Below are 72,089 nucleotides of genomic sequence, written 5' to 3'. Positions count from 1 at the left end.
CGATCAGCCAGTAATTCCGGGTCACTGGAGACCCGATTGACCCGGAATCCACCACAGAACGCTGGGCTGAATTGTACAGCGATCTGCACCCATCGCCGACATGGGGGGTCATCATTTCCTGCATAACTACATGCAGGAAAATTAATATGTTTAAAATTGTCATCTTCTGACCCCTATAAAACTTTTTTATTTTTCTGCGTAAGGGGCGGTATGAGGAATCATTTTTTGCGCCGTGATCTGAAGTTTTCAACGGTACCATTTTTGCATTGATAGGACTTATTGATCTAAAAAGTGACCAAAAATGCACTATTTTGGACTTTTTTTTTTTGCACTATTTTTTTGCGCGTACGCCATTGACCGTGCGGTTTAATTAACGCTATATTTTTATAATTCGGACATTTCCGCATGCGGTGATACCATATATGTTTATTTTTATTTACACTGTGTTTTTTTTTTATGGGAAAAGGGGGGTGATTCAAACTTGTAATATGGGAGGGGTTAAATGATCTTTATTCACTTTTTTTTCCCCTTTTTTTTTGCAGTGTTATAGCTCCCATAGGGACCTATAACAATGCACACACTGATCTTTATCATTGATCACTGGTTTCTCATAGGAAACCAGTGATCGATGATTCTGCCGCTTGACTGCTCATGCCTGGATCTCAGGCACTGAGCAGTCATTCGGCGATCGGACAGTGAGGAGGCAGGTAGGGACCCTCCGGCTGTCCTGTAAGCTGTTTGGGATGCCGCCATTTCACTGCGGCTATCCCGAACAGCCCACTGAGCTAACCGGCAGTTTTTACTTTCACTTTTAGCCGCGTGGCTCAGCTTTGAGCGCGCAGCTAAAGGGTTAATAGCGCGCGGCACCGCGATCAGTGCCGCATGCTATTAGTGACCGGGTCCCAGCTTCACTGTGACGCCGGGCCTGCCATGATATGATGCTGGGTCACCGTGGGACCCATGTTATATCACGGGAGCGGGACCAAGGACATACTCATACGTCCTTGGTCCTCAAGGGGTTAAAGGGTTTAGGGGTTAGTACACAATTAGAAACTAAACACTCTAACTAAGAGAGAGAGAGAAAAGAAAAAATATTACTAATAGCTAGAAGTTTAAATCTGCAGTGTAAGGAAACACATATACAATAATTATAGTAGAAACCCTATAATTGGCTATATGGGTGGATTTTCCTTAAAAGATACAACTATACTAAAAGAAACACATAAAGAATATAATACTGGAAATACTTAGCTTCGGGACACCCTTACGGCAAGTATGAAAAACAAAGCTAGGCATGGGGCAAGGCTGCAGTTTTTCATGATTCAGGCCCAACAGGAAGTTGAATGGAAAGGTGTCACACCAGGAAGTTGAATGCAAAGGTGTCACACCAGGAAGTTGAATGGAAAGGTGTCACACCAGGAAGTTGAATGGAAAGGTGTCACACCAGGAAGTTGAATGCAAAGGTGTCACACCAGGAAGTTGAATGGAAAGGTGTCACACCAGGAAGTTGAATGGAAAGGTGTCACACCAGGAAGTTGAATGGAAAGGTGTGTTGGTATGCAGCCCCGAAAGAGAAAAGAGAGCTTGGCCCCTTTCAATGGGCTTTAATTATGTTTTCTCCGCCCCTTAGCCCACCCACAGGTGGTCTTTGTCTAATATTACAAAAGGCCCCTGTAAGCATGCCTTGGAGACCCCTCTATAAAGATGATCCTCCATCTTTTCTTTTGTCTAAACTCCATGCGGTTTTTCTGGTCTAGGATCACAAATATAGCAAATAAAATGTATGTCATTTTCATGTCCATAACAACACTCAAAACAAATTTGTTCGGAAGACACTGAGACTCTTTTGTAGTTCTTGGAAGGGAATTGTCCCAACTACGCTACAGCAGAGTAGCTGCTATGTACAACAAGACAAGGATATTTAACCAACTTTAGCAGCTGTTTTATTTTATGTCCCTTAACTTGCACTTAATTAGGTGTCAGCAGAGAGCACTATGCTCAGACTGGAAAGAACTGAATAATTTTCTCTGTAGTATACAGCAGCTGATAAGTACTGGAAGGATTCAGATTTTGCAATAGAAGAAATTTACAAATCTGTTTAACTTTCTGGCACCAGTTGATTTAAAAACATTTGTTTTCCACTTGTTTTTAGTGCTTCCGTTTCTATGCAATGCACTTTCCAGTAAAAATGACACCTTATCTTTATTCTGTAGGTCCATAGTTACAAGGTTACCCAATTTATGTAGGTTTTATTTTATTCTACTAAAAAAAATTAGAACTGCATGCACCAAAATTAGTATGTTTAAAATGGTCTTCTGACCCCTATAACTTTTTTTTCCTTCCACATACGAGACTATATGAGGGCTAATTTTTTGCACCGTGGTCTATAGTTTTATTGGTACCACTTATGTTTTGATGGGAATTTTTGATCGCTTTTTATGATATTTTTATGGTATATGACGTAACCAAAAATGCACAATTTTGGACTTGGGTATTTTTTACACTTACAACATCGACCATGCGGTTTAGCTATGCCTGCCTGCTATGGAAGCCTGTGAGATCCAGCCACAGGCTGGATCACACAGGCTGTGCTGTGTGCAGCTGATCGGGTCATACTGTGCTGCAGTACAAATGTATTGCATCATAGTATAACCTGTAAAAAGTGTAAAAAATGTAATTAAAAAAGTATGAAGAGTAAAAAAAATAAAATAAAATAAATACCCCTTTCCCAATAAAAGCCCTGTATTATCACCAAAAAAGATCAAAACACAAATCATATACATAATATGTATTGCCACGTCCGTATTGATATGTGCTATAAAACTATAATGTAAATCATCCTTTATTGGTACAAATAGTGGAATAAAAAATGATCAAAAGATCATAATTTTTTATTATTTTTTTTATATATAAAATGTGACAAAAAAGCAGCATTTTGGGACTTTATTTTTTATGTTTATGCCGTACGGGATCATTAACATTATATTTTGATAGTTCGGACATTTACGCACGTGGCAATACCAAATAGGTTTATAAAAAAGATGTATTGGATCTCGAGCTGCAGCCTGCAAATTGTAGGACCGATCACCTTCCAAGGGGGGGGGGGGGGGGGGGGGGGTCGGTAAATGTAGACAACTGGATATGGCAGAAAAAACTTTTTGCACTGGCGCTACTTTCATGCGATCCGCTTCAAACTCCGTATCACAGGATATAGTATCTAAAATAGGTTTTATTGGTACATTAAAACAAATAAAACATATGACAGTGTGCAAAACACGTTTCGGGAATATATTTTCCCTTTTTCAATTGCTTAAAAATTAGCTGTCTACTGACCGCTCATTTTTAAGCAATCGCATGAAAACAGTGCCAGTGCAAAAAGTTTTTTCTGCCATATCCAGTTGTTCCATAGTTCATGGGGGATTCTAGCAAGTATACTTCTGTAATCATACACTCAACCCCATCCTGTGGAAAAAAGTGTTATTGGCTGGAATACCCCTTTAAATGTGTGATCATTGTATTGCTTACAAATACACTGTACTATGTATGTAATTCAGTGTAGTATTCTACTGCCAGGCTGCCTATTAGGCTTCTCGCATGGCCTAATAGGCTTACGTACATGGTAGATGGGGGCCTTAGTTAGGACCTTCTCTGTCAAACTTCTTAGATGCCACAGTCAAATTATGGTGACTAAGAATACCTCTTTGATCGCTATTGACTGTGGCATTGAAGATAGGACAAATGGACTCACAATTTTTGGCACCTGTCATCCATTGTACATGCATGCTGCTGCTCCACTGAACTATATAGGCCTGATAAAGATAGTTAAAGCGTACCCATTAGATCCAACAAAATTTTTTTTTATTTTTAATATATCACTCAGTACCTAATCCTGACCATGTACATCTAATTGTCTAGCACCTTTATTTATTTTTTTATTACACTTTTAGTTTAGCTCACTAGTCTGAATTCCTCTCAAAGGGAGGGGGTGTGGCCTCACTGTGCATATCTCCGCCCCCGCCCTGTGCATGTCTCCGCAAAACTGCTCACATCTCCCCTATCATTAGCAAAACTACGACTCCCAGCTTGTCCTCACTGACAGTAGCTGGACACAAGCTGACAGTGGGAGGATTTTTCCTCCAGCTGTGAGCCCTGCGCTCACAGCTGTCAATCAAGGAAGTGTGTCCATGACATAGGTGATGATGCATGGACACAGCAGGACAAGTATGTGTCCAAGCAGGCAGGGGGCAGTTGTTTGACTGTCTTTTTCAGTATGAAATACTGAACATTTTCTATCGGTTTTGCTTGCTTTACAACATATCAATATTTTTTGTATCTGACAGTGCCCATTTAAGTGCTGTACCCTGCCATCTTCAATAGGCCCATAAAGTTTAAGTGGAAGAGTGCATGTCCAACAACCATTCCATTAAGGGTAAGTTCCCACACGGCGTATTTTGCTGCGTATTTGGTGCTGCGTATTTTCCTACCCATTGACTTCAACTGAGAAAATAAAATACGCAGCAGCAAATACGCAGCAAATACGCCGTGTGGGAATGTACCCTAAAGCAGGAAACATGGGATATCCGTTCTTGTGATTGACAGGGGTCTCAGCAGTCATTCGGGGAAAAATCCCTTTAAAGTGTACCTGTTGTCACCAAAAACTTTTTATATAATGTAGATAATACCATTATATGTATATTTGTAATATACATTGGTTAAAAATTGTGTATATTTTTGGGTGAAAAAGTGCCATCCCTGCAGCTATTGTCTGTGTGTCTCTATGAGGAGTCCAAATACGTGAAGTGAGGTCAGGACAAGCAGCGTTCTGTGCAGGCTCCTGGCTTGTCATCATCCTAATGTGTGAGCCAGGAGTGTGTCATAGAGCCTCAGTGCACACTGTCCTGTTTTTTCTTAGTGCACAGAGCCCTGCTTGTCCACCCACATTTACTGTATTTGGACTCCTCATAGAGAGACACAAACAATAGCTGTAGGGATAAACATATACACATTTTTTAACTAATGTATATTACAAATATACATATAATGGTATTATCTACATTATATAAAAAGTTTTTGTTGACGACAGGTATACTTTAAGCTGTGTCATGTATCAAACGTGTTATATGTTGGTCTCCTATCATTTTTGGTTTATGTCCATCTCAGTAAAATTTCATTTTCTTTAGCAATAATAGCACTGTGTACACACTACTTTCAGAACATTTTGTCTTTGACCTTTTCTGAAGGAATATATTTTCTGTAAAAGAGATATAGTACATTGTGCCCACTTTGAACATGAATATAAAGAATGACAGCTTTTCAGCTTTTGCCTTGGGAAAATCAATAATTCAATAGGTAAAAATAATGGGTTTATTTCACTGACACATTTGTACTTGACATTTTAGAAAAATGAATGTGCTTATCTTTGTCACTTTATTAAAGTAAAAGTAAAAAAGTATGGATGCAGAAAATAAGCCCTGCTTTTACATCTACAAAAGAAAAAAAAATGAATTGTATAATCCGTTTGTTAAGAGCAACGTCTCACTATCTGTCTATACTAATAGATGATGCCCATTGAATATAAATGAATTTTGTACAAAAGCACTATAATTTCCAGTAAGTCACTATGCTCTGATAGAAGCTGGTTGACAAGTAATAACCCATTCACACCTTGTTTTGGGGCTTAGTCACCAATGTCAGGATACCATAAAAGGTATTAGAATGAATGTTGTGGTGTATCCTTGGCGTGGCTATAGACCTTAACAGGCCAAATATAGTCTAGTGACATACTAGTGACTACCTTTGCATAATCTACCATGCACAACATTATATGGATTTGCTGATTTACCTGTAAAAAATGCTGCTTTATTTCTGCACTTGTGTGTGACAGCTCTAGTTCTTTTTTTTTGTCAGAAAAGGTTATTTTGCATATTGTAGAACACTGCACTTTGTAAACTATACATAGCAAAACTAAATTCACGTAGAACTAATATGACAAGCCATATGAAGTTCAATTTGTCCCTTTTGCACATCTATAAAGAACCCTGTATTAGGTCTTTACTTCCATGGTTGCGTTCATGAAGCCTAGCTTGGATGTTGCTGTACACAGTAAAGACTATTTAATCAGAAGTTTAGCTCCACTACATATGTAAAGTGTTCCGATAAATAGGTGATGGAACCATAACAAAGTATTTAATCATTTTCCTGGCTTCCAACTAAATTCCTTCCGAGGTACTGCAGTCATCTGGTACATGGAGCGAACTCCCCTCCATGCCGGATGACGGGTGACCACATTCATGTCTATGGGAGGAGGCGTGACGGCTAGTACAAAGCTGTCACGCTCCCTCCCATAGACGTGAATGGATAGGGCGTGGCATGTCATCACAAACACGGAAGCCCAAGGCTGTGGTGCCTGCCCAGAGTACGCCCGCTGGGACCCCCATGATCAGACATGTTATCGCCTCCTTTGGATAGGGAATAACATGTCTAGGGGTGGAGTACCCTTTTAAGATAGTTGATATTTGTGTAAAGACTACTGGGGCCTATTTATATTTGCCCACACAGATGCACAGTTGTACACAAAAGTATGCATCTAAATGGGAATAATTGTAAAACTTTGGCATTGTTTTAGACAATTAGACTATGATCATGCCAACTTGTCTTTTATTTAAGGATGGTAATCATATGAAGCCAGGTCAGGTAGATTTCAGCCACAACTGCTAGAAGAATTGTTCAGGATGCAAAGAAAAAAACCCAGGTAACCACATGAGAAATACAAGCTGCTTTGGAAAAGGTGGTATGGTTGTTTCAAGGAGCACAATACAACAATACTTGAACACAAATGAGCTGCATGGTTTGAGTTGCCAGAAAGAAGCCTTTCAGGGGTGTGGAAATTTTTATAAAAAACTACTTGTCCACGGGACTTAAACAGAGTAAAATCTACTTGTCCCTCATGACGATCCTCTTGTCCAGGCCAATTTTCGCTTTTACACAAATTTTTTTCTCCTCGCCCTATAATAGCCATAACTAACTACTATAATAATACCTTTAAATTTTTCCATAACATATGCTCTAAAACAAAAAAAATTTATTGGTGAATTAAAAAGTAAAAAACATAGTTTAGCAAATTTGGTGGTTTTATTTTCTACACCATTTACCTTGTGGTTAAACTAAAATGTTATTTTGATACTTGAGGCTGGCCTGATTACAGCAATACCAGATCTGTATAGTTTCCGTCATGTTTTACAAATAAATAAAAAATTCTGAACTTTTTCGCTTTTTTTTCCCCCGCATACGAGGGTGTATGAGGGCTAATTTTTTGCACCATAATCTATTTTTTGCATTGGTACCTTTTTGGTATTGATCTGACCTTTTTTCTGGGATAGTATAAAAATTGCAACTCTGTGGTTTGGTATGTTTATTTTTTTTTACATTTATGTAATTTACCGCACGGGTTACATAATTTTAATAGTTTGTACAATTACAAACCCAGCGATAACTAATATGTTTATTTTTATTATGTTCTATCAATGACAGAGCCACAGACACCAGGGAAGCAGATGTAATCCCTCGGGCTACCTCTGCAGTAGATCGCTCCCCCACCGCGATCGCGCTTCGGGAGGGGGCGGTCCACCACACTAGCCCATCAGGGAGCGTTCACATGTCCCTTTAGATGCCGCTGTCAGCTTTGACAGCAGCGATCTAAAGGGTTAATAGCCAGCTGGCTATTAACTGGGGGCTGCATAGTATGGAGCAGGCTCGAGTCCGGAGCCCGCTCCATACACCCCTCTGAGCGCCACCATGCTTGTTGGGGTTTTTTAGGTACAGCCCTGCTTGCCCGAAGCAGGGCTAAGGGCCTGAAAAATAAACCTGCCCGGTGCCTGGAACTGCATGTCCCGGGCATCGGGCGATAGGAATTCCACATCCCTGAATTTACTGCGACAATGCCATAAAAAAGCCCTGCTACAATATGCCTGACATCACCTTGACATACCTTACAGCTTCTGGTATGCTGTCATTTGGAGTGACGGGGCCAAAATAGAGCTGGTAAACAAGGCCTAAAGCGAAAAGAATATTCTTCCCATTGTGAAGCATGGTGGTGGCTCACTGATTGGGCATGTATAAGTTCTAAATGCAGCTTATTATCAGAAAATACCAGCAGACAATTTGCCTTCTTCTGAACAAAAAGGTACACTCCTGGACTTTGCAGCATGACAATGACTAAGCACAAAGCAAAAAAAAAAAAAAAAAAAAAAAGTTAAGGTTCTAGAGTTGCCATCACAGTCCCCTGACTTTAATATCATTGAGCCACTCTGGGGAGATTTACATCATGAAGTTTATACAAGATAACCAGAGACTTTGCATTACCTGGAAACATTTTTTTATTTGTTGCCACGTTTTGTTTAAGATTGTGCCTTTTTGTTATAACCTACAGCTGAATATAAATCCCATAAGAAAACAAAAATGTGTTTTGCCTGCTCATTCATGTTTTCTGTAAAAATGGTACATATAATACCAATTCCCCAAGGGCATGCAACCTTAAGCACAACTGTATAGGAAAGAGTTACTATTTACACAATCTAAACATTTAAGTGTTACTCCATGGAGGGATGAATTATTTTTGCTGGAGTTAAGAAATAATCCAGTGCACATAAGAGGGTTGCTCTAAAAGAGCAGCCAGGAGAAACATAGTGAATGCCCAATCCTGCTCTAAAGATCGTTCAACATAAAGCTAGAAGCAAGCTAAATTCTCCACCATAGGTTTCCTTTTTTGAATGGCTAAATACTGTGTCCTAGCACTTCCACAAAGAACTTATAGTACATTCTAATAAAACCCTCAGTTATCAACAATGTCTGAGAGAAAACCAAGATGGAAAATAATGCCACTTTCTCAGAATAATGCCCATTGTTCCTTGCCAAACACAAAATTCACAAGTTTAATATGGTTGTATATAAAATAAAAAAAAAAGGGGGCAGATTATAAAATAGCAGTACTTGCTACCTAAACACTCAGCGCATCTGTTCCAACAAGTCCCAGTCCAAGTTTAACCCCTTAAGGACCAGGCCATTTTATACCTTAAGGACCGGAGCGTTTTTTGCAATTCTGACCACTGTCACTTTAAACATTAATAACTCTGGAATTCTTTTAGTTATCATTCTGATTCCGAGATAGTTTTTTCGTGACATATTCTACTTTAACTTAGTGGTAAAATTGTATGGTAACTTGCATCCTTTCTTGGTGAAAAATCCCAAAATTTGATGAAAAAAATGAAAATTTTGCATTTTTCTAACTTTGAAGCCTTCTGCTTGTAAGGAAAATGGATATTCAAAATACATTTTTTTTGGGTTCACATATACAATATGTCTACTTTATGTTTGCATCATAAAATTTATGAGTTTTTACTTTTGGAAGACACCAGAGGGCTTCAAAGTTCAGCAGCAATTTTGAAATTTTTCACAAAATTTTCAAACTCACTATTTTTCAGGGACCAGTTCAGTTTTGAAGTGGATTTGAAGGGTCTTCATATTAGAAATACCCCATAAAAGACCCCATTATAAAAACTACACCCCCCAAAGTATTCAAAATGACATTCAGTAAGTGTATTAACCCTTTAGGTGTTTCACAGGAATAGCAGCAAAGTGAAGGAGAAAATTCAAAATCTTAATTTTTTTACACTCGCATGTTCTTGTAGACCCAATTTTTGAATTTTTGCAAGGGGTAAAAAGGAGAAAATGTATACTTATATTTGTAACCCAATTTCTCTTGAGTAAGCCCATACCTCATATGTCTATGTTAATTGTTCAGCGGGCGCAGTAGAGGGCTCAGAAGGGAAGGAGCGACAAATGGTTTTTGGGGGGCATGCCGCATTTAGGAAGCCCCTATGGTGCCAGGACAGCAAAAAAAAAAAACACATGGCATACCATTTTGGAAACTAGACCCCTCAGAGAACGTAACAAGGGGTAAAGTGAACCTTAATACCCTACAGGTGATTCACGACTTTTGCATATGTAAAAAAAATATATATTTTTTTTACCTAAAATGCTTGGTTTCCCAAAAATTTAACATTTTTAAAAAGGGTAATAGCAGAAAATACCCCCCAAAATTTGAAGCCCAATTTCTCCCGATACAGAAAACACCTCGCATGGGGGTGAAAAGTGCTCTGCTGGCGCACTACAGGTCTCGGAAGAGAAGGAGTCACACTTGGCTTTTTTAAAGCAAATTTTGCTCTGGGGGCATGCCGCATTTAGGAAGCCCCTATGGTGCCAGAACAGCAAAAAAAAAAAACACATGGCATACCATTTTGGAAACTAGACCCCTCGGGGAACGTAACAAGGGGTAACGTGAACCTTAATGCCCTACAGGTGTTTCACGACTTTTGCATATGTAAAAAAAAAAATTTTTTTTTACCTAAAATGCTTGTTTTCCCAAAATGTTTACAATTTTAAAAAGGGTAATAGCGGAAAATACCCCCCAAAATTTGAAGCCCAATTTCTCCCGATTCAGAAAACACCCCATATGGGGGTGAGAAGTGCTCTGCTGGCACACTACAGGTCTCAGAAGAGAAGGAGTAACATTTGGCTTTTTGAAAGCGAATTTTGCTCTGGGGGCATGCCGCATTTAGGAAGCCCCTATGGTGCCAGGACCGCAAAAAAAAAACACATGGCATACCATTTTGGAAACTAGACCCCTCGGGGAACGTAACAAGGGGTAATTTGAACCTTAAAACCCTACAGGTGTTTCACGCCTTTTGCATATGTAAAAAAATATATATTTTTTTTACCTAAAATGCTTGTTTTCCCAAAAATTTTACATTTTTTAAAAGGGTAATAGCAGAAAATACCCCCCAAAATTTGTTAGGCAATTTCTCCCGAGTACGGCGATACCCCATATGTGACCCTAAACTGTTGCCTTGAAATACGACAGGGCTCCAAAGTGAGAGCGCCATGCGCATTTGAGGCCTAAATTAGGGACTTGCATAGGGGTGGACATAGGGGTATTCTACGCCAGTGATTCCCAAACAGGGTGCCTCCAGCTGTTGTAAAACTCCCAGCATGCCTAGACAGTCAACGGCTATCTGGCAATACTGGGAGTAGTTGTTTTGCAACAGCTGGAGGCTCCGTTTTGGAAACAGTGGCGTACCAGACGTTTTTCATTTTTATTGGGGAGGGGGGCTGTGTAGGGGTATGTGTATATGTAGTGTTTTTTACTTTTTATTTTATTGTGTGTTAGTGTAGTGTTTTTAGGGTACAGTCGCACGGGCGGGGGGTTCACAGTAGTTTCTCGCTGGCAGTTTGAGCTGCGGCAGAAATTTTGCCGCACCTCAAACTTGCAGCTGGATACTTACTTTAATCCTCCGCCCATGTGAGTGTACCCTGTACATTCACATTGGGGGGGGGGAACATCCAGCTGTTGCAAAACTACAACTCCCAGCATGTACGGTCTATCAGTGCATGCTGGGAGTTGTAGTTTTGCAACAGCTGGAGGCACACTGGTTGTGAAACACCGAGTTTGGTAACAAACTCAGTGTTTTGCAACCAGTGTGCCTTCAGCTGTTGCAAAAGCTACAACCCCCAGCATGTACGGACAGCGGAAGGGCATGCTGGGTGTTGTAGTTATGCAACAGCTGGAGGCATACTACTTTGGCTGGGGATGCTGGGGATTGTAGTTATGCAACAGCTGGAGACACACTGGTTTGCTACTTAACTCAGTGTGCCTTCAGCTGTTGCAAAACTACAACTCTCAGCAGTCACCGACAGCCAACGGGCATGCTGGGAGTGGTAGTTATGCAACCACCAGATGCACCACTACAACTCCCAGCATGCACTTTAGCTGATTGTGCAAGCTGGGAGTTGTAGTTACACAACAGCTGAAGGTACACTTTTCCATAGAAAGAATGTGCCTCCAGCTGTTGCAAAACTACAAGTCCCAGCATGCCCATAAGGGAATGCTGGGAGTTGTGGTAGTCTGCCTCCTGCTGTTGCATAACTACAGCTCCCAGCATGCCCTTTTTGCATGCTGGGAGCTGTTGCTAAGCAACAGCAGGAGGCTGTCACTCACCTCCAACGATCCTCGCCGCACAGGTCAGTCCCTCGTCGTCGCCGCCGCCGCTGTTTCTGGGGCCCCGATCCCAACATTAACGCCGGGGATCGGGGTCCCCAGCAGCCGGGGTGCACGTCCCGCACCCGCTCACGCCCTCCGGAAGAGGGGCGGAGCGGGTTGCAGGAGTGACACCCGCAGCAGGCGCCCTGATTGGTCGGCCGGTAATCCGGCCGACGAATCAGGGCGATCGTGAGGTGGCACCAGTGCCACCTCACCCCTGCTGGCTCTAGCTGTTCGGGGCCGTCTCTGACGGCCCCGATCAGCCAATAATTCCGGGTCACCGGGTCACTGGAGACCCGATTGACCCGGAATCCGCCGCAGATCGCTGGACTGAATTGTCCAGCGATCTGCGGCCATCGCCGACATGGGGGGTCATAATGACCCCCCTGGGCGATATGCCCTGATGCCTGCTGAACGATTTCAGCAGGCATCGGGCACCGGCTCCGCTCCAGATGGTTGCGGGGGGCCGGTAAAACACATGACGTCCTCATACGTCATGTGTCCTTAAGGACTCGGAAATGGAGACGTATGAGAACGTCATGTGTCCTTAAGGGGTTAAAGGGGTATTCCAGGCAAAAACTTTATATATATATATATATCTCAACTAGCTCCAGAAAGTTAAACAGATTTGTAAATTACTTCTATTAAAAAATCTTAATCCTTTCAGTACTTATGAGCTTCTGAAGTTAAGGTTGTTCTTTTCTGTCTAAGTCCTCTCTGATGACTTGTGTCTCGGGAAACGCCCAGTTTAGAAGCAAATCCCCATAGTAAACCTCTTCTAAACTGGGCGTTTCCCGAGACAGGTGTCATCAGAGAGGACTTAGACAGAAAAGAACAACATTAACTTCAGAAGCTCATAAGTACTGAAAGGATTAAGATTTTTTAATAGAAGTAATTTACAAATCTGTTTAACTTTCTGGAGCCAGTTGATATATATATATATATATATATATATATATATATATATATATAAAAACGTTTTTGCCTGGCATATCCCTTTAAATATAACAAATACCCAATAACTGGCTGGAAGGGTATTTCCTGTGTGTTAATAAGGGAAACAAAAGTGTTCAGCTGGACAGCCTCCTGTAAATGGCAATTTTACATATAATGGAATTTCAACATCTCTAATACATGTTTTTAGATTTTTTTTGCAATGATTTCTAAGGATTCATAAAGTTATAGAGGTTTTCTAAAATCAAAGTTTATCTAGTAATAGCTCATAGAAATCTTTTAGATATATTTAGGGCACAACTGACTTCATAAGTTTACATTTACTTAGGCTAAAAGGTTGTATGTATCCCAACCTAGTAAACTTTAATTTTGTTTCCTTCCTCATGAAGCCATCTATATTGTGGAGATAATGAATCAACATCTCAAGATATCAGTCAGGTAGTTATAGTTGGGAAGAAAATGTGCCTCCTAAATGGACAATGACAATAATTCTTGCCATGGAGTGGCCATGACAAAGTCCTGACCAAAGTCACATAAAATATTTATGGGCAGAACTGCTAAAAGCGTACGTGAAAAGACACCTACAATCCTAATGGAGGTATACCAATTCTATCAGGAGAAACAGGTTAAAATCCCATCAACTTGTTATGAGAATTTGTTCAAAGTTAAAAGGCAATGCTTTCAAATACTAGCCACATAAATGTGCCACTGGAACTGTGAGAAAAGGCATAAGAATAGAAAAAAATTATTAGGAGAAAATATACTACATCAGTCTTAAACTTGAACAGAGCAAACTCTATCCTATGGGATAACAATGCTCAATGTAAAAGATCAGTGTGTGCAGTGTTATAGTCCCCTATGGGGGCTATAACATTGCAAAAAAAATGTGGAAAAAAAAAAGTTAATAATGATCATTTAACCCCTTCCATTATAAAAGTAAGAATACCCCCTTTTCCAATAAAAACAAAACAAAAAACAGTGTAAATGAAAATAAACATATGTGGTATTTCCACATGCGGAAATGTCCAATTTATAAAGATATATCATTAATTACACTGCACGGTTAATGGCGCAAAAATATTCCAAAGTCCAAAATAACGTATTTTTGGTCACTGTTTATATCATGAAAAAAATTCATAAAAAACAATCAAAAAGTCTGATCAATACAAAAATGGTACCACTAAAAACTTCAGATCCTGGCGCAAAAAATGAGCCCTCATTCCACCCTGTACGTGGAAAAATTTAAAAGTAAAAGTTATAGGGGTCAGAATATGACAATTTTAAACGTATACATTTTCCTGCATGTAGTTATAATTTTTTCCAGAAGTACGACAAAATCCAACCTATATAAGTAGGGTATCATTTTAATAGTATGGACCTACAGAATTTTTACCGAAAATTTTTTAGAAATGGAAGCCCCACAAAAATTACAAAATGGTGTTTTTTCTTCAATTTTGTGATTTTGTGACAATGATTTCTTTTTCCGTTTCGCCGTAGATTTTTGGGTAAAATGACTGATGTCATTACAAAGTAGAATTGGTGGCGCAAAAAATAAGCCATCATATGGATTTTTAGGTGCAAAATTGAAAGCGTTATGAAAGGTAAGGAGGAGAAAAAGAAAGTGCAGAAACGGAAAAACCTTGTGTCATGAAGGGGTTAAGCCCGAGCTCAGTGCTGAGAACATAATTTGAACGAGGCCCTATAATGAGAAATCTGTCATTTTTTACTTTTTTGTCATTCAGCTTGTTTCTTTCATACTGCTAAGCAATACAGTCAAAAGCATGAAACCTTTTTTGCTAACTAGAGTCAATTGATAAGCTGCTTGGCTATTGCTCCTAAAGGGAGGGACTTATGGGCCTGTTTGGTTATAAAGTACAGATATTGAGCCAACACAGAACCAATAATGATGCAAATGCTTTCAAGAATACAAGACTGCACTTGAGACAAAAAAGAGTTAATACGCTTTGGACATGCCATTATTGTAAAGGATAGGAATACCACTTTAAAGACAATGGTCATAGATATATGTGAGCAGGTCATGTCAGTGAATGAAAGCACTCTAAAATATTCAGACACCTTTAGCATTGCTCAGTAACTTTATCTGCTGAAAAACAGACTTCGGGCAGGTTTACACTGGCGGATTACATGCGGAATTACTGCAGCGTATTTGCTGTAGGAAATCCGCAACCGATTATCTACCATTGGCTTTAATGGGTCAGCAGAAAATCCACAATAGAGGCAGATTTTCAGATTTTCCTTCGGACCCATTGAAGTAAATGGTAGCAAGATCCACCATGGATTTTTCGCAGTAAAAAAGGTAAAATTTTCCTCTGCACAGGTGTTAATAAATCTCCCCCCTTGTTCTTACTCTCATGCTATAGCATGCTATGTTTGCTTTACAAATCTGTAAGCAACGACAAGGGGTCCGAGTGATCAGAAGTCTTTCATTGGTACCCAAATATCAGACTTCACCACATGTGATCTTCTTACATGTATCTGTGACATTTCGAAAGATCAATCTGACTGGTGCAATTTTTGGAGCATTTTTTTCTAGTCAAAATCAGGATTGAAGCAAATAAAGGCTAGAGGTAAAACAGAAAAGTATTCATTTTCCTAATAGTATGCCTCCTTTAGGTTCCAGTGCTGGTTTGGCTGAAAAAATATAAAAATTGTATGACATTAAACCGAACCGGACGGGGAGAAAAGGTTTATAAATCTTGTGCACTGTATGTAAATCAGGAGCAAGTAGTTCCCAGGGTGATGCGGAGTCCAGTACTAGTTACCGCTCCCCAAGCTGTAATCACGCCTACTTCTGGGCAAGAATTTAAGAACATCATCTTTGGGTGTAAAACACATGGGTGGTGGTTGCAGGGGGTAAAAACTGTCAGGTTCCCTTTTAAAAACTGCATTCAAATTGAACCATATGAGCAAAGTATTATGACCCCTCCGTAAAGCCTAAGTAGGAGGTAGCAACACAGATGAGAAATATCTGTTTTTTCATTGTGTGCACACAATACTCTGTAAGACCATTAACTTTAAAGTCATATAAGCCATCACATATACAAAATGTAGTTTAAAGGGGTACTCCACTGCCCCGGCATTCCACACATTTTGTTCCAAACGCTGGGTGTGGGCAGAGAGTATTGTAACGTCACAGCCACGACCCTTAGTAAGTCACACCACGCCTCCTCAATGCAAGTTTATGGGCAGCTGCCACGTCCATAAAGAGAGGGCATGGCGTCTCGAGGGGAGTGGCCGTGACATCACAACCCCCACCACCCGCACCCAATGTTCTAAACGAATGCCGGCTGCTGCACAGAGATCGTGGGGATCCCTTTGGATAAGATGTCTAGGGGAGGAGTACCCCATTAAGGACCTATACTATGTGTATGTGCTTGCCTTTTCATTCTTAAAGACAGAAGCAATAAACTACAAAAAAAAAAAAAAATTACGACTTCAAATCAAAGTTTTATAATGTCAAAGTTATTTTATAACCCAAGTTCTATCCAAGGATCCCAAGCCTACTATATATATCAGCCCAATTATTTAGGCATGCCACTTTTAGGGCCCATGCACACTAAAGGAAATTCCACTTGGAATTAATTCAGTGCAGATTTTGCTTGCAGCAGCCTCCCATTCATCTCAATAGGAGGCTGCTGCTCAGTTTAGGCATCAGAATTTCATTAGCAGAACTTCTGATGATGTACTTTCTAACAGAATTTCCTTAGTGTGCATAGGCTCTAAGGGTCATTTTGTTCTTTTCAAAGCTTTATAAAGTATACAATATATCATGTTTTACAGTCATTTTTAAAAATGCCTTAAGTGAAGCAATCAATACATTTCTATAAAGGTAAAAAAACATTATTACATTTTCAACCACCTTATTGTTCTACCCAAAGAAAAGGTTATAGACTGTTTTTTTATTTAAACACTTGATTTATTATTTGCCAAATCCTGCATTGGAAAGAAAGTATACTTTATGCATCACAGCTGAACACCATTTTACAGGTAACAAACAATCTACATAGAACGATGAGTAAAATACATGGTTACCTATTGATTTCAAGCCACAGCCAGTACATGTATGCCCAGGCGTACAAGTATGACCTGGAGTGTTTAGTCATAGAACATGAGTGACGGCTGCAGCTTGGACATTGGCCATTCACCCCTTAGATGCAGTGATCAATGCCGATCCCAGCATCTAAAGGAGTAAAATAAATAAAGGTGTCGGTGGGTTTGGGTGCTCATTGGACCCTACCTCAGCATGATCGCAGGGTATGATAAGCTTAAACAGCATCTGGAGGTCTGCTACTCACCTCTGTGCCGCAGGATCGTCACTCCTGTAATACATTCGGCAGACTATCAGAGTGCTGATTACCCTATGGCATGGCACTAAACAGTGAATGCAATCTAACGATTGGTCATAATAGTTAATAAAAAAAAAAAGTTTTAAAATGACTGTATATCAAAATCTTAATTAAACCCCTTTCCCATTTAACAAATAAAAAAAAGGGTTATAAATAAATAAATAAAAATTTAGTTTCATCCAATGTGGAATCAATGTTCATGATCCTGTATGGTGACCGGCATAAACGTAAAAAAAATAAATAAAATAAATAAACACCAATAACAGCTATTTATTGGTCACACCATATTTTAGGGGGGGGGGAATTTTTCTAAAAAAGGATCAAAAAGTCCCATCAAAACATGAAATGGCACTGATAAAAACAAAATATCATGGGGAACTTTTAATAATCCTTATTAATTATACTTATTTTGTTAAAAAATAAAAATAAAAGTCAATGTGGATATCCTTTTAATCACATTGAAATCCAACAAAAAGGTCCCACTGGGTTATGGGCTCTGCTAAATAAATCTCCAATCCCCTTCAGGAGGGGAACCCCTCTTTTCCGGGGAACAATGCCCTAACTTATAACCCAATTAAAATGTAACTTTTATTGTTATTTATTAAAATATCAATGGAAAACGTGAAAATTAAATGTAGTGATTTTAAAACTTTCAGGAGATACAGGGTGTCTTCTAGTAATTGCCCACTAGGTGGTGCTACAACATAAGTTGTGGAGTTATCCTATTTCCACTATGCCGGTTCTCTACCGTTACATAGTCACTCCACACTTGGACACAACCTGTATTCCTGTCTAAAAAGTGTATAGATGCTCTAACGTTTCGTTTGTAACCAAACTTCTTCAGAGAGCTGCCTAATCCTTTTAATCACATTGAACACAAAATAAAGAAACTGTGTCAGATTTACTGCGTAAAAACAAAACCCCCCAGAATTTGCAAAAATTTTTGATTGCGCCGTACATTTTATGGTAAACTGAAAAGTGACATTGTAAAGTACAATTGGTCACGAAAACAAAAAGCCCTCATATGGGTCAAACCCTGCTTAAAGGAGTTCCCTAAGCTAAAACTTTTAACCCCCGCTGTGCCCGAGCTGTAAAACTATACATAATAAACTTTCACTTACCTGCCTACGATCCCCCGTTGTTCCGATATCGCCGTCCCGTTCTCCGGTCCCGGTCTCTTCCACTTCCTGCAGGTCAGTGACTTAACTCTGCGCTCAGCCTATCAGCGGCCACAGCATGTCCCGTCGCGGCCGCTGATAGGCTGAGCGCAGAGTGAAGTCACCGACCCGCAGGAAGAGGAAGCTGACAGGGACCGGAGCACGGGCGGCGATATCGGAATAACGGGGGATCGTAGGCAGGTAAGTGAAAGTTTATTATGTATAGTTTTACAGCCCGGGCACAGCGGGGGATAAAAGATTTCAGTTGGAGAACTCCTTCAAGGGCTTAAAAAAGCACCTAGCATTTTTTGCCTATATAGTACAGGCTCCTGTAAATACCGTATTTATCGGCGTATAACACGCACTTTTTAGGCTAAAATTTTTAGCCTAAAGTCTGTGTGCGTGTTATACGCCGATACACCCCCAGGAAAGGCAGGGGGAGAGAGGCCGTCTCTGCCCGCTTCTCTCCCCCTGCCTTTCCTGGGGTCTAGAGCGCTGCTGTCGGCCCTTCTCACCCCCTGGTTATCGGCGCCGCTGCCCGTTCTGTCCCCCTGACTATCGGTGCCGGCGCCGATAGCCAGGGGGACAGAACGGGCAGCGGCGCCGATAACCAGGGGGTGAAAAGGGCCGACAGCAGCGCTCTAGACCCCAGGAAAGGCAGGGGGAGAGAAGCGGGCAGCGACGGCCTCTCTCCCCCTGCCTTTCCTGGGGGTATATCGGGGTATACACGCGCACACACGCACCCTCATTTTACCATGGATATTTGGGTAAAAAACTTTTTTTACCCAAATATCCTTGGTAAAATGAGGGTGCGTGTTATAGGCCGGTGCGTGGTATACCCCGATAAATACAGTATCTATTTTAGTTGATGCTTTGCAAAGACAGAGTGGGGTGCAGATTCCGCAGAAAGAATTAACATGTCAATTCGACATTCGGAGGCTGGAATCAGAATTCCATGGCAGTGGTTTTTGTTGTGTGTATGTGCAGCAGAATCCTATTGAAAATCATGAGACTCGGCAACATTTCAGAGCCAAATTTTTCTGCTGGATTCTGCTCAGAAATTCCGCTATGTGAAGGAAGCCTTTGGCCGGCATTTATCATTGTAGGTGTAAGTGAAGCATTTTTCTCCACTTTTTTTGTGTGTGCTGGTAAGGTGTATGAGCACCAAATTTATTAAATGTTCACAGAGCATTTGATAAATTTTGTGCAGGTCACATTTTCTAAAATTTCCCTCTTCACATACAGTACACCAGAATGCTAAGCTAAGTCTGGGCTGGTTTAGTTTTAGAGACTTTTCAGTGGCTTTGCGCCTTTTCACAAAAAAAGGTGCAGTTAATAAAACCCTTCCATATCATGTGTATTGCCAAAATCAGTGGATTGCAACTCAAAATCAGCAGAAATGTGTAAACCAAAAGGCGCAAATAAGCCCTGCTTGCACCTTTTTTGTACCTTTTTCTAGACACACAAAACAGTCTAAAGACAATGATAAATGTTGGCCTTTTTGTTTTAAGTATAAAAGAAATCACTGCTTCTTTAAAAATGTTTCTGACTAATATTGTGCAGTTCTATGGCTCAGAATCAGCACAAGATGGCTAACACAATGTATTTACCCAACATTTTATGTGGAACAGGTTTTAATAAACTGTAATATGGTACTCAGGTGGACATACCTTTGAAATATTCCATAAAACTTGATTGGTATATAAAACGGGTCTAATTTTGATTATGGCTAACCATCCAGAATTTTGTACAAATGATCACAGTTTTCTAGAAGTGTCTACAGCATACAGGTATTCGATAAGAGAGCTTTTATTATAATAATGCGATTGTCATGGCTTTGTCTATGCAGTCTATTCAATCAGCCTGCTTTTTCTTTTACACAAGAGAATTGTAAAGAGATACTATTTCATTAAACACTTTAGATTCTTGTGGCACTAAATTCTGTTAAAAAAAAAAAACAATAAAAAAATAAAAAGTAGAGCACCTGAAAAAAAAACAAAAAAAAAAAAACAGTGCTTTCCAGAATTAGACTGCTCAAAAAATAAAGGGAACACTAAGATAACACATCCTAGATCTGAATGAACTAATCGTATGAAATACTTTCATCTTTACATAGTTGAATGTGCTGACAATAAAATCACAAAAATTATCAATGGAAACCAGATTTATCAACCCATGGAGGTCTGGATATGGAGTCACCCTCAAAATCAAAGTGGAAACCCACACTACAGGATGATCCAACTTTGATGTAATGTCCTTAAAACAAGTCAAAATGAGGCTCAGTAGTGTGTGTGGCCTTCATGAGCCCATATGACCTCCCTACAATGCCTGGGCATGCTCCTGATGAGGTGGGGGATGGTCTCCTGAGGGATGTCCTCCCAGACCTGGACTAAAGCATCTGCCAACTCCTGGACAGTCGCTGGTACAACATGGTGGATGGAGCCAGACATGATGTCCCAGGTGTGCTCAATCGGATTCAGGTCTGGTGAACGGGCGGGCAAGTCCATAGCATCAATGCCTTCCTCTTGCAGGAACTGCTGACACACTCCAGCCACATGACGTCTAGCATTGTCTTGCATAAGGAGGAACCCAGGGCCAACCGCACCAGCATATGGTCTAACAAGGGGTCTGGGGATCTCATCTCGGTACCTAATGGCAGTCAGGCTACCTCTGGCAAGAAATGCCACCCCACACCATTACTGACCCAACACCAAACCGGTCATGCTGGAGGATGTTGCAGGCAGCAGAACATTCTCCACTGTGTCTCCAGTCTCTGTCACATGTGATCAATGTGAACCTGCTTTCATCTGTGAAGAGCACAGGGCGCCAGTGGCAAATTTGCCAATCTTTGTGTTCTCCGGCAAATGACAAACGTCCTGCACAGTGTTGGGATGTCAGCACAACCACCACCTGTGGACGCCGGGCCCTAATACCATCCTCATGGAGTCTGTTTCTGACCATTTGAGTGGACACATGCACATCTGTGGCCTGCTGGAGGTCATTTTGCAGGGCTCTGGCAGTGCTCCTCCTTGCAAAAGGCCGAGGTAGCAGTCCTGCTGCTGGGTTGTTGCCCTCCTACGGCCTCATGCAAGTCTCCTGATGTACTGGCCTGTCTCCTGGTAGCGCCTCCATGCTCTGGACACTACGCTAACAAGCACAGCAAACCTTCTTGCCACAGCATGTATTGATGTGCCATCCTGGATGAGCTGCACTACCTGAGCCACTTGTGTGGGTTGTAGACTCAGTCTCATGCTACCACTAGAGTGAAAGCACCGCCAGCATTCAAAAGTGACCAAAACATCAGCCAGGAAGCATAGGAACTGAGAAGTGATCTGTGGTCACCATCTGAGGAATCACTCCTTTATTGGGGTGTCTTGCTAATTGCCTATAATTTCCACCTGTTATCTGTTCCATTTGCACAACAGCATGTGAATTTGAGTGCGTGTGATTGACTTGATGTTACATTGTGTAGTTTAAGTGTTCCCTTAATTTTTTTGAGCGGTGTATAATAGAAAATAACAAAAGCATTAAAACATTGGTTTACAATGAATAATGGTTAAGTTTACAAAATCTGAAGCATATAAATAGACTTAACATGTACTGCTAATACATTGTAGGGGGGGGGGGGGATAGGGTCACACCTGCCGTATTTTGCTGCTGCTTATTTTCCTACCCATTTAAAGGGGTACTCCAGTGCTTAGACATCTTATCCCCCATCCAAAGGAAAGGGGATAAGATGCCCGATCGCGGGAGTTCCGCCGCTGGGAACCCCCGTGATCTTGCACGTGGCACCCCGTTTGTAATCAGTCCCCGGGACTCCCGCGATCAGGCATCTTATCCCTTATCCTTTGGATAGGGGATAAGATGTCTAAGCACCGGAGTACCCCTTTAAGTCAATGGTAGCAAAATCAGCTGCATAAAATATGCAGCAAAATAGAGCACGTGTGACACTACCCTTAAGAAACATGGGCAAGCTAAGTGCCAGGCAAATTTACTTTGCATTGATCACGGCACTTCTGATGGTCAGGTCCTTGTCACAGAATAGATGTATGAACACTAAGGGTATGTTCACATGGGCAAAATACCCACCATAAAATTGTGTTTTTTTGCCGATGTAAACATACCCTAACACAACAACAATCCACATGCATCAGTTCTAACTCTGTGACATCTGCCATATGACAAGGCCTTTACACTGCAGGACCTCATCCAAGGCAGCTAATGAAAAGGACTTGCTTCAACTATAGGTTATACAGGTAACATGCAATGCAGCAGCAAAGCAAGTAAAGTGGGTTATCACTTCCCTAGATCAGCACTGCATGCACCATTTTATTCACTGCTTCAAATGCATTGCAATAAAAAGAATTAGAAACATCCCATCAATGTGTACATACATTTCCTATGCAAACCTATTTATCATGAGTTACTTCACTTTCTCCTCCCATACATAGGAAAAAAGTTAGCCGAATTTGACGATTTTGGTGGGACAAGCTAACTGTCTATTGTGGCCTCACAACTTTTCTCCGAGAAGATCCTTTTGTTCTCAGAAAGATAAGCTACCACCAAGGAAAACTGCCAGCAGCTTAGCCCTCTCAGAACGCATGAACACTCGGCTGAGCCAAGCACTCATGTGTATGGAGGAATCAGGAGATACAGCTTTCAGCCATGCGAACCTTCAGCCCACAGCTATTCCATGTATATGGATATATTTGGCAAGGGAAAAGGACCGAAGAATAAGAAGTAACATATGACTGTAGACCCAGGCCACACAGGGCTATGGAATCATAGTCAATTTTTGGTGGAGTTGGAGTCAGTAGCTATGTACCGATTTTAACTGTGCCCTCAAAATAAAAATACTATACAGTGACCCCCCCCAACCTACTATGGCCCCGACATACGATCATTTCAACATGCGATGGCCTCTCAGAGGCCTTCACATGTTGTAGGCAGCATCAACATATGATGCTTTTGTATGTCGGGCCATCACATAAACGGCTATCCGGCAGCACAGACTGCTTCAGCTGCCACCGGATAGCCGTTTACGGTGCCCTGTGTGGTCCACTGACGATCACTTACCTGTCCTCGGGGCTCCGGCGCGTCCTCTTCGGGATCCCCTGCATCGTCGTCATCACGTCGCTACGCACGCTGTCCCGACATCCAATAGGAGCGGCGTGCGTAGCGACGTGATGGCGGCGATGGAGAGCGAGGATGCCGGGGAAGCAGAGGCCTTGCCGGAGCATCGGGGACACCCCGGGGACGCGGCGACAGCGATGGAAGGCAACATCCAGGGCAGCGGTGACGGTCCGGAGCGGCGGGGACAGGTGAGTACAACTTCCTCTACCAGTGGTCTACAACCTGCGGACCTCCAGATGTTGCAAAACTACAACTCCCAGCAAGCCCGGACAGCCAACGGCTGTCCAGGCATGCTGGGTGTTGTAGTTTTGCAACATCTGGAGGTCCGCAGGTTGTAGACCACTGTCCTATACTTTACATTGCACGGATCCCTCAACATACGATGGTTTCAACGAACGATGGTCCGTTTGGAACGGATTACCATTGTATGTTGAGGGACCACTGTATATTATTAATGTTGAAAAAGTAAAACGTACCTTCAGTGTTTTACTCAATATAGTGCACCTATCTCCAGCATAAGACTCATCGCTCTAGAATTACATAAAAGAGGGTCTTGCTGGAGACAAAGCAGGAAAAGGGAGCTCTATGGGGCTGGGAGAACAGGTGATCAGGAAAGCAATTCCAGCACCAAATTCAAAATCAAAGTTCATTTAGAAAAATGCACAGTGCTGAATGAAGAAATGTCAATAAATCACTGGAGGTACATTATACATTATCACAAGCATAGCTTGTTGCATTCTACCTTTTGGAGAAATTTAGGAACGTTTAGAAATTCTAATCATACAAATACATTTTATGTTTCATCATTCTAGGGGGCTCCATTTGGCCTTAATGCTATAATTTATTCCAAAAACAGCTCCACAATTGTCCTCAGGTTGTGTGCGGTATTACAAAGTGGCTCCATTCACTTCAATGGAACTGAACTGGAGCTAAGGACAGGTGTGGTGTTTTTTTTTTACATAAATCAGACCTGTTTTTCTAACCCCTATAAGGCTGGAATTCCAAAAATTTTTTTGTTTTATTTTTTTTTTGGGGGGGGGGGGGGGGGAGGGTGAACGCCAAGAAAAACGCCATTTCTGCCGCATGGCGTTTTTTTGGCCAAAAAACTCTGCAGCCAGATGTTAGCTGTAAATGAATGAGAAATCGCAAAATTATTTTTCCACTTGGCGTTTTTCAGTTTCGCTTTTTTAAAATCCTTTTGCCATTTTTTTCACTCTTTTTTGGCATTTTTCAGCTCCTTGGCAGTTTTGCAAAAATCGCAGCATGTTGAGCCTATTGCATTTTTCCCCTGAAATCGTGGCGTTTTTCTGCCATAGAAGTCTATGGGAGTAAAAAAAAAAAACGACGAGAAAAACTCCATGTGGGTTTTAACTTTGGCGTTTTTGCAGGCGATTTTTATTCTTTTTTGGACTTTAGCAATCCAAAATAGTCAGGGAGATATCTTTTTTTTGATAAAATTTCATAGAGTACCATTAAAAAAAATAAAAAAAGATACAGTAGCCATGGAACAAAAAATAGTATTTAATTACATTTATCTTTATTATAACAGAATTTTTATAAATTTTTAAACAGGGATCAATTTATGTGTGCGGGCAGGGCACTAAAAATATAGCCGACAATAATAAAAATGTATTGTGTGTGGTTTTCCCTTTTTTTACTTTATTTTTAAGGTGGTACTACTACTTCCAGCATGGAACACACTGTACTAATTGACAGATTGCCCCTGGTCAGTTGCGATCCTACTGTATAATGTATAGATGCGGATGGCCACTCTTCTATGGTCCCCTGCACTGTCGTATATATACACCTATTCATATTTCGCACAGAGAGTTGTGATTGGACAGATGGTTCCAGCCAATGTCAACTCTCTGTGGGAAATATTAATAGGTGTATATACATCAGTGCAGGGGACCACAGAAGAGCGGCCGGCCGCATCTATTATACATTATACAGGACGATCACAGCAGGTGTCAGGAGTGACATCCACTGTGATCTTTCCTTAGCTGCAGGTACTACAGCTCCCAACATGGAGCAGAGTGTGCTCCATGTTGGGAGTAGTAGTACTTGCAGTTAAGGACAGATCACAGCGAGTATCACTCCTGACACCCACTGCGATCGTCCTATCAGAGATGCGGAGTGGCTTTCTATAGTGCGGCCAGTGATATGAATAGAACATCACTCATCCATATTTCCCTCTGAGAGCTGTGATTGGCTTCAACCATCCGGCCAATCCCCACTCTGGGCGGAAAATATGAATGAGTGGTGTTCTATTCACATCACTGGCCGTCCTAAAGAACAGAGCAGAGATGCAGGCCCTGTATAGAGCCGCTCAACATCTCTGCTATATTATGGACGATCGCATCGGGTGTCAGGATTGACACCCGGGGCAATATGTCTATTAGTACAGGTACTACTACTCCTATCATGGAACAGTCTGTACCATGCTGGCAGTAGTAGTACCACCTAAAAAATGTAAAAAATTGAGAGAAAAAAAGTGAAACACACTTTCACACAAAAATGTATTAAAAGTTCATTATAAAAATAGAAATTTCCTTAAATTTGTTCCCATCTCTACTGCATCTTTTTTTTTTTTTTTGGAACCCAACACATTTTGAAAAAAAATGCCAAAGGGGCCAAAAATGCAATTTCAACTCAAAATGCAAAAAACACCAGAAAAACGTCAGATGCAGGAAATTGCACTGGCATGAAAAAAACGCAGGCTAAAAAACAAAGTGGAATCCTAGCCTAAGAGGAGTAAGAAGTTTGCCTTACTGACTCTGCATCCCTTGTTTGTTTGCAGGCTGTAACCATGGATACACAGAGGTTTGCATAGGAGCTGAATACACAATACTGTAAGACATGCTTACTCAAAACACTATTGCACTGATATTAAAGATTAATTGGGGCAATAACAATAATGCCAAAAACAGAAAAAGAATAATCTCAGTCTAACAATTTATGACAGTTTTGTGTCCCTCTGATTAAAGGAATTAACTTTCATTTAAGTATATCATTTTAAATAGATAAAAAAAAAAAAATTAAGAATCAAAATCTTACCAAAAAAAGCAAATGGCTTAGAATATCAAATTTATTTTAAAAAAAATATCTCAATTTACTTTGGTGGAAAGGGATTTTTTTTTCCATTTAAGTGCTAAGTTAGCAGGGCAAAATATAAATAGAAATGACAGTACTGCCCCCAAATACTTCAACAAGACAAAAAATACACTTTGCTGGCGTAGACTTACATTCACCCGTCACATTTCCATGTTAAATTTCCCACTGAAAAACGGGAAATTGTAAATACTGTGTACAAGATTTAGTAGCGTAAGTCAAAAGGAAAAAAAATGCTGCAATAGTTTAAGAATTAGAAAACAAAAGTGATTTTCTCACAGAATATTTACTATAAAAGATACGTAACAAAGTAGTAATACCTATAAAATGGCTATTACTAAAACAAAGCTGTCGTCAATAGGCCTCTAGTACTTTGAATGAGGAAAATGGCTTCACAAAGTGGTAGTCTAAATTCCCACAGTGAGGACACTGTTGAACGTTGCTGTATTCAGAAAAATATTGCATTCCAATGCGAACATCGATGACCGGCTTCCCACAATGCTTGCAGTTCAGCCGGGCCTAGAATGACAAAAAGAAAATTATTAGCTTACAGACAATATTAGAATAGATAAACATGGATTATAACAATTCAATCTGTTGCAATAGTGTGAGCAACTCCTACGATGCATCTAACAGGCCTAAAACTATGAACCACAGTATAGAGGACCATACACATTAGGTTACTGTTGGCCAAATGCTTGTTCGACTGACCACTAACCTCCTGACTTTTCCCTTACACATACAGGCTTGGCCTATGTGTTATAAATAAGGAGAGAGGAGGCGGCCACTACAAGACTCCTCCTCCTCAAAATTCAGCCACCCAATTCAATGGGGTCTGTGACATCTATAACCTCATTGGCTCTTTATAACAGAATATCTCTCCACAGTATTCCGAATAGGACTACTGATTTGATTGTTTCTAGGAACATATATATCTTCATTTAATGTACACAGAGGGATAATGCATACAATATACCATATTTTTTGCCGTATAAGACGCACTTTTTCTTCCCCAAAACTGGGGCAGGAAGTTGGTGCGTCTTATACGGCGAATACACGCCTATCGTGGCGGTCCCTGCGGCCATCAATGGCCGGGACCCATGGCTAATACAGGACATCACCGATCGCGGTGATGCCCTGTATTAACCCTTCAGACGCGGTGATCAAAGCTGACCGCCGCGTCTTAAGCAAAAGTGACACTAACCCGGCTGCTCAGTCGAGCGGTGAAATCGCGGCGTCCCGAACAGCTTACAGGACACCGGGAGGGACCTTACCTGCCTCCTCGGTGTCTGCTCCGAGCTGGGATCCCCTGCATGGCCGGCGCTCTCCTTCGACGTCATCATGTCGTCGCGCACGCCATCCCGTCATCCAATAGGTGCGGCGTGCGTAGCGACGTGATAACAGCGACGGAGAGCGTGGATCCCGGGGAAGAAGACATCCGGAGCATCGGGGACGCGGCAACAGCGATGGAGCGACATCCAGGGCAGTGGTGACGGATTCGGAGTGGCGGGGACACGTGAGTATTACCTCCTATACCAGTGGACTTCAACCTGCGGACCTCCAGATGTTGCAAAACTACAACTCCCAGCATGCCCGGACAGCCGTTGGCTGTCCGGGCATGCTGGGAGTTGTAGTTTTGCAACATCTGGAGGTCCGCAGGTTGAAGATCACTGGTGGGTTCAGAATCTTTTTTTTCTAGATTTTGCACCTTTAAAATTGGGTGCGTCTTATATGCCGATGCGTCCTATAGGGCGAAAAATACGGTATATCCACATACACATATAAAAATACTGTGTGGCGACATAGCCCAAGAAGGTAAGTTTGTAGTGTCCAAATACAATTTTTGACAAAAAAAAAATTAAAAATTAAAATAAATAACCCAAGAAGTAGTTGTTGGTTTTGTATAAAGTTTTATATGTATGTGTGTGAGCATAATGAAGATCTGTGTAAGTGATTACAATATTAGAGTGAAAGCATCATGGGAAACTGTACCACTGATCCTGTTGGGCCGCCTCTAGCCTGGATACAAGACGAGATACGGTTAAGCATAGAGGCATACAAACTGGACTTACACGCATGGAGCATGTTGCAGCTGGACCTGTACACTCCTAGGCTGCCAAAGCTGGCTCGCCATAAAACTCAGTTGGTGATACTGTAAATCTGTGTCAAAACAACCATCCTGCTTGTCTAAGCCCAAGATATACCCCCACCGCTCTTAAAGTCTGTCAGCTGGGTAAAGGTCTTTGAGTGCCCCATAGAGACACGTCTAGCAGTCCGCAATCTCTCATTCACATATCTGCCTGAGACTAAACTGCATGCAGAGTCCTGTGGACATTTGTATCTGGGTGCATTATGTTTTTTGTCAATGAGTGTTTAATCTCACTAGCAACCAGGGTGTGGGCATTTGCTTGTATGGCAAAATCAAATAATAGCTTTGTGCAAATATCCCTTTAGAATTCCACAGTCCTACGGAGTAAACCATTGAGGAATTCTATGCAGTTATCATAGTTTGTATAGACACCATAAATATTAGCTTTAAAAGGGATATTCCAGGATTTTTTTTCATTTGACTATGCTACAGGGGCTGTAAAGTTAGTGTAGTTCATAATATTATGTCTGTACCTGCATGTGACATGTCGTCTTACAATTCTTCTGTGATTATTGCATGCAAAATTACTCATGTATCCGGATTTCCCAGGTTGCAGTGCGTCGGGCCTGACATAACTATCCAGGTGATCAGAGGGAGCCTGTCCTGCTTCAATTTTGCAACAAATGTAGGCCCCCTGGTTAGAAAATACTGTGTTTCAATGGGTGGGGTGGCTGATGTGTGGGAGGAAGGAAAGTGATTTCAAACATGGAACTGTGGGATGTGTCGTTTAGAGAACAAAATCCAACAGGAAATGCCCAGTTCTGGTAGGCAAGCTCTAAAATCCCCTTATGGTGGATAACCCCTTTAAAAGGGTACTCCCCTGGAAAAAAAAATCTGGTGCCAAACAGATTTTTAAATGACCTCTAGTTAAAAATCTTAATCCTTCCAGTACTTATCAACTGCTGTATGCTTCAGAGTAAGTTCTTTTTTTTTTTTTTTTATTTCCTTTCTGTCTGACCACAGTGCTCTCTGCTGACACCACTGTCCATTTTAGGAATTGTCCAGAGCAGGATAGGTTTGCTATGGGGATTTTCTTCTGCTCTGGACAGTTCCTAAAATGGACAGAGGTGTCAGCAGAGCACTGTGGTCAGACAAAAAGGAAATTGAAAAAGAAAAGTGACTTCCTGTGGAACATAGAGCAGCTGATAAGTACTGGAAGGGTTAAGATTTTTAAATAGAAGTATTACAATTCTGTTTAACTTTCTGACAACAGTTGATTTAAAAAAAAAAAATGTTTTCCAGGTTTTTCCAGTGTTTTCCCCTTTAACCTTTTAACCCCTTAAGGACCAAGGACGTACCGGTACGTCCTGAGTCCTTTCCCTTTCTATAACGCGGGGCCACGACGTGAGAAACCAGTGATCAATGTAAAAGATCAGTGTGTGCAGTGTTATAGGTCCCTATGGGAGCTATAACACTGCAAAAAAAAGGGAATAAATATCATTTAACCCCTCCCCTATTAAAAGTTTGAATCACCCCCCTTTTCCCCATCAAAAAAAAACAAACAGTGTAAATAAAAATAAACATATATCGCTGCGTGCGAAAATGTCCGAATTATAAAAATATATTGTTAATTAAACCGAATGGTCAATGACGTACGCGCAAAAAAATTCCAAAGTCCAAAATAGTGTATTTTTGGTCACTTTTTAGATCATGAAAAAATGAATAAAAAGTGATCAACAAGTCCGATCAATACAAAAAGGGTACCGCTAAAAACTTCAGATCACGGCGCAAAAAATGAGCCCTCATACCAACCCATATACGGTAAAATAAAAAAGTTATAGGGGTCAGAAGATAATTTAAAAAGTGTAAATTTTCCTGCATGGTTATGCTTTTTTTCAGAAGTGCGACAAAATCAAACCGATATAAGTAGGGTATCATTTTAATCGTATGGTGCAATTTAGGTGCAAAATTGAAAGGGTTATGATTTTTTAAAGGTAAGGAGCAAAAAACGAAAGTGCAAAAACGGAAAAACCCCTGGTCCTTAAGGGGTTAAGGACACCGGGCGTATGCCATCGCCCCTGGGAATTCATTCAGCAGGCATCCCGGCACATCGCCGAGGGACCCCCCCCCCATGTCGGCGATCGCAGAAAATCGCATGTCAATTCAGCTATTCCGGGCTGATCGGGTCTCTGGTGACCCGATCACCTGGAAAATAGGGATGATCGGAGCTGTCAGGGACAGCCCTAATCATCCTGAGGGATAGGAGCGATCTCCTCCTATCCCCTGCCATTGGTCAGAACTGATTCTGACCAATGGCAGGGCAGGACAGTGGGTTGCAACCCCCATATCTGCCCACCCCTGGATGTCGAGGGGATCGTGGGAAGAAGATGGAGGCCGGTACCTGGAGTAGAAGATGCCTGGGGACCACGGATCATCGCTGGAGACAGCTGGATCCTGGCTCAGGTAGGGAAAGCAACCTGGGGTGGGGGAATGAAAGTGAAAGTAAAGTGATCTTTACTGTGGCAACCACTAGGAAGGCTAAACTGCAACTCCCAGCATGCCCAGACAGCCAGACAGTGGTGCCCAAACGGTAGCCCTCCAGATGTTGCCAAACTACAATTCTCAGCATGCCTACTGCCCAGGCATGCTGGGAGTTGTAGTTCTGTAACATCTGTACCTTCAGATTTTGCAATTTTCATGACATTTTAGAAAATTGCTGCTCTACTTTGAAGCCCTCTAATTTTTTCAAAAATCAAAAATATGTCCATTATATGATGCCAACATAAAGTGGACATATTGTGTTTGTGAAGAAAAATTAAATTTATTTGGAATATCTATTTTCCTTACAAGTAGAGAGCTTCAAAGTTAGAAAAATGCAAAATTTTCTAAATTTTCATGAAATTTTGGATTTTTCAGCAAAAAAGGATGCAAGTAACGCCGAAAATTTAGCACCAAAATAAAGTAGAATATGTCACGAAAAAGACAATCTCAGAATCAGAATATTTGGTAAAAGCGTCTGAGTTATTAATTCGTAAAGCGACGGTGGTCAGAATTGTGCAAAAAGGGCTGCGTCCTTAAGGGGTTAAGCCTGTTTCTCATTTGTTTTGTCAGGCTCCCTCAAAATATGTTAATAAATTAAGAATGTCCTGAACATGTTACTTTATATTGTCCACTGATGGAGGTCAAAGCAGCACGTCGTCTTCTAAACCTTATCACATCCACATTTCACATTCTAAAATTAGAATCGCTAATAGGAAAATGGCCCATAAAATTAATAATGGAGTATTTTGCACCAGTAATTGGCAAGAACGGCTCTGAATTGTCTGGTTGACATTATTTTCCCACCTGATCATTTTCCCCACAGACTAAAAAAAAGGTAGTGTTCACACAATTTTTATGCAAAAAAACTAAGGCGATCAATCTGCATCGGAAATCCCTTCAGATCTTCAATAAAGTTTTCAAAATATCCTTAATTTCAATGAAGAAAAATAAAGAATAGCGATGTAGATACCAAAATTATCATCCCCAAAATCCATTCTGAGTGTACAGTCACGCTAAAAACAATGGGAAGTGGATGATGCTGATCTAATGCAGAATATGTAGTAATGCTGGATCCAAACCAGCACGGAATTTAATCATGTGAATATGGTGTAAAAGTACATTTACAGCTTGACAACACATACTTTTTTTTTTTTGGGAGTAAAAAGATAAAATGTTTAAATTTTTTGCACAAATTGGAAAAAAAAATATAGATGCAACTTTGTCAGAAAAAAATTGTGAACCACGTTGCAATGCCATATTCACTTGCACAGGTTTTCAGAATATGGGTTTTGCACAATGTTACAGAGTAGGTCATAGGAATTTATGCAACAAGTCTTTTCATGTGTCATTTTTGTGAATGTACAATATATATATAACACACCTGTATATATCACATCATTACCAAACAAAAATGAAATTATTATTATTATTATTATTTTTTTTTTTACAAACCTGACAACATGGAGATGCTGCCAAAATATCATAAGTATACATTGTTCCCAGTTGATGCCAGCTTCCATCCCACCGAGACTTGCATTTAATGCAGATGATTTTATGAACACCTTCTAAGCAGTCCACACAGACAGCATACAAGTGCATAAGTCTTCCTGTGATGAAAAACACAGCAGTTTTTAGAAGATAAAGCACAACTTAGAGACAAGGAAAATCAGATCATATAACCAACACATGTATGTTTTGTGGCTCCACCTTGTGGACACCATGTGTAATACAACAAATTACTACTACTAGCTATGGAAACACTACAAAATAGCCAACCTGATAGAAAATAATTTAGGATGGACACTTGCTTACTCCTTCTTTTGAAGTATCTATATTATACTATATACTAGCACAAATCTCCATAGATGCTGCTTGCTATTTACAGTACAGCAGTGGTAAAGCAATACTAGAAAATCTCTTATGTACGCTCAGTATCCGCACATGGGTGAATTTATAAAACAGGACAAGATGGGGACAATGAATAATTTTATGGATTACCAGAATGCATCTGTGTCATGCACGAGGGTACGGAGAGCTAGATGGTCTGGAATCATGAAACAGGAGAACATATTGCTTAGGTCAATATACATTTGTGCCCATGTTAACAAGTAACCATAGCAATTGCTGTGCCCCCTCTCTTGTTAGGCAGCATTTACTTTTCATTGGCCGATATCTGGCCAATTGAAAGCATTTCAGGAGTCACACCAGGGTCTAGTAGGAGGGCCTTCCCCGATCCTGGTGGTACGACAACTGAGCTCCCGCAATACCTCGCAAGGAAGACCTCTACCAAGATATTCCTGCCCCACCTTAATGGGCGACGTTGTCGCCCATTAAAGTGGTAATATGGAAACCTAAACCTTGAGAAAGACATTTTCCTAAGGCAGTATTCACACTGTATATTGTTTTGACTGTGAACTGATTGAGAGACATACAAAGTTTGCAAATCAAAACAGAAATAAAATTTTAAAACTGCACAGTGTGAACACGGCCTTACTTTCTGCTAGCTTTGTTCTATCAGCCTTGCTCACCACCTCTCCTCTAACATGCCAAGAACATTTGTAAGACCACATTTATACCCAAGGGCAATAAAAGTTACGTATCAATTTACCAGTCCACAATGAAGCTGATCATACCGTATCTCACTGACTTCTGCCCTGGTTATATACATCATTCAATTTACATGCAAGGCGGTAAAGAAAGACTGCACAGAAGCTTTATCAACATGGAAAGAGCTAAATGTAGTATACAGAGCAGCCAATGCTGAAAGGTGACTGCAATCTGTCACGCCAAGTGTTAATGACAAGTTTACTTAAACCTCTAGAGGAGAAAGGATGAAAATGTATACCCTATGCCCTCTCTCAGTGTATAAAGCTTCATACCTGATTGGTCCAGGCTGCTACCAGCATCAGGGACCCATGGCTAATGGCGGACATCACCGGTAAGCGTGATGGCTGCCATTAACCCGTTAGATGCCACAATCAAAAAAATTCATTGTGGCAGCTTAAATGCAGAAAATGTACTCGCCGGTAGCTTAGTGGAGCTCATCGGAAGGGTCCCTACCTGCCATAGTCCCATCTGATCAGAGCTCTCTCTCAGAGGTAGCCTCAATAACCTGTAGTAATGGAGTGCCGACAACACTAATCCATGTTGTGCTATAGCACAGCATTTTTCAGTGTTTGCAATAGAAAACAGCACGCTTAATGGCATAAAAGGTAAAAGATACCAAAGTCCAGAATTGCTGATTTTTGTTCACTTCAGATACTAAAAAAACCAAAAAAACATTAACAACAAGCGATTAAAATCAAAAATGAAAAATCCCTGTGTCCTTGAGGGGTTAATATTACACACTTAACAGATGTCCTTTATTAATATTTTGAGCTGAAGCATACGTTTTCTAACTTGTGCGGCTTGGTCTCTTTGAACATTCCATTTTCACCTGGGATTCTGCCATTTAGTAATTTATGTCTACAAAAGGCTTAAGAAGATTTCAAAGCTTTACCCTATAGCTCTATAATCAGCTGTACAGTCATTTCATGGTTACTTACCACTAAACTGGGTAACCGCTGTCCCTTACAAAGATCATTTACTCCTTATGCCGCCATGTGACAGAAACCATTATGCGATCTTATGTATTGCTCAGAGATTAGACTGTCCAGTCTGCAGCTGCAAACCATCTAGATCCAATCCATCTCACATCTGAGGCCAGTAATAACCATATGAAATATTAAGCATCGTGGCTTCAACAGTAAAGAAAAAAAGCATTCTTACCCTAGAATGTTGAGAACTGAAAGAAGGTTTCTTCTTTCACGTCTGTCATTCCAGTGGCGATAAAGTTATATTTGGAAGCTTGAATTTTGAATGTTTACATTTTGGGGCATTACTGTTCAGTACAAACATTGTTCCATTTAACACTATTTAGATTGTTCTTACCTGAACTTTTTAATCTATTTGTTCAGTGTTTAAAAGGGTTAAGCAATAGAGATTAGAGGTCTCTCCAAAAATCTATGTGCACAGTGCAGTACAAGATATCCACCAGAGGTACACGAGTGGACATCTGCACTGCAGATCTGTAAAATAAAAGATAAATCTGAAAGATCTTCAGCACTCTCTCTGCAGTGGTAAAATATTCATGTATCAGGGCTCCTCACATGGGCACTACTACTACTACTGCTGCTGCTACTGCTACTGCTACTGCTACTACTACTCTTTAGTCACGACATTACTAGATAAAAATTAAGAAAGCAATTCCAGTAGACCATTGATTACCTGATTTTACACAAGTGTGTTTGTGTTGTGTTTTCGATGTGTGCTCGGAGGAACTTATTGTATAATAATTCATTGTATAATAGTATGCAGTAACAAACCAGCATGTGGTAGGCCAACATGCATGAACTCTGCTGGTGGCTGCTGGTAGATGATATACTATGACTGGAGTAGGGCTCCAGGATATCCTGGTAACTCGTGCGCCTTTGGTCTCAAATATCAGGTTGGTGGGGGTCTATCTCCTGACATCACGGTGAGCACCGCATTCCTTCATTGTTTATCAGACACAGCACCATACATTTCATAGTAGCTATGCCTGTACTGCAGTTTTTCTAACTGACTTGAATGGGACTAAGCTACAGAGAGCTGACGCACCAAACAGCGCCACAAAATGTACCAAGATGTGTCTGGTCAACAATAAAGGAAACGGGGTACATAATGAAGTGTCAAAAACTCTTCAATCAGCTGGTTGGATGGACACTGACCATAGGATATTGATGACCTATCCTGTGGAAAATCCCAGAAAACTCTTTAAATCTACTTGTGGTAATCAAAAAGTGTACTGTGTGAATTCGGCATTACAAGAACAATAGCCACAGTTTAACTCACAGCTGTGCCCAGCTAATTCAGTCTATTACACAAGTATACTGCGCTCGGCTGTTTATGTTTATTTACATATTTTTTATGTATGGCATCTGTCATAGGTATATGTCGACGTACAATGCATTTAGCTTTTTGTCACATTTCATTAGGTTGATAAATCTTTAATTTATTCTTTTTTAGCACAAGCCAAGACAAACAACATAACAATATGTATTAAAAAAATGTGAAGGAGTCTAAAGACTTTCCAGATGCATTATATATGGGGACTTCCCGAATGTGTACATCAGACGATCACGGCTTAGCAATGTGAAAGGAACTAAGTATATGTTCAAGTAAGTGCTATGTCTTTTTGCCATGTTGTTGGATGGGAACAAAATGCAAGCGCATATAATAATACAGACATGCTGTACTATATTCTGCCCATTCCATTATGTTTTTGTTTATTTATTTATGTATTTATTTTTTAAATGCATAAATAAAAAATTAAGGATTGCATGTGATTTCAGAACAGGCAAGCAGCCCAGTTCACTATATAACATTTCAAGCAGAATTCTTTACCTGGTTAAGTAAGAACACTATTACCTCATACAATCATAATATTCTACATACCATAATAATATAACACATGTAGAGGACATGGGACCAACAATTCTAAAATGTTATTTTGCTATAAAACATCTGATAACTTTGTAGAAACAGTTTACCTTGAAGATGGCAAGGTACATCATAGTCAATCTCATCATGCCTTGAGGGGCTGAGAAATAACGTTCCATCCACTAGTGGGAACTGCTCAAATACAGGGAGAACCCGATGGCATAATGCACAGTTGACTACATTTCTGTGACTAGCACTGAGGGCTGATAGGATAAATTTCCGTAGGTCCTCACCCTGTCCAACCTGTGCGTCATCTTCCATACGTACATGAAAAGTGTTCAGTTTATGCCTTGGTATATGAGCTAATAATTCTGAAAGGTCAAGTCTCCGGAGAAATTGCACTGGTGCATCTAAGCGCCCTGACCTATGCGCCTGTAATCCAGAAATACTGTAGTCAAAGTGAGTGTTCCTGAGCACTCCACCAGAGGCAATACTTTTCTTGTGAGGTTCCAAATGAATAGCGTTCTTTAAAAATTCACCTAGGTATCTAGAACTGCGGGGAACATTAAAGTGGGAAGGGGAGAGGATAGGATAGCCAGCAGGTGGGGACTGACCCGGAGAAATACATGGAGAGCGTAGCCCATGTGAACCGACACTGCCCTTTTCTTGGGAGTTCTGTCTGTCCACAGAATGTCTACGTGGAGGATCAAAGCTTATCCCCTTTTGTGGTTTTGTAGACCCACGACATTTCTTTACTTCGTCTGAGGACTCAGACATAGATCTACCTGTGGTCTTCTCTGGAACAGATTTTTTCTTTTTTTCATCCTGCATTCGTTTTACCTGATACCAGTCAGTATCTTTCTTCAAGTGGCCCTGACCACAGCGACAAGAGCAAAACCGAAAAGCCAAGTCATACCCCTTTTTAGTCCACATGTTCTGGCGGCACTGTTTCTCGTTCCAACTGCGTGCTCTGCCGATGCAATTGAACTGCACAAGAATACTGCTTTCCCATTCATAAAAGCACTGGAGATGCATCCATGTGCTGAAAGGGCAGTGCTCATTATTACAAATGACTTTCTGGTAGTCATCTTTTTCCAGGTCCACAGGTCTACCTAGACTACAAATAAGCGGAGTGGCACAAGCAGCTTCTGTGAAAGGAGAAATAAAAAGGAAAAAAGTCAAAGGATTCATTATAAAAAGGTACATAACACATTAATCTCTATTCTATAATTTCATACAGCATTCATATTAAGTTGCATTGGAATAGAACTTCCAGATTGCAAATGTCTTTGACATTTTTTAGGACTTCGATAAGAAGTGTGCCTTCAGCTATACATAAGTCACATGCTGAAATACTAGTACAATGTAATAGAAGAAAAGTGGATGCACTCACTCAGATAATCTTGCCAGACGAAATCTTTATTCGAAATCCATAAAAGTCAGGTACAGCGGGCAGACGCAGAGGAGCAGCCTCGCAGCGACAGACTGTTTCCTGCGCCTTAAAGGCACTTCCTCGGGCTGCTGTAGCAGCCCGAGGAAGTGCGTTTAAAGCGCAGGAAACAGTCTGTCGCTGCGAGGCTGCTCCTCTGCGTCTGCCCGCTGTACCTGACTTTTCTCATGGCGCTAATGGGAAGTATAATACGAATGCACAAATATCCCTGTATGAAAAAGTTTAACAGCACACGTAGCACATCTATATGTTCTTCCTTTTTTCCTTCTACAGTATACTTACTTTATTGCACACTTTTGGAACAGATTTTGGAGTTGTACACATTCCAACCCCCCATTTTCTAGCTAAGGCTGGGTTCACACCACGTTTTTGCAATACAGTTCTCGTATACGTTTTCAATTTGAAAACCGCACAGAACCGTATTGAAAACCGTATGCATTGACTCTCCATTGAAAACTGTATGCCAAACGATGCATCCGGTTGTGTCCGTTTTGCACCCTGTACGGTTTTGACAGTTTTTTTCCCCGTACCCAAAACTGTAGCCTACCACGGTTTTTGGTCCGGGGGGAAAACCGTATAGAAACGTATAAAAAAAAATGTTTTAACATGGGAGTCAATGGGAACCGTACAGAACCATATGTGCATACGGTTCCATACGGTTTTCACCATACGGTTTTTGACTTTGCACATTTTTTTTTTTATTGGAATTTAAATCAAACAAGTAAAGCTTTATTTATAATTGAGTGAAAAGTTAAAAAAGTTCTCTTAAAAAACAGATGCAACTAGACATCCTTTTTCAACCGTATATGGATTTAAATTTGTACACACGTTTTGATACAGTTTAGTCAGGTTTTGAGAAATCCGGTTTTTTTTTTTTAATCATAAACCTGATACGGGAACTGTATTGCAAAAACGTGGTGTGAACCCAGCCTAAGCCATGCCCACTTGTCGAGACACAAAATTGTCTAAAAATGGTGCAACTCATGAAAGGATTTTTTTTCCCGAATTCTGCCACATGTGCAATAGAGAATCTTCCCCACAGTCTGAAACTTTAATGCCAGTCGCTGGAGTGCATTGGTGTCTGTATTTGTGGAGCCCAGAAAGGAGCTTCATTGCACATTGAAAACTCATTCAGGATAGGATTTTTTATTTATTTATTATTGGAGACAAGTCATATACATTTATGGTTAAATAGACTTCAAATGTAAAGCAGATACTCCTCCTGAACTTTGTCTCTGATCAATATATACATGCAGCCTGGCACCTCTGGGTGCCCAATTTGTATTACCATTTAGCATTCCTATTTACTGTGTAGTAACTGACTAATACAAAATACATAAAGAGAACTGGGTATACACACTGATTCATTTTACTAATGTCACTGAATGATCCCCGAGTAAATCCACCCATAGTCTACCAAATGGGACAACCTGCTCTTACTGCAGTGTTTTTATTTTTTTTGCATCTATACATTAAATTCACATATTTACCTTCCTATAACTGAGTATTTTATCAGTATGGAGAAGTCATTTTAAAAGTCAGGCACACTGCGTTTTCACTCTATGGGTGAAGGATCTGGCTGGGGGAGGGGAAAACCGTGCGCTCCCGTACCCCAGCCAGACAGACGCCCTAATCCATTGACTTTAATGAGCCGACCGGAGTCACCGTTTTACTCCGGTCGGCTCATTGTTGACCCATATCCGGTTTTCTGACCGGACCTCAACACGTAGTATACAAGGGCACCCGTAGAGTGAAAACGTGGTGTGCATGCATCCTTATACAAATGTGCATTACAAGTCCGTTTCTAGGTATGTATTATATCACTATGTAAGTACAGTTGGGTTAATGACACCTAACCTGCAGAACAAAAACTGTATATACATACCTGAACATAACATATTCTTAAAGGTAATTTTCCCATGCAATGATTCGCTGTGAATTTTTCACAATGGACTACAGCACTCACTAGCCAGGACACCCACTGGCATACTGCACGACCCAGCCCTTTGAGAGTGCAGACTTGAATGCTGCCACTGCGGCCTCGGTAACAGTGAGTAACTTCACTGCCTCTGAGCAGTAATTAGCCATTGTGCTACAGTAATTACTGTATTTAATTGGCACTGTATTACTGGTAATTGTGTTTTTAGAGCTCACTGTTTGCCTCACCCATAAGCAGTGCTGCCAGCATTGATTTTTGTTCATTGTACCAGTTCTGCTGGATTTGTACAGTCTGCATGATATAGTAATAATTTGTATTATATTTATGCCTTGTGTATATTTTAATATCTGCCTGGTTTCCCCTGAGGAACCCACCGAGTTGGCGGAAATGTGTTGGGTACAACCAGTGCAAGGCTGTGTATATGGTTTTTGAGGCAGGGGTCACCCTTCTAAGGGCGAGTGCCCCGACGGTTCCCTGTGGGAGCAGGGATAGACCATATTACATCTCCCTGACAGGGATTTCCAGGCAGATTTTTCATCACAAAGCCCTCTGCCCGCTCCTCTGCAATTCCCCCTAATTACATCCCAGATTAGACTTGTATCTGTTTACACCTGTTCAAGTCATACAAGCATATGAGCAGGGTCATAGTATTCCCAGACCCTGTGGGGGGAGATTTATCAAAATCTGTCCATAGGAAAAGTTGCCCAGTTGCCCATAGCAACCAATCAGACTGCTTCTTTCATTTTACAGAAGCCTTGTTAAAAATGAAAGAAGGAATCTGAATGGTTGCTATGGGCAACTTTTCCTTTGGACAGGTTTTGATAAATCTCCCATTGTGTTTTTTGATGCATTATCTTGTGTTGTGGGGTTTTCTCCATAATTAAAGAGTCTGATTAAAGGTTAATTTTTAAAGTGTGTACCCCCTCCCCCCCCCCCCCCCCTGTGAATTCCCAACCAAATAAAGCAGAATTTTCTATATGGAAATGAACCTGCAGTTCGGATTTTAAAAACCATGTCATGTCAATTTGTGTCTCGATTTTCCCCGCTAACAATGAACAGATATCATTTTGCATAAGAATTTTAAAGCAGATACTACATGCAACACATACAGATTCACTCAAAGTATTTGCAGCAAAAGAAAAAAAATGCTGGGTGTGAACTTACCCTTATTGTTCACATTATATCACCTTTTCTTATTTGTATTATTCTCATATACAGTCTCAGTATAAAAAAAATTACACTATATTCCGTCAACGCTACGTTTACTAACAAAGCACTCAGGAGAATGTGGCCCATATTCATCCTCCTGGTTGTTTCCATAGTAACCAATAGAAGAGGATGGATAGCATCTAAAACACATGCACACACACCAAAAAAAAAAAAAAAATATATATATATATATATATATATATATATATATATATATATATATATATATTTATATGCTGATGGTCCGAAACACATTCAGATTAGATAAGAGGGTCAGGGGTCTTCTGTAATGCTTGCTGTTATGCATCTACTTATAGCTTTATGGAGTTCACAGTGTATAATACTTTATAATAATAAAAATTCCCATAAAATAATCCCATAAGCTTTGAATGGCGCTGTAATGTATGCTCGCCTTCTGCTTCATGTAGTGGAGTGCACAGTGATGATACACCGATCACCTATACTGTCAAACTCTTTTAGGCCATTCATATATTGCTTTTATTCAATCCACCATTAGGTTTGATAAAGGCAGGTCTATACTGTCCAAATGTTGCACTGGAAAATAGGGGATTGATCCGGCGGCACTTGGGCTGCTCGGAAATGTACCATCTCCATAGACGGCAAATACAGCTTCAATGTTTCTGTGGATGCCGGAATCTGGATTTATGTGGCAGAAAAATTAGCCTTGGAAATTCTGCCATGTGCACAATGCAGCAGAATCCCATTGAAATCAATATGACTCCGCTGCAGCAGAATTTGAGCTGAATATTCATGCAGAATTCCGCTCAGAAATTTTGTTGTGTAAACATGGCCTTACTGTGATACTTTATGATGTTACCTTATATGTTAAGGGGGTACTATGGCCCTAAGACATCTTATCCCCTATCCAAAGGACTCCCGCAATCTTTCATGCAGCACCCAGTTATCATCAGCCTCCTGAGCGAACATCGCTCCGGGTCTGTGAATCACGATCACAGGGCCGGAGTATCGTGACATCACGGCTCCACCCCCTCAATGCAAGCCTATGGGAGGGGGCGTGGTGGCACGCGCCCTCCCATAGACTTGCATTGAGGGGGCGAAGCGTGACGTCAATATAAAAGCAATATATGCAAATGATTCTATTATAGCTTTTCTCTATGTTGGTTTTACTGCTGTTTTTGGCTAAAAATACTAAACAAAATGAGGAACAAATATTGATTCACATAATACATGTGAACTCAGCCTTAAAGGGGTACTCCGCGCCTAGCATCTTATCCCTTATCCAAAGGATGGGTGATAAGATGTCAGATTGCCGGGGTCCCGCTACTGGGGGCCCCCAGGATCTCCGCTGCGGCACCCTGCTATCATTACTGGACAGAGCACGCTCGCTCTGTGCGTAATGACCGGCGATACAGCGGCAGGAGAATCACCCCTCAATACAAGTCTATGGGAGGGGGGCGTGGCGGACATCACGCCCCCTCCCATAGACTTTCACTAAGGGGGCGGGCCGTGACGTCACGATGCTACGGCCACTGTATCGCCGGTCATTAAGCACAGAGCGAGCGTGCTCTGTGCAGCAATGACAGTGGGGTGCTGCAGCGGAGATCCCGGGGGTCCCCAGCAGCAGGACCCCGGCGATCTGACATCTTATCCCCTATCCTTTGGATAGGGGATAAGATGTCTAGGGGTGGAGTACCCCTTTAAGGAACTTTATGGTCTTGAAACTGTTGGTAGCCATATACTGTAGGTTCATCAATTTAAACCATACGGTTTATTATTAAATGTCCATCAGCAGGGATGATATTAGGCATTATTAAATAAATAAATCTAATAAAAAATTGTAGCAGTTATCATTTAGTAAGCTTAATAGCAAATCTACAGGAATGTGTTTGTCCGAAACTATTAAGATAAGAGTTATCCTGCCCCTACATATAGGATTTCTTCTCTCAGATTTTGGAGGCTTTAAATTTGGCCCCGGTAGAATCTTGAGCAGGGCTGGCCTTAGATGGTACTGCAAAAGGTGCACTCTATGCCTAAACAATACAAGGATACAGTGTACAAATAACCATACTTTATGGTGCCAATATAGCACTGCTTAAAAAGGTAATTACTTCAAAAACCACAGAATCTAACTATCCTGTGCAGTTGCCTTTTCACAGGACTGGCGGTAAGCTTCTGATGTCCCGCCATCAAGACCAGTACCGCCCCCTTTATTAGTAATAAGTGATGCACCCTGTGCCTGCCAAGAGCCCAGCTCTCATTTGGGGTACCATCAGCAGGCTGATATTACAAGGGTAACCATTGTTATTTGCTAACTGGATGAATGTGTTGTCTCTACAAATTGTCCAAAAAACATCAAGAAGTGACAACAACCTAATTTATTTAATAAAATGACCCAGTGTAAATGATAAAGTCAAGTAGCACATGATCCATGACCTATGTAGTTATTCTTTCAAATCAATGTTTTTTCCGTACAGAGTTAACATTCAGTTATCTATCTAGTAGAACTGCCAGAATGTTCATAATTGAGCTATTCTGATCTGGCATTACATCTGCCTGCGTCAGGCATATCTAGGAGTCGTCAGAAAGCCAGTCCGTTAAGCTGGCTTATGGGTGATACAATCATTATCACTGCTGCTGACGCTTAGGCTATGTTCACATGGTGGAATGTTTGCACAATAACATTTCCATATGGACATTCCACAGACAGCGGAGTGCAGACAGGTGCTAGGACCGCTCAGAAATGTGCCATTTCATAGACATCAATGCATTTCCGAGTGGAATCCACAAAAACAGGTTCAATGTTTTTTTGGATGCCGGAATCAGGATTTAAGCTGCAGATGTTGCTGTTGCAGAAATGCTGCAGTCTCGACAAAGCAGCAGAATCCCATTGAAATAAATGAGACTCTGCCTCTGCGGAATGTTCGTGCGGAAGATTCATGGGAAATTCCACACAGACATTCTGCCATGTGAACATAGCCTTAGGGTCTATTTGCATGCGGAATTCCGCACAGATTCCGCCTGAAATTAAAAACTATGGGATTCCGCACTCTCATTCACACATGCGTATTCAGCACCAATTCTGCACAAAATCCGCACAGGCCAGAAACCACTTAAATGAATTCAGAAGCGGAATTGGTGCGGACGTGCGGAATAGTGCAGCGTGAATAGACCCTTAGTGTTCAAGTAGGGCCGGCATAAGCATAAGAGTCAAAAAGGCCTGGTTGTTGGGAAAGCTAGCTGTAACAGGGAAGCACAAAGAGTACTTGCCAATCTAGAAGTTTCCATACAGGTTTTTTGCTAGCGTTTTTTGGAAAACTGCCACTGCAGTTTTTGAGCCAAAGCCAGAAGTGTATTCAAAAAGAAATATAAAAGGAAGGACAGATACTTCTTGGTGGATCCATTTCTGACTGTGGCTTAAGAACTGCAGTAGCAGCTTTAAAAAAAAAAAAAACGCCTGAAAAAAACCTGTGTGGAAACAGAGTGAAAGTAACAATTACTGGCTTTAAATTTAGAAAAAGAAAAAATCTTTAGCAATGTTCAGATATTCTAGAAATATACTGTAATGTATACGAAATATAACCTATACATAATCGCTTACAAGATTAACATTTCCTAAAGTAGTCCCTCAAGTTACAATATTAATTGTTTCCAGGACAACCATTGTAGCTTAACCCCTTAAGGAATCAGCCCATTTGGACCGTAAGGACAATTTTATTTTTACGTTTTCGTTTTTTCCTCCTCCCCTTCAAATAATCATAACTCTTTTATATTTTCATCCACAGACTAGTATGAGGGCTTGTTTTTTTGCGCGACCAGTTGTCCGTTGTAATGACATCACTCACTTTACCATAAAATGTATGGCGCAACCAAAAAAATACTATTTGTGTGGGGAAATTAAAAAGAAAACCGCAATTTTGCAAATTTTGGAAGGTTTTGTTTTCACGCTGTACAATTTATGGTAAAAATGACGTGTTTTTTATTCTATGGGTCAATACGATTAAAATGATACCCATGATTATGCACTTTTCTATTACTGTTGCGCTTAAAAAAAAAATCGCAGACTTTTTAACCAAATTAGTACGTTTAAAATCCCCCTATTTTGAAGACCTATAACTTTTTCATTTTTCCGTATAAGCGGTGGTGTGAGGGCTCATTTTTTGCGCCGTGATCTGTACTTTTTATTAATACCATATTTGCTTATACAAAACGTATTAAATTTTTTATAAATTTTTTTGGGAATAAAATGTTATAAAAAAAATCAGCTATTTTGGCCTTTTTTTTTTTTTTTTTTTTTTTTTTTTACGTTTACGCCGTTCACCGTACGGCATCATTTACATTTTATTTTAATAGTTCAGATATTTACGCACGGGGCGATACCAAATTTCTTTTTTTTTTTTTTTTTTTACACTTTTTGGGGGTAAAATAGGGAAAATGGGACAATTTACGTTTTTATTGGGGGAGGGGGATTTTCAAATTTTTTTTTACTTTATTTTTTACTTTTTTTACTTTTATTTTTACACTTTAATAGTCCCCATAGGGGACTATTTAAAGCAATCACTCAATTGCTAATCCTGTTCAGTGCTATGTATAGGACATAGCACTGATCAGGGTTATCGGTGATCTTCTGCTCTGGTCTGCGGGAAGGCAGATCAGAGCAGAAGACTCCCAGAAGGCAGCGGAGCCAGGTGAGGGGACCTCCGTCTGCCGTGCAGGATGATCGGATTGCCGCGGCAGCGCTGCGGGCTATCCGATCATCCTGTTAAGTGACCGCGATGCTGCAGATGCCGTGATCGGTATTGATCAAGGCATCTGATGGGTTAATGGCGGACATCCGCGCGATCCACAGCCGGGACCTGCCGCGCATGATGCCAGCATCGCTCCGATGCCCGCGGTTATGCTCAGGAAATAAATGTACGTCCTGGTGCGTTAAGTACCACGTCACCAGGACGTACATTTACGCCCTGCGTCGTTAAGGGGTTAAAGGGGTATTCCAGGATTTTTTTTTATTTGGCTATGCTACAGGGGATGAAAAGTTAGGGTTATTCATAATATAATGTCTGTACCTGTGTGTGACTGTTTTTTCACAATTCTTATGTGATTTTCACCCCAATATTTATTTTTAACAGCATACAAAATGACTCTCAGATTTTTCCCCGGTTGCAATGCGGCCGAGACCTGACTCACTAGTCAGCTGATGACAGGGAGCCTGTCTGCTTCAATGGGTGGAGGGATTAATCTGCAACTAATGCAACAGCTGTAGGCACCCTGATTGAAAACCACAGGTCTTTGAATTGATGCAGCTCATTTATGTTTCAATGGGTGGGTGGTTGATGTGTGGGAGGGAGGAAAATGGAATTTTGGGATTTGTAGTCAAAAAAGAAAAGTCAAACAGGAAATACAAGTTCACAAAAAGCTAGCCACAATGTTATAGTAATCTCACAACATAGCCATTTAGCCCGAAAACAAGCGCAGATCCTTCCTAAGCATGCCCATTACTACCTGCCAGGTACGTACTAAAATCACCTTATGGTGGAGTACCCCTTTAAAGAGAAACTGACAGCTAGTCACACTAAACCCAATATACTGGGTTATAATGTAAGAGAAGAACTGTAAACAGAGGGTTTACTTACATATTTATAAGTATTTTCGGAGTTCTTCCCATTTACATGTCTGTAGCTCCCCTGCCTCCTCCATATTCACTGCCCGGCTCGCCCCTCTCATAAATATGCTAATTCATTAACTATCCAGCTGGTGGGGGTGAGCGCTCTGCTTTCTGAGCAGAGCACAGGCGCCGCTGCCTCCCTACATCTGGAAGGCAGCGGCAACTGTGCTCTGCTCGGTGTATCAGAAAAATAAAATGGAGCTGCCCTCAAATGGTGCCTAAAGTAGCATCTCATCCTGGCACAGTTAAAGAGCAGTAGAGGACATGTACAATACTAAACTGTAGAGAATTGTTAAGCCGGCCAGAGCACCCACCTTAGTAATAAATATGTGTTACCAGTGAAATGCCCACTCTTATTGATCAGATTTTACAGCCATTCCTATGTGCTGCACATCTGAACCATCTGTATCAGCATACGTATCAGCATACGTATCAGAATGGTTCCAGAAAAGACCTTCGTATGTTGAAAATAATGTAACTTGAGGGAGCAATGTAATAAATAAGATCTAGCGATAGCCTGGTTACTGGAATGAGTATCTCAATAAATAAGTCTCTTAAAAGGTTACTCCACTGGAAAACATTTTCAACTGGTGCCAGAAAGTTAAACAGATTTGCAAATTACTTCTATTAAAAAATCTCAATCCTTCCAGTACTTTATTTTCTGTCTGACTACAGTGCTCTCTGCTGACACCTCTGTCCACATCAAGACCTGTCCAGAGCAAAAGAGGTTTGCTATGGGGATTTGCTCCTGCTCTGGACATTTCCTGATGTGGACAGAGGTGTCACCAGAGAGCACTTGTGGACAGGCAGAAAGGAAATTCAAAAAGAGAAGAACTTTCTGTGTATTATACAGCAGCTGATAAGTACCCCTTTAAGAAAAAAAGAAGGGAAAATAAGATTCTGATATCTGTGTATGAGAGTTAAGCCTGGCACTTCAATACTGGAGCAATAGACTCTCATCTGACAACTCTCAGCAATGTGAACTGTGTCCATGAGGCTGCTCAGCTAGTGGTGCAGATCTGTGTGTAGGCAAGTCCATATGCAGCGGTGTAAAGAAGTAAAGCAATCGCACTCAGCAGCACTATTTATTCAAGCATATTCAGCGGGTACAGTCGTGCAGGGGCGCCTCCAAGGGACGGGTCCGTTTTGCGTGACAAGCAGGCTTTGTCTAGCCAACGCTCCTTTAGCGTTGGCTAAACGAAGTGTGCTCATCATGTGAAAAGGACCAATCCCTTGGAGGCGCCCCTGCACGACTGTACCCGCTGAATATGCTTGAATAAATAATGGAACTAGAAGATTACTACAGCAGCTCTCTGGCACCTTCATTTCTCTTTCAATATTAAGAAAACAACTTCTCTAACCAAAAAGGCAAAATTGGGATCCCCTACTTAAAACACTAGGGGGGAGATTTATTAAAACCTGTCCAGAGGAAAAGTTGCTGAGTTGCCCATAGCAACCAATCAGATCACTCCTTTAATTTTTGAAAAAAACTCTGAAAAATGAAAGAAGCGATCTGATTGGTTGCTATGGGCAACTCAGCAACTTTTCCTCTAGACAGGTTTTGATAAATCTCCCTCTAGATTCTTAATACAGTAGACATACAGTTTCCTGGTCTTACCTGCCAGAGAGAATGATAATCCTGACGCATGGCCAATATTTGCTGACTGAACTGTAGATAAAAGACAGACAAAAATGTATTGGAGTTTCTGTGCAAGCTTTACTAAGACTACAATACTGACCTGGCTCTTTTACAGTTACATAGTTAGGCTGGGTTCACATCACGTTTTCTCCCGTACGGGAGCGCATACGGCAGTGGGGAGCTAAAACCTTGCGCTCCCGCATGCCTTTCTATGCGCTCCCGTATGTAAGGATGGGTTCCCACTACGTTTTCTCCCATACGGGAGTGCATACGGCAGTGGGGAGCTAAAACCTTGCGCTCCCGCATGCTTTTCTATGCGCTCCCGTATGTAAGGCTGGGTTCCCACTACGTTTTCTCCCATACAGGAGTGCATACGGCAGTGGGGAGCTAAAACCTTGCGCTCCCGCATGCCTTTCTATGCGCTCCCGTATGTAAGGCTGGGTTCCCACTATGTTTTCTCCCATACGGGAGTGCATACGGCAGGGGGGACCTAAAACCTCACGCTCCCGTATGTAATTCATTTCAATGAGCCGACCGCAGTGAAACGTTCGGTCCGGTCGGCTTATTTTTGCCCCGTATGCGCTTTTACAACCGGACCTAAAACCGTGGTTGACCACGGTTTTAGGTGCGGGGAAAAGGCGCATAAGGCGCAAAAATGAGTCGACCGGACCGAACGTTTCACTGCGGTCGGCTCATTGAAATTAATTACATACGGGAGCGTTTACGAAGGCATACAGGAGCGCAAGGTTTTAGCTCTCCCCTGCCGTATGCGCTCCCGTATTGGAGAAAACGTTGTGGGAACCCAGCCTAATTCATTTCAATGAGCCGGCCGGAGAGAAATGTTCGGTCCGGTCGGCTCATTTTTGCGCTGTATGCGCTTTTACAACCGGACCTAAAACCGTGGTTGACCAGAGTTTTAGGTCTGGGGAAAAAGTGCATACAGCCCAAAAATGAGCCGACCGAACGTTTCACTCCGGCCGGCTCATTGAAATGAATTACATATGGGAGCACATAGAAAGGCATACGGGAGCGCAAGGTTTTAGCTCCTCCCTGCTGTATATGCTCCCGTATGGGAGAAAACGTTATGTGAACCAGCCCTTACTATGGTTGAAAACAGACACGTCCATCAAGTTCAACCAGTCTACAATAAGTTACAATATAAGAAAAGGGATCCTTTTAAAGAACACAATTATTTTTGTTATGTGTATGAGCACCCAAACATTAGCGGTTGTATAGGTTGTACCAAAATGTACCTGTCACTAGATATATTCTTCCCAAACCACAGGCAGCAGGAAACACTAAGGCCGGGTTCACTTTCACACTTTGGGATTTTGGCCAGATTAAATCCGGGTACGGCCAGTGCCAACTGAATCAGTCAGTGCTAATACCACGTAAACATTGCCGTCCCCATAGATGCCTAATGTCTGTGGAAATCTGCCAGAACATTGAACAGGTTCAATGTTCTGGCAGAAATTTTCAAGCGGACTTCCAGGTGGAAAGTCTGCCTCAAAAACTTTGAATTGTGCACTGTGCAGCGGAATCCTACTGCCAACTGTGCTGCACGGAATTTCCAAGCGGAATTTTAAAACTAAAGTTTGGTCCGAAATTCTGTAGCGTGAACCCAGCCTAACAGATCAAAGTGATCTATGATACTCTGTATGTCATGCTGTTCTGAGAAATCATAGATCGAACATGGGCTAGGAGAAGGGCTCTTGTCATTGGGGCAGTGCCTGGCCTTGAGTGACAGATCCTCTCCTACAAGTATATAGGGTAAGATCTGTGATTATAAGAGCTGGGACAGCCCCAATGACATGACATGAAACACCACAACGTACAGAGTATTACAGATAACTGTGTTAGAGGTCCCTCTCAGTCTTTGAAGCTCCTCTAGGCAAAGTTCTTAAATTAGATTTGTGTCACATACATAACGAAAAGGACGTGCTGATTTTCTTTACTGTACTGTTCTCCTTCTCCATGGACCTGATCGCTTTCCGCTCAGAGCTGTGACCATGCTGTGCGTCATGTGCTATTGCACACACTTTCCCACCTTGCTCGCATTAGTAGTTGAAACTAACTGGACAGACCAGGAGACCCCTTAAAAGGGGTACTCCGGTGGAAAAAAAAATTTTTTTCTTTTTCCAAATCAACTGGTGCCAGAAAGTTGAACAGATTTGTCAATTACTTTTATTAAAAATCTTAATTCTTCCAGTACTTATCAGCTGCTGTATACTATAGAGGAAATTGAGTTCTTTGTTGTTGTTCTTTCCAGTCTGACCACAGTGCTCTCTGCTGACACCTCTGTCCATGTCAGGGACTGTCCAGAGCAGGAAAGGTTTACTATGGGGATTTGCTTCTACAGTTCCTGGTAAGGACAGAGGTGTCAGCAGAGAGCACTGTGGTTAGACTGAAAAGCAGCTGATAAGTACTGGAAGGACTAAGATTTTTTTTTTAAATAGAAGTCATTTACAAATCTGTAACTTTTTGGAACCAGCTGATTGAAAAAAAAAATTATTTTCCACCGAAGTACCCCTTTAGACTGTGAATGTGTAACCATCTTAATTTATATAATAAGGTAACCAAACCAAAGGCAACACATTCTCAAGACAAAGCGGGTACATGGAGGATAAGTAAGCCTATATCTCTCAAACAGGACATTTATAGAAATGTTTGTACATTGGAGATATGCTTAATTTTGCATTAGGAAAATCCCTTTAAGATTATATACCTGGATATTAATAAGTCTTATCCCCTTTTCTTTAGATATCTGCATCTAAAATCCATCCTTATTTTTCCCCTTCTCAACATTACATAAAATACATAAGATGTATAATACAATTTTTATTACTACCTGTACTTGGAGGAGGGAGGGTCCAGCAATAACCATGTGGTGTAAATGACAAATTCATGTTACCACATTTCAAGAGACATGACTATTTTTTCCACTGGAGCCTGTTTTCTTGTGGAAGGAGATGTAGTTTTCAATAGTGTGTATTTGTATGTGTATTTTTTTTTTTACAGTGTTCACTTTGTGGGATAAATAGTAAGATCATTTTATACTTTATTTCTTCCGCATGAAGGGTATGCCATTTGTTATTTTTCTCATTAAAACCTTTTTTATTTTTTTTACTGAAAACAAAAGTTGTTTTTTGTTAATCTGGGATTTTTTTTCCAATAAATTGTATCTATCTCCTTTTCACAATAATTTTTTAGTCCCACTATGGGGCCAAATGGTTTGACTGACTATAATACACTGCAGGGGAGAATTACGGTATATAGGCTAGGTACATATACAGAGAGTAAACAGCTCATACAGCAAGCTGCAGAGGCTGTGAAAGTAAAACTAAGCAACATTTTAATAGCCTTTAAAGGGGTACTCCGATAATAAGCTTTTTTTCTTTTAAATCAACTGGTGGCAGAAAGTTAAACATATTTGTAAATTACTTCTATTAAAAAATTCTTAATCCTTCCTGTACTTATTAGCTGCTGAATACTACAGAGGAAATTCTTTTTTTGGAATGCTCTCTGATGACATCACGACCACAGTTCTCTCTGCTGACATTATTATAATAATAACGCTTTATTTATCGTTGTCCTTTGTGGGATTTGAACCCAAGTCCCCAGCACTGCAAGGCAGCAGTGCTAACCACTGAGCCACCATGCTGCCCTTAGCATACATCTGCTATGAATGGTTGCTAAAATGGAAAGAGATGTCAGCAGAGAGCACTGTGCTTGTGATGTCATCAGTGTTCCAAAAAGAAAGGAATTTCCTCTGTAGCATTAAGCAGCTAATAAGTACTGGAAGGATTAAGATTTTTTAATAGAAGTAATTTACAAATATGTTTAACTTTCTGCCACTAGTTGATTTAAAAGAAAAAAGGCTTTCAACGGTGTACCCCTTTAACTCCTAAAAATCACTGCCCATTTTGGCCTTGAGGACACAGCCAATTTCCTTTTTTTGCGTTTTTGTATGTTCCCCGTCTCCTTTTGAAAAGCATAACTCTTATTTTAACACACATAGCAACGAGGGCCTGTTTTTTGCATAACCAATTGTACTTCCTAATGACACCATTCATTTTATCATAAAATGTACAGTAAAACCAAAAGAAAAATATTATATGTGTGGAGGGGGGGGGGGAGGGTTGATAAAATAGCAATTTTGTAGATTTTAGGGGTTTATGCAATTTACTGTGCAGGATTGTAAACATTATATTTTAAAAGTTCTGACAATTACACATGCGGTGATACCAAATATGTTTATTATTATAAGAAATGCACTCACCACTTCAGTTGCTAGACTCTTCTTTATTTACGAAAACATTCGTAGCCCGCTGGACACCGCGTCCTCGTTCCTATCCCTGCACCGGGGTCCAGCCTTGTTAACGAATGCTTTCGTAAATAAAGGAGAGTCTAGCAACTGAAGTGGTGAGTGCATTGGTCTTTCTTTAAACTTTATATTGCCATTTGGACTTTGCTCTGTGACCAAATCTGCACCGCCTACAAGTGTTGCATGGGCTGGATCAGCTGCCTTTATCTGTCCTATTTGAACTGAGGGTGCGCTGGATGTGAATTAGTAGTGCCAGGTCTTTCTCTTCTATACGTGTACTTAGAATGTTAAACATATTTGTAAATTTCAACTATAATCCAGATGGATAATCCCGCACTCACCATGTCCATCGCTGTGTCTGTGGAGGTTCAAGGAAAAGGAAGGTGAAAGGAGCAGACAGGGCTCAGAGGCAAACACCGGTGGTTTCACGCTAATTAGCATTTATAGAAGTATTTGTAAATTACTTCTATTAAAAAATCTTAATCCAGTACTTATTAGCTGCTGTATACTACAGAGGAAATTATTTTCTTTTTGGAACACAGTGCCCTCTGCTGACATCTCTGTCAAGAGCAGCATATGTTTGCTATGGGGATTTTCTCCTACTCTGGACAGTTCTTAAAATAGACAGACGTCAGCAGAGAGCACTGTGCTCATGATGTCAGCAGAGAGCTCTATGTTCCAAAAAGAAAAGAATTTCCTCTGTAGTATTCAGCACCTACTAAGTACTGGAAGGATTAAGATTTTTTAAATGAAGTAATTTACAAATTACAAAATAAACATATTGGGTATTGCCGAGTGCAGGAATATGCAAAAGTTGAAAATATAATGTTAATAAAACTGTACAATGAATGTTGCAAACGTGAAAAATTTTTAATTTTTCCCCATTAAAACCTTTAGCTTTTTTGTTAACTTGGGATTTTTTTTTTTCCTCCAAGAAATCTTATTGATCTTTTTAAAGGGGTACTCTGCCCCTAGACATCTTATCCCCTATCCAAAAGGATAGGGGATAAGATATCAGATCGCCACGGTCCCGCTGCTGGGGAGCCCCCGGGATCGCCGTTGCGGCACCGCGGTAAGATTTCTGAACAGAGTAAGTTCGTTCTGTGTGTAATGAACGGGCGATACAGGGGACAGAGCAGCGTGACGTCACGGCTCCGCCCCTCATGACATCACGGCCCGCCCCCTTAATACAAGTCTATGGCAGGGGGCATGACGACGGCCCCCTGCCATAGACTTGTATTGAGGGAGCGGGCCGTGAGGTCACAAGGTGCGAGCCGTGATGTAACGATGCTCCGGCCCCTGTATTGCCCGTCATTATGCGCAGAGCGAACTCACTCTGTGCAGTAACGATATCGCAGTGCTGCAGCGGCGATCCTGGGGTCCCCAGCAGCGGGACCCCGGCGATCTGACATCTTATCCCCTATCCTTTGGATAGGGGATAAGATGTCTAGGGGCGGAGTACCCCTTTAAGTCCAACTATGGGACCAAATCGTTTGACTGATTCTATAATTCACTGCAATACCTTTGTGTTGGACATGTTGTAGTGTTTTATACCTTGCAATGAAAAGCTGACAGGCAACCTTTTAGGCCTTGAGGGTTATCTCCAATCTCAGGCATTTGAGCTGGGTGTTGGCTGATCAAAAGAAGTTTCTGCTCAAGTACGTACTCACAGTTGTGAATTCTGTTCACACGGTGAACTTTCCGAGTTGCGTAGTACCACTTTAATTATGTAATACATGGACAGCTTCAGTTTGCAATAGCAGCTCTCTGCTGTAGCTTATAAAGGGGATTCTAAGCAGTCTTCTTGAGACAACTTAGGGTGCATTAACACCACATTTTGTACATACGGGTGCCGGATCCGGCGGGGGGAGGGGCAAACTGGGCGCTCCCGTACCCCGGCCGGATCAGCCCGTGACTACATTTACTTTAATGATCCGACCAGAGTCAAACAGTGACTGCGGTCGGCTCAGTTTTGACCCGTATGCGGTTTTAGACCGGACCTAAAACCGTAGTATACGGGGCAGAAGCCGTTGCAGATCAATGATTTAAAGCGGGCACTTTAAATCAATGAACTGCAGCGGCTTTTGCGGTGCCAGACACCGCCGCCGCTACCCGCTTCTCTCCCCCTGCCTCTCCTGGGTCTAACCACCACCGTTGCCCCATCACCTCCCCCCCCTCCATCCTCTGCCCACATACCGCCACCGCTGCCCCATTGCCTTCCCCCATCCTCTGGCCACATACCGCCGCCGCTGCCCCATCGCCTCCCCCCCATCCTCTGCCCACATGCCGCTGCCCCATCGCCTCCCCCCATTCTCTGCCCACATGCCGCTGCCCCATCGCCTCCCCCCATACCGCCGCCGCCCCATCGCCTCCCCCCCATCCTCTGCCCACATACCGCCACTGCCCCATCGCCTCCCCCCATCCCCGGTGTTATAATTACCTGTTCCCGGGGGTCTGCGATCCTTCTGGCTCCGTCGGCATCCTGTGCTGTCACTGTGCGTACTGACGGTGACGTCACGCTGGGGACGTCACTCGTCATTACGCAGCGCAGCGCACAGCAACAGTGCAGGAGCCAGAAGGATCGCGGACCCCCAGGAACAGGTAATTATAACACCAGGGATGGGGGGAGGCAATGGGGGGGCAGCGGCGGCAATGGGCGGGGCATTATCGGCATATGGGCAAGGTAATTGCCGATACCAATAATGTCCAAAATCGCGATTATAGGCCGATAATATCGGCCAAACCGATAATCGGTCGATCCCTAGATTTAATCCCTTCCCTAATAAAAGTCAGAATCCCCCCCCCCCCTTCTCACATAAAAAAAAATGTGTAAATAAAAATAAACATATGTGGTATCGCCGCGTACGTAAATGTCCGAACTATAAAAATATATCATTAATTAAACCGCATGGTCAATGGCATACGCACACAAAAAAATATAAAAAAATTATAATAAATAAATACCAAGAAAAAAAAAAAAAGCTAAATGGTACCGCTAAAAACATTAGATCAAGGCGCAAAAAATTAGCCCTCACACCGCCCCGTATGCGGAAAAATAGAAAAGGTTATGGGGGGTCAGAAAATAACAATTTTGAACGTATTAATTTTCCTGCATGTAGTTATGATTTTTTTCCAGAAGTACGACAAAATCAAACCTATATAAGTTGGGTATCATTTTAACCGTATGGACCTACAGAATAAAGATAAGGTGTTTTTTTACTGAAAAATGTAGTGCATAGAAGCGGAAGCCCCCAAAAGTTACAAAATGGCGTTTTTTCTTCAATTTTGTCGCATATTGATTTTTTTTTGTTTCGCAGTAGATTTTTGGGTAAAATGACTGTCGTCATTAAAAAGTCCTCATATGGATTTTTAGGTGCAAAATTGAAAGGGTTATGATTTTTAAAAAGGTAAGGAGGAAAAAACGGAAAAGCGCTTGGTCCTTAAGGGGTTAAAGAAATTACATAAAAGTTGGATCAGTCTGTAGTGTGGTTTTCCACTTTGATTTTGATTGTGACTCCATATCCAGACCTCCATGGGTTAATAAATTTGATTTCTATTGATAATTTTTGTTCATTTATTCAGATCTAGGATGTGTTGTTATCTTAGTGTTCCCTTTATTTTGTTGGGCAGTGTATGTCCATGCGGAATTCCACTGTAGCAGACTCCCATTGATTTCAATAGGATTCTGCAGCACTGTTCACACAGTGGAATTTCCGCAGGAGATGTTTCTGCTGAAGCAATCCAGATTCCAGGATCCACACAAATAGACATGTCAATTCTTTCTGCAAATTTTGTTTGGAACTGCATTGTCATCTATTAGAAGGCACATTTTTGAGGGATCCTAGGGCCAACCGGACATTATGCACTTTTTATACCGTGTGAACATGGCCCTAGAGAACAGATCACAAAGACTGGATAGAGACAATACAAGAAAGTCTGCAGGGGAGAATTATATAGGGAGAGATTCATCAATTTTGTCTTCAGAAAGTGTGTTTTGAATTCATTTATATTTGCTTTGGTTTTGCTTACATGCAACATATTTATCATACTATGATGGGGTGGGGGTGGGGGGTTGATAAATTTGGCACGTAAGCAAAAAACAATAAAGCACTTTAGAACACCACTTTGTATGATTTCTTCTGTTCTTTGCAACTTTTCTGCAAAAAAACCTTTTTGTGCGACATTCCACTGCAAAGTAAAAACTGAAATTGACTTTTGCAAGAACTTTTGTAGCATTTTGCAAAAAGTCACAAAAAATAAAATTATTTGGCGCATGTGTAACATTTAATGCATCAAATAATATAGGCTGTTTATATGTAGAGAGAGTAAACAGCAAGTGCAGGGGCTTTGGAAGCCAAACTATGCAGCATATTTAATAGCCCTTAACACCTTCATGACACAGGGCGAACATGTATGTCTCCGTGTATGAAGAGCACTTACAAGATGAGCGCGCTTTATACCCGGTGAGTAACGGCTGCTTTCAGACATACCGCTAATGCCGAACAGCAGTGTAATTGCCAATGTCCAGCATTAACTCTTTAAATGCCGCAATCAAAGCAGTCTTTTTTGTTTGCCTGTGTTCTTTGTGACCTCCAAGAGGAGTCATCCATGTGCTCTAGGTGGTGGACCAAGTCCTAGTTATGGCTTACAGCTTCTGATGCCAAATATTGACCAAATAACTGGGGGTCAATGTCTTTTCCTTTTAACCCCTTGCCGCAAATGGACGTTCATTAACGTCCATCTGCGGCTCCCGAAGTATGACGCACGCTCAGCAGGTGAGCGTGCATCATACCCGGCAGGCCCTGGTTTCTATAGGCGACCAGGACCCACGGCTAATGTCGGACATCGCTGATCGAGCTGATGTCTGGCATTAACCCTTTAGACACGGAGATCAAACTTGATTGCCGCATCTAAAACGAGAGTAAACATTGCCGGTTAGTTCAGTGGTGCTGTTCCAGACCTCCGCGGTGAAATCGCAGCATCCCGAACAGCTTGCAGGACGCAAGGAGGATCCCTACCTGCCTCCTCGCTGTCTGATTGCCGAATAATTGCTCCATGCCCGAGATCCAGGCAGAAGCAGTCGAGCGGCAATAACACTCATCGATGCCATGCTATTGCATGGCAGTAATCAGTGTAGGGAATCAGTGTGTGCAATGTTATAGTCCCCTATATGGCCGGAGCGATGCGCTGCTGAAAGAATACTTTTCATTTATAGCGCTGCAAAGGCATATCATTATAGAAGTGCTGTGGGGGGACAGATATGAATATGACCCCCAGAGCGCATCTATATACAGATGCCACTACAGCGCTATAAATAACAAGTATTCTTTCAGCAGCGCATCGCTCCGGCCCGCTTCCCGGGCAGATGCGCTGCTGTTAGAATACTTGTCATTCATAGCGCTGCGGCGGCAAATGATCCTATAATCATATGGATTATGGATATAGGTCTGACCCCCCGCAGCGCATCTATATACAGGGGGGGGGAATCTTTCATATACACATGGGGGGAATAAGGGGATGCACTGAAGTTTAAAAACCCCACCGGGAGCCCTTAATGGCTCCTCAGTACCGGCCATTCAGGGCTCCCGGCGGGGAATTTAAAAATGAAAGCAAAATACACTGTACATCGCAGGGGAGCGCAGCATGCCGCCCGCTCCCCTGTTTAATAACTTCTAATCGCATCGGTCTCAGAAGTGAGACACGGTGCGATCAATCCCTCAGCCCCTGTACTACAACCCCCATCATGGAGCAGAGTCTGTTCCATGATGGGGGGGTAGTAGTACAAACACTAATGTAGCCTCCCCAGCCACCGGCAGACTCCCGCAGCCATGGAACTACTACTTCCATCATGTAAACAAGTCTGTTTCATGATTTGAGTAGTAGTAGTCCCGGCTGTGGGAGTCTGTAGGCAGGTGTTAAAACAGCTGTACATGAGGGATGTTATAACGGGTCTTAATGGATGAATATTCCCGTTATTTTGATGGCCGTTATTCAGCCGTTAGCACCCATTATTTCATCCATTATTATACATCCGTTTTTACACAGAAAACGGATGTTTAATAACGAATGAATACTCATAGTGTGAAAGGAGCCTAAGAGTGTTGTTTATCATAACTAGAGTAACTCTGCATGCATATATCGTATTTTACCATTTTATATGTCCGAAAGAAACTGGAATATGAATTTTGCCAATATTGTCTTCAGATCGTAAATTTTGCTTTTGGCATCTGTAGTGCCTCAATGTGGTCAATCTAGTATCAGCATACATGGCATAGTAATTATCTTAATGGGAAAATGACCTATCTTTTTGTGGGCAGATAGTAAACCATCAGTCACATTTCACTAACAGAACAAGGTTTGTCCTTTCCAGAATAGAAATGCTGTTGCAACTCTATTTGTACACCTTGGCTTACTGCTCTTAATACAGAAGCCTGGTCACGGCTGATCCTTCTTAACTTCAGTATTAGTATTATTATTAGCAGAAAGGGACATATTTAAATCAGGTTTTATTATATACTTATCTAGATCAGTCACAAACTAATAATTTACAGGGGAGTATATATCATTTGCATGTGCATAATGTGAAGTGATATAGCTATAAGCAGCTATGCCATTCAGGAGCACAGAAAAGCTAGGTTAGAATGGCTTACCTAGCTTTTTCATGCTCCTAGTTGACATATCTGCTTATAACTGAACCACTTTACACAGTAGCACACTTCATAAATTATATATTGGATCCTGTAATAGTAACCATGTGGTTGCTGTACTAAGCAGATGTGCTATTCAGAAGTCTGGGAAAGCTGTGTGTGACAGTCAGATCCTGTGATGACTCATGATCCTGTAATCATACACAGTCTGACTGTCACCCACAGCTATAAGCAGATATGCCAGTCAGGAGCCTGGGAATGCTGGGTGAGACATTCTCATCTACCTTTCTAGGTTTCTGAATGGCATAGCTGCACCATCAGGTCAGAGGGAATTGGTGGGAACGTACTTACAAGGAACTGGTGGGTATGAAGGCAGCTGTGTGCATCAAATATAAAGTGTCAGACACTAGAGGCTGCACACAGCAAGACTTTAGTGTCCGACTCTTTCTAATGAGTTTGGCCACGCCATATAACAGAGGGGTCTGCTCTGCACAAGATTGGTAAGACCAGTAAGTATATCTCGTATCTGCCACAACATTTTTCATAACATACTTAAGTATTTCAACAGGTACCACAGGATCCTTATCCCAACGCAGTCCTCTACTGTGCATATAGAAAGTTTTCAGACCCTTTCACTTTTTTCTCATTTTGTTATGTTGAGGTCCTGTGCTAAGATTAAAATAAAAGTTTAAAGTTTCTGCCCAACCATCATTCTGCACTCAATACATAAAAATAAAGTAAAAACAGAATGTTAAAAATCTGCTAATTTATTGGATAAACCTAAAATATTGCATTGACATAAGTATTTCGACCTTTTATTCAGTATTTAGTTAAAAGCACCTTTGGCAGTGGTTACAGCCTCGATTCCTCTTGGGTATGACGACACAAGGTTTTCCCTGTTAGCCTGGATGAGGACCATCAGGGCCATTTTCATGACTCTCAGAAATGTTCACTTGGGTTCAAGTCAGTTCTCTGGCTGGGCCTCCCGCTCCTGTGCTGTCCTGACTGTCTGCTTAGGGTCAAACGGGGGAGATTTACCAAAACGTGTGTAGAGGAAAAAGTTTTCCAGTTGCCCATAGCAACCAGATTGCTTCTTTTATTTTTCAAAGGCCTTTTCAGAAATGAAAGAAGCGATCTCATTGGTTGCTATGGGGAACAGGTCTTTTCCTCTAACCAGGTTTTTAAAAAAAGATCAGGTTTTCATTAAAGGGGTACTCCACTGCTCAGCGTTTGGAACAAACTGTTCCGAACTCTGGAGCTGGCCCCGGGAGCTTGTGATGTCATAGCCCACCCTTTATGGTGTCATGCCCCGCCCCCTCAATGCAAGTCTATGGGAGGGGGCGTGACGGCAGCAGAGTACCGCTTTAAGAATATCCCTATACTTTGCTCCATTCAGCTTTCCCTCAGCCTTGACCAGTCTTGCTGTCCCAGCCACTGAAAAAAACCACAGCATTATGCTGCCACCACTATGCTTCACTGTAGACATGGCATTGGGTAGGTAATGATCAGTGCTTGGTTTCTTCTAGACATATCGCTGAAAATTGAAGCCAAAAACTTTGGTCAGATAAAAACTTTGGTTTCTTCAGAACAAATAATCTTGTTTCCCAGTCTTAGAGTCCTTTTGGCTTTTTTATTTATTTATTTTTGCAAACTTAGGTGAGGTGACTTTCAGGCCACCCTGTAATAAAGCCTAGATTGGTGGACTGCTGCTTTGTTGGTTAACCTTGAGAATGCGATTTATCAAAACCAGAGGAAAAGTCGCTGAGTTGCCCATAGCAACCAATCAGATCTCCAGATCAGATCTCCTCCGGACAGGTTTTGATAAATCTCCCCCAGGATCTTTGGTGCTCAGACAGAATTACGATTGGATACTTGGTCACCTCTCTTGGTCCTGCTCCTCCGAGCTTGGTGTGGTGGCCAGCTCTAGGAAAGGTTTCAAACTTCTTCCATCGCGGCAGCTCTCGGCCTAGCTCATAGAGCAGGGGGAGCGGCCGCGATGTGTGCGAGTGCACCGCACATGCGCAGAAACTCGTACATCGCTTCAGTGTGTTTGCTTGTAGCAGCGTAATACACGTTGGGTATCTGCTGGTGTGAACATACCCTAAGAGTCATGGAGCCCACTGTGCTCTTGGAAACATTTTGTACCTTTCTCCAGATCTGTTGCTCCACGCAATCCTGTCTCCAAGCTCTATAGGCCGTTCTTTCTTCCTCATGACTTTTTTTGCTCTGATATTCATTGTCAGCTGTGAGACCTTATATAGACATATATATGTGTCTTTCCAAATCCTGTCCAATCACCTGAATTTACCACAGGTGACTCCAATCAAGGTGTAGAAACATCTCAGAGATAATGAGAAATGGGAGGAGCCAGAGCTACATTTCAAGTGTCATAAGGTAAGAATCTAGAAGACCAAAGCAGACGAGCGCTCCAATGTGCAATGGATCCCAAATAGAAAAGATCCACAGGTAGGATAAAACTCACCAGTTTTAGTTGTGCAATGAACGAGGCACAACGCTCAAAAAGTTCAATGGACACTCACGTCCTGAAGGCTCGAATGATGGTAATGGAGATTCCGTTTTGGCTGCAGCTTCAACCCTTCACTCACATGTTCATGTGGAGTCATACAGGAGGTTCAACCCTTCACTCACATGTTCATGTGGAGTCATACAGGAGGTTCAACCCTTCACTCACATGTTCATGTGGAGTCATACAGGAGGTTCAACCCTTCACTCACATGTTCATGTGGAGTCATACAGGAGGTTCAACCCTTCACTCACATGTTCATGTGGAGTCATACAGGAGGTTCAAGCCTTCACTCACATGTTCATGTGGAGTCATACAGGAGGTTCAACCCTTCACTCACATGTTCATGTGGAGTCATACAGGAGGTTCAACCCTTCACTCACATGTTCATGTGGAGTCATACAGGAGGTTCAACCCTTCACTCACATGTTCATGTGGAGTCATACAGGAGGTTCAACCCTTCACTCACATGTTCATGTGGAGTCATACAGGAGGTTCAACCCTTCACTCACATGTTCATGTGGAGTCATACAGGAGGTTCAACCCTTCACTCACATGTTCAGGTGGAGTCATACAGGAGGTTCAACCCTTCACTCACATGTTCATGTGGAGTCATACAGGAGGTTCAACCCTTCACTCACATGTTCAGGTGGAGTCATACAGGAGGTTCAACCCTTCACTCACATGTTCATGTGGAGTCATACAGGAGGTTCAACCCTTCACTCACATGTTCATGTGGAGTCATACAGGAGGTTCAACCCTTCACTCACATGTTCATGTGGAGTCATACAGGAGGTTCCCACACACATTAAAGTGCAAATTGTAGGGATGTGGAAAAAGCGCTGCCACGGACCTTGTCCGTGGCAGCGCTTTTTGCACATCCCTACAATCTGAACTTTAATAAGTGTGGGAACTTCCTGTATAAGGTAAGAATGTCCATGACAGTTTTTTTTTTTTTTTTTGCTTTTTTTTTATAAATTTTAAAAAATTTCTAAAATTCTGTTTTTACTTTGGTACAGCCTGATGGGGGAATTTCTTTCTATATTAGCACATGACCGCAACATAACAAAATGTAAAAAAAGTGAATGGCTCTGAAAACATTCTGAATGCATTGCCTATTTACAATGAAAATCTTGACCCCTTAAGGAAAATGTTATTTTTACGTTTTAGTTTTTTCCTCTTTGCCTTCAAAATATAACAACTCTTTTATATTTTCATCCACAGACTAGTATGAGGGCTTGTTTTTTTGCGCGACCAGTTGTCCGTTGTAATGCCATCAACTCCCTTTACCATAAAATGTATGGCACAACCAAAAAAAATACTATTTGTGTGAGGAAATTAAAAAGAAAACTGCACATTTTGCAAATTTTGGAAGGTTTCGTTATCACACCGTACAATTTACGATACAAATGACATGTGTTCTTTATTCTTTTGGTCAATACGATTAAAATGATACCCATGATTACATACTTTTCTATTACTGCTGCGCAAAAAAAAAAAAAAAAAAAAATCGCAAACTTTTTAACCAAATTAGTACGTTTAAAATCCCCCTATTTTGAAGACCTATAACTTTTTCATTTTTCCGTATAAGCGGCGGTATGAGGGCTAATTTTTTGCAACGTGATCTGTACTTTTTATTGATACCATATTTGCTTATATAAAACTTTTAATACATTTTTTATCCATTTTTTTTTGGAATAAAATGTTGGACTTTTTTTTTTTTATGTCCACACTACGGTATCATTAACATTATATTTTAATAGTTCGGATATTTACGCACGCGGCGATACCAAATGTATATTACATTTTTTTAATTATTTTTTTTACACTTTTTGGGGGTGAAACAGGGAAAATGGGACAATTAACGTTTTTATTCGGGGAGGGGGGGGTTACATTTTTTTTACTTAATTTTTTTTTACTTTTATTCTAACACTTTAATAGTCCCCATAGGGGACTATTTATAGCAATCATTATAGCAATCATTCGGGCATAGCACTGATCAGTGCTATCGGTGATCTTCTGCTCTGGTCTGCTCGATCTCAGACCAGAGCAGAAGACCCATGGGAGGCAGGTGAGGGGACCTCCGTCCGCCATTCTGGATGATCGGATCGCCGCGGCAGCGCAGCTATGCTCGCGGTTATGTATAGGACGTAGATGTACGTCCTGGTGCGTTAAGTACCACCTCACCAGGACGTACATTTACATCCTGCGTCGTTAAGGAGCCGGGGGTTTTCAGTTTTTGCACTTTTGTTTTTTCCTCCCTACCTTTAAAAAAAATCATAATTCTTTCAATTTTGCACCTAAAAATCCATATGATGGCTTATTTTTTGCGCCACCAATTCTACTTTGTAATTACATCAGTCATTTTAACTAAAAATCTACGGGGAAACGAAAAAAAATCATTGTGCAACAAAATTTAAGAAAAAACGCCATCTTGTAAATTTGGGGGCTTTTGTTTCTACGCAGTACATTTTTCCGGTAAAAGTGACACTTTATTCTGTAGGTCCTTGATTAAAATGATTCCCTACTTATATAGGTTGGATATTGTTGTACTTCTGGAAAAAATCATAACTACATGCAGGAAAATGTATACGTTTAAAATTTTCATCTTCTGACCCCTATAACTTTATTTTTCCGCGTACGGGGCGGTATGAGGGCTCATATTTTGCGCCATGATCTGAAGTTTTTAACTTTGCAATTTTTTGTATTGATCAGACTTTTTGGTTGCTTTTTATTCATTTTTTCATGATATAACAAAAGTGACCAAAAATACGCTATTTTGGATTTTTTTTTGCGCGTACGCCATTGACTGTGCGGTTTAATTAACTATATATTTTTAGAATTCAGACATTTTCGCACGTGGCTATACCACATGTTTATTTTTATTTACAGTTTTTTTTATTGGAAAAGGGGGTGATTCAAACTTTTATTAGGGAAGGGGTTAAATTATCTTTATTTATTATTTATTTAATTTTTGCTATGTTATAGTTCGCATAGGGGGCTATAACACTGCACACACTGATCTTTTACATTGATCATTGTTATCCCATAGGAAACCATAGATCAATGATTCTGCCGTTTGACTGCTTATGCCTGGATCTCGGGCACGGAGCAGTCATTTGGCGATCAGACACCAGGAGGAAGGTAGGGGCCCTCCTTGTGTGCTCCAGCTGTTCGGGATGCCGCGATTTCGCCGTGGCAGTCCCGAACTGCCAACTGATCTAGCCGGGAGTAGTTTACTTTCACTTTAGACGATGTGAACAAATTTTGAATGCTGCGTCTAAAGCGATCAGTGCTGTGCGCTATTAGCCACGGGTCCCAGTTGTTAAAGGCCGCGTTATAGAAAGGGAGCGGACTCAGGGCTGCCCTGGGTCCTTAAAGGGGAACTACCGTGGAAAACTTTTTTTTTTTAAATCAACTGGTGCCAGAAAGTTAAACAGATTTGTAAATCACTTCTATTAAAAAAATCTTAATCCTTCCAGTACTTTTTAGGGGCTGTATACTAAAGAGAAATCCAAAAAAGAAATGCATTTCCTGTGATGTCCTGACCACAGTGCTCTCTGCTGACCTCTGCTGTCCATTTTAGGAACTGGAGAAAATCCCCATAGCAAACATATGCTTCTCTGGACAGTTCCTAAAATGGACAGCAGAGGGCACTGTGGTCAGGACATCACAGGAAATGCATTTCTTTTTGGATTTCTCTTTAGTATACAGCCCCTAAAAAGTACTGGAAGGATTAAGATTTTTTAATAGAAGTGATTTACAAATCTGTTTAACTTTCTGGCACCAGTTGATTTAAAAAAAAAAAAAAGTTTTCCACCGGAGTACCCCCTTTAAGTGGTTAAAGGAGTGATCCAGCCTAGAAAAAAAGAATTCCCTATCCAAAGGATTGGGGATAAGTTTCATATCGTGAGGAGTCTGATCGTTGGAACCCCCCTCCCGCCCAGCACCCCAGCTCTTCTCCTGCACGGAGCAGGAGTTGGCATGCGCCCTCTATTGATCTCTATGGGAGAGCCGACGCGCTGCACTTTAGTATCTCTGGCTCTCCTATAGAGATGCATGGACGGGACGTGTCGACACCGCTCCATGCAGGAGGAGAGCCGGGGTGCTAGGCAGGAGATTGCAGGGGGTCCCAGCAGTCTGACCCCCGCGATCTTACACTGATCCACTATGCTTTGGATAGGGGATACATTTTTCTAAGACCACTTGTCTAACAGGCTGCAGACATGTAGATGTAATCATATCATATTACGTGAATGACTGAGTTTAGCACAATCTCAGCCGTGGCAATCTAAACTACCAACAGCATCCCTAGCGGGTCATAAGATTCCCAGACGTTTCATGACAGCCTGGATTGCACATAGAATAACTTGGTGGTGCTCTAAAAATAGTGAATCATGTACATAACAGATCTCTAGGACTTGTTGCTCCGATATGAAGAAAAAACATTTGCCATTTATTGCGGGAGATCTACTAAAACCTGTGTCACTTACTGTGGGTATGAAACGTGGATTTCAGACAGATTTCAGTGTGTATTCTGTGTGAGCAAACCCTTACACTTCCTGTAAATCCAGTGTGTTCTCTGTATTCAAATGCTAAATGAACGGGGATTTTCAGGCACAATTATTTTTTTCCGTGTTTTTCCAAAATAAAATAAAAATAAAAGCTTCTTGATGCTTATTCCTATGACTCTAGTGTTCTGTGATGATGTCCCTTATATGCAAAACTGAAGCCCTTCACTGATCTCGGTAGTCATGTATAGTGCATACAGGACCAGAACACTGTGACCAGTGACTGGCTGCAACATTGAACAGTGTACAGGATGTTACGACAGTGCAAAATATTTTGGTGGAATTCTGCGCAAACATTCCGCTGCAGCAGAGGCCCATTGATTTCAATAGGATTCTGCTGCACTGTGCACACGTTGGAATTTCCGCGGCAGATGGTTCTGACATGGAAAGTCCGATACCAGCATCAGCAGAAAGAATAGACATTTCTATTCCTCCTGCAGATACTGCTCGGAAATGCATTGCCGTCTATGAGATGCCACATTTCCGAGTGGTACTAGCATCCACTGGACTATACATATATGCAGAATGTCCGCCCGTGTTTTCCCTGCAGACATTCCGCCATCTGAACAGCCTTAGGACATGTTCACAAAGCGGAATCTCCAAGCAGTATCCGATAGAAAAATTCCACTTTGGTATTCTATTGCAGCCGACTCCACTTCTTTTCAATGGGATTCTGCTGCACCAAGCACATTGAGGATTTTCCAGGCAGATGTTTCCACCACATAAGGATGCATTCACACTGCGTGATTCCCGCAGAATTCCGTGAGCGGAACATAAACATCAGTGTGAATGGGTCTTCCGCAAGACCCGTTCACATTGAGGAATTCCAGCGGCAGACAATTCCACCGCTGAAATTGTCCCAAGCAAAAAAATTAACATGTTCCTCCTTTGCGTGAAAGTCCGCGAGCACTGCATAGCAGTCAACGGTGGACACAGTGTCGCGTGGTGCTACCGCCGAAGTATTTCAGCAGTGGCCGCCAGATGGAATCTCAGAGATTCAACTTCAATTGCCCAATGTGAATGCACCCTTAAAGGGGTAGTCCAGTGCTGAAAAACGTATCCCCTATCCTAAGGATAGGGGATAATGTTCAGATCGCAGGGGGTCCGATCGCTGGGGCCCCCCCACGATCTCCTGTACGGGGCCCCGGCTCGCTGGCCGGATAGTAGGTGTTGACCATCGCACAAAGCGGCGGCCGACACACCCCTCAATACATCGCTATGGCAGAGCCGGAGATTGCCGAAGGCAGCGCTCCGGCTCTGCCATAGAGTTGTATTGATGGGGCGTGTCAGCCGCCGCTTCGTGCGTTGGTCAACACACCCCCTTCCCGCGGGCTACCGGGGCCCCGTACAGGAGATGGACGCAGCGGTCGGACCCCCCGCGATCTGAAACTTATCCCCTATCTTCTTTAATTCTGATTCCAGACTCCACAGAAAAAATTGACACGTCAATTCTTTCTGCGGAATGCACTTGGAAATGCGTTGCTATGTTCTCTCGACGCCTGCAACCTGTGGAACGTTCGGCCGGAAATTTTCCAGGGGACAATTCTGTCATGTGCATATAACCTAAAAGTTTGGATGTTAATTTATTTTAATGCCATTTCTGGCCTATAATAAAAAATGGTCAAGAGAAAAAAAAAACATTTAAAAAGGGAGCCTGTTACTATAAATACTGTATAGTCTGAGGGCCCTTTTACACTGGCCAATTGCTGGTGTCACTTGTATGCTGAACCTTTACATGGCATGATCAATCGTGCGGACCATTAAATTCATGGATTTCCGCTGTACATTGTTTACACTATCATTTCTATTATGATGCATTCACACCACGTTTTTGCAATACAGTTCCCGTATCAGGTTTTTGATGAAAAACGGATTCCTCAAAACCTGACACAACTGTATCAAAACGTGTGTACAAATTTCAACCCCTATACAGTTAAAAACCGTATACAGTTTGAAAAATGATGTCCGGTTGCATCCGTTTTTTTAAGAAAAAAAAACGTATACGTTTTTAACTTTTCAATCCATTTTAAATAAAGTTTCACTTGTTTGATTGAAATTCCAAGAAAAAAAAATGTGCAAAGTCAAAAAAACGTATGGTGAAAACCGGATGGAACCGTACGCACAGTTCTGTACGGTTCCCATTGACTCCCATGTAAAAAAAAAAAAAAACTTACACGGTTTAATACAGTTTTTCACCCGGGCCAAAAACCGTGGTAGACTACGGTTTTGCGTACAGGAAAAAAAAAACTGACAAAACCGTACAGGATGCAAAACGGACACAACCTGATGCATCGTTGGAGAGTTAATGCATACGGTTTTCAATACGATTCTGTACGGTTTTCACATAGAAAACGTATACGTGAACTGTATTGCAAAAACGTGGTGTGAATGCACTCTTAGCCTTCACTGGTCACATGATTGACCCACTAACCAAATAAAGCCAATCTGAGCCGACAGGTGACGCACCACTAGCACTAGGATTACATGGTTGAGGCAATGGCGGTGGGACATTTAAGGCCACCAAATTTTGTCCTTTTATCTATAAGAACTTTTCTTTGTTTTCTACTAAGAAGCAGGAAGTGACACCCAGCCTTCTAGATCAGTAATACCCAATCAGGGTGCCTCCAGCTGTTGCAAAACTACAACTCCCAGCATGCCCGGACAGCCTTCGGCTGTCCGGGCATGCTGGGAGTTGTAGTTTTGCAACAGCTGGAGGCACCCTGATTGGGAATCACTGATCTAAATTGTCACCCAAACTCCAATCTGCTTCACTGCCTGCAAAAATCCAGGGCTATGATCCCCTGTGACAGCCAAGGTCTGTTCAGACATGCTGGGAGTTGTAGTTTTGCAACAGCTGGAGGCACCCTGATTGGGAATCACTGATCTAAATTGTCACCCAAACTCCAATCTGCTCCACTGCCTGCGAAAATCCAGGGCTATGATCCCCTGTGACAGCCAAGGTCTGTTCAGACATGCTGGGAGTTGTAGTCTAGGCACCTTTGACAGTTAGGCGCCTAGGAAAGCAGAGTGCCAGTCCCTGCGCAGGCTGTGATGCAGCCATGTGTGACGTCACCCTGGGCACTGGTACAGCAGGTAGTGCCCATAGCAGAGGGCTATACTGGGAGTCACGTTCTCTGGCAGCGGCCTGGCCCTTGGTAGGTGAAGTATCGGCTTTCCCCCGGGCACCCCTCCCTCCCCGGGTGACAGGTGAGCCGCTCTTACCATTCCTGCAGTCACTGGAAGATGCGGCCGATGCCAGTGGCGTTACCGCCGAGGCTGCAGTGAGCGCCGATGCGGATGCGGCTGCGGCTCCCGCTGTGGCTGCTGCCATGCCTCCTCCTCCTCCTATGCCTCCCGCCGCCACAGCCGCTGCTGCCGCCGCCGTGGCTCCGGTGTCCTGCTCATCTCCGCTGCTGTTCGCCCGCTTGTTCTTCTTGCCCTTGCTATTCTTCACGTTAGGCATTGCGGAGCCCGCAGTCGGTTCAGCGCACAGAGCCTTCAGCTGCTCGCCCCGCCGGCCTGCATGGTGCCCGTCTAGCTGGGAAGGAAGGCGGCAGTGGGCACGGGCAGTGGCGGTCTAGAGTGCACAGTGCCCGGGGACATGGGTGGCTGTACTGGCTGCCAGGGAGAGAAGGCGTGTCTCGTTGTTTTGATTCTGCTTTCCGTGCGCTCGGCCCCTCCCCTCTGTCAATTTTTCCCTGGCTCTTGTGACGTCACGGGTCAGCGGCCCATCCCTTTGTGACGTCACCGCACGCTCCCTCAGGGCCTCCAGTCCGCGTCTGCACCCTCCAATCGGTTGCGGGAGTAGTGTTGTGGGGCGGGGCCGATGCAGCATTTCTGTGTGACACAATGGAATGGAGGGAAAGTGCGCGTCCTGCAGTGCTGGGGAATGGATAGTGGAAGATTTCTCAAAACCTGTCTATAGAAAAAATTGCTGAGTTGCCCATAGCAACCAATCAGATCGCTTCTCTCATTTTGCAGAGGTCTTGTTAAAAATGAAAGAAGCAATATGATTGGTTGCTATGGGCAACTGGGTAACTTTTCCTTTGCACAGGTCTTGATAAATCTCCCATAGTCTGTTCCCCATAGCAACCAATAATACTTGTCATGCCCTACTGCTTGCTATGGACAACAAGACTCTTATAAATCTGTTCGGTGGTCTCTTTCTCCTCAGGCATTAACACCTTAACCCCTTAAAGAAGATGTCCGGTGCTCACTTTTCTTATTGTATCCGTTCCGGGCTGCAAAAAAAAAAAAGAAAATAAGCTTTCTCTTACCTGCCTACACTCCCCCGGTGCTCCGGTACAGGCGTTCGGTCCCCGGGCTGTATTCTTCTTACTTCCTGTTAGCCCGGCACGTCACACGGAGCTTCAGCCTATCACTGGCCGAGGCGGGACATCGCTGCGGCCGGTGATAGGCTGAAGCTCTCTGTGATGTGCCGGGCTAACAGGAAGTAAGAAGAATACAGCCCGGGGACCGAACACCTGTACCGGAGCCTATGCAGGTAAGAGAAAATGTGTTTTCTTTTATTTTTCAGCCGGGAACGGATAAAATAAGAAAAGTGAGCACCGGACATCTCCTTTAAGGACCCAGCGTTTTTCCGTTTTTGCACTCTCGTTTTTTCCTCCTTACTTTTTATAACCCTTTAAATTTTGCACCTAAAAATCCATATGATGGCTTATTTTTTTGCGCCACCAATTCTACTTTGTAATGACATCGGTCATTTTACCCAAAAATCTACGGCAAAATGGGGAAAAAAAATCATTATGCGACAAAATTGAAGAAAAAAACAGCATTTTGTAAATTTTGGGGGCTTCCGTTTCTACGCAGTACATTTGTCGGTAAAAATGACACTTTCTCTTTACTCTGTAGGTCCATACGATTAAAATGATACCCTACTTATATAGGTTGGATTTTGTCGTACTTTTGGAAACAATCATAACTATATGCACGAAAATTTATACATTTATAATTTTCCTCTTCTTACCCCTATAACTTTTTTATTTTTCTGCGTACGGGGTGGTATTAGTGCTCATTTTTTTGCACCGTGATCTGAAGTTTTATTCGGTGCCATTTTTGTTTTGATCTGACTTTTTGATTGCTTTTTATTCATTTTTTATGGTGTAAAAAGTAACCAAAAATATGCCATTTTGGACTTTGGAATTTTTTTGCGCTTATGCCATTGACCATGTTTAATTAACAATATACGTTTAAAGTTTGGACATTTCCACACGTG

General features: G+C 41.8%; 1 protein-coding gene across 6 annotated transcripts; it reads right to left on the bottom strand.

Moving 5' to 3' along the window:
• Positions 1-25,822: 25,822 nt before the first annotated feature.
• On the bottom strand, positions 25,823-70,773 carry HECA (hdc homolog, cell cycle regulator). 6 transcript variants are annotated; one of them, XR_008891375.1, is made up of 6 exons: positions 70,076-70,773; positions 48,767-48,817; positions 37,017-38,054; positions 32,899-33,053; positions 31,307-31,382; positions 27,224-27,335 (listed from the first exon to the last, which is right to left on the bottom strand). XR_008891375.1 is itself a non-coding variant. In XM_056566690.1 (5 exons), the coding sequence occupies exons 1-5, from the start codon at positions 70,314-70,316 to the stop codon at positions 27,171-27,173; spliced, it is 975 nt and encodes a 324-aa protein (XP_056422665.1). In that variant the 5' UTR covers positions 70,317-70,773; the 3' UTR covers positions 25,823-27,170. The 6 variants fall into 6 exon arrangements, 5 of the variants coding, with proteins under 5 accessions (XP_056422665.1, XP_056422663.1, XP_056422662.1 ...); XM_056566690.1 differs by lacking the exon at positions 31,307-31,382 and having other exon boundaries at positions 25,823-27,335; positions 37,692-38,054; XM_056566686.1 differs by lacking the exon at positions 31,307-31,382 and having other exon boundaries at positions 25,827-27,335.
• Positions 70,774-72,089: the final 1,316 nt, after the last annotated feature.

The sequence above is a fragment of the Hyla sarda genome, chromosome 3 (genome assembly GCF_029499605.1).
Source record: "Hyla sarda isolate aHylSar1 chromosome 3, aHylSar1.hap1, whole genome shotgun sequence".
NCBI lineage: Eukaryota > Metazoa > Chordata > Amphibia > Anura > Hylidae > Hyla > Hyla sarda.
Note: the sequence above shows the minus strand (reverse complement) of the source record. Positions and strands in the feature narration are given on the sequence as shown.

Bases quoted from the DNA above. Each gene is read 5' to 3' on its own strand.
- HECA (XM_056566686.1), bottom strand. From the start codon at position 70,316: ATGCCTAACGTGAAGAATAGCAAGGGCAAGAAGAACAAGCGGGCGAAC. The intron at 38,055-48,766 runs GTAAGACCAGGA...CTCCTTTCACAG, and splicing joins ATTATCATTCTCTCTGGCAG to AAGCTGCTTGTGCCACTCCG. The intron at 33,054-37,016 runs GTAAACTGTTTC...TTTTCATCACAG, and splicing joins TGTACCTTGCCATCTTCAAG to GAAGACTTATGCACTTGTAT.